Below are 60948 nucleotides of genomic sequence, written 5' to 3' on the forward strand. Positions count from 1 at the left end.
ATAAAAAAAAAATCTGTTTTGTAGCAAATTAAATGACTGCGATGCATGTAAATTGCCGTAACTGGGTCTCTTTGCGTTCACATGTCTGGGTGATTAAGCGTGATTGTTGATTATGTGTGACTGGTGTTCTTTCGGATCGTTTTGATGAGGATAATCAAAGAATAACAGCCCAGCTGTTTTTAATATAAAGCCTAATCCTCCCGTCCTCAACCATCTAATGCAATCATGTTGTGCTGAATAAAAAAAAATTATTTGAATGTTGTTTAGACACAAGTCATTTCAATTACAAAGCATTTACTTTATGTGTGACATTTCGGGAAGGAAATAGAATGAGCCATTTGTCTTAAAAAAAAAAAAAGTTGGGGGTCATCAGAATCGCTTTTTTTGACTGAGTCGTAAATATATCCAATAGCATGTGTTTCAAATTGCCCGTTGGTTATGGATTGCTTTACGAGAGCCGCTTGTTAGTGGCCCAGTGGCTTTAGGTTCTGTTGATTTACCCCAAGGGAACCAGAGGTCAATTAGTCAGACACAGAGGATCCTGTTCTACAGATGCTTGGCTTTCCACTCGGATCTCAGAGCAGTTTTGCAGGAGGACAGCAGGGTTTGCACAGGAGACACTGGTTCCAGAGCTGCTCTTTGAGTTGGCATTACTGATAAGAGCCCATTAACTTTCAAGACTTCTGCTGCTGTTATTAGTGAGAGGGAGTTTGGCATGGCCTTGATGTATGACATAAGAGTTTCGGACCACATTGCTGAAATAAATCTACATTATAGAAGGGAGACTGGGACTAGTTGTCACATGTACTATGTTATAAAACTCAATAATTGTAGGGTAAAAAGTCAATTTAGTTGCATGAAAAGCTCTCTCGTGAGTAAATGATGCCTGAATTTTTATTTTTGGGTAAACCATTCTTTCCGTTTGCTGTGGTAGTCTGTTTCTGCCTCTGTTTTTGTAAAAAAAAAAAAAAAAAGAAAGAAAGACAAGAAAGAGAGAAAGAAAGAAAGGTTATATTATCATATCACAATATTATTGAGATATAAAGTTTAAACATTTTGAGATTTAAAGTTTAGAAGTTACTTTGTGAGATATAAAATCAAATTATGTTAAACTACATCCCAATTGCGATATAAATAAAGTTACATAGTGAGATATATGTAATTTGTAATTACGAGGAAGTCACACTGGGCGGTTAAAATGAAATAAAATAAAACTTTATACTTTAAATTAAATTAAAAAGGTAAATATAACATGAAGTTTAAAATGTTTATTTTTCATAAAATTCATTATATTACATTATATACGGTAACTTACAGTACATCGCAACTTTGATATTTAAATTTAATATATATAAACTACTATTTTCCCCTCTGGGACAGAAATGGCTCCCATTACATGTAAACATATTTAAACCTTTTCTCCCTTTTTGACATTCAAGCTCTCAAAAGTCCTCTGGAGAGCTTACTTTGTGTTTATTTGCTTGTGCATTGTTTTGTTTTGTTTATCTTTACAGCCTCATAAGTACTCATTGCACTCACATCTGGCAGTTAATTTTACCTTCACACCTCTGTTTACATGTCATTACTGTCTTTATGACAGTCATGGGGGACGTTAAAAACTATAATGAGAGGAAAAGAATATTTAACGTCTGAACATCAGATTTCAGATACTAGATATATGGTCTAATTGCTTTTGTGTGTGTGTGTGTGCTATTATTCTTCTCTGCTCTGTCGTATTATAATTTCATGCTCTGACTACTGCATAGTCAAAAATCAGTTAATTCAACTGTATTAGTTGATTGTTGAAGCATTAGCTCATATTGTTTCTTTGTTGTTGTATCGATGTTTTATTGCCACAGAAGTATAGTAAATGAAGACATTTGTGGCCATGATGTTTTTTTGCAACTAAATTACTTTTGGCATAAATTATCATGCTTAACTGGTGTGGCAGTCTACAGAGAAATCCCATTTCAGCATGTTTCTATGGAAATAACTGATGTTTTTTTGCTCGCCCACAGCACTGAAAATGTGATTTCCTATTGTGATCAATGATATTTGGCATAAGAAAAATTAAAGATTTGATACTATTAAAAATAACTGATATGTCAAACCTAACAAAGAAAGCAGAAGAACTGATTGCATTGCAGTATTATTGAACCATATCCCCGTGCAGGACACACAGTTTGAGAGAATAAAAGAAGGATGAACACCATATAACCTCAAACAACATAATTATGGGCCTGAAGTACACACAGACAATAAAGCAGACCAAACACCCCAGCTCCTATTGTTCTGTGTGTTTAGATTGTTTTCAGGCCCAAGAGAAGGAATTACTTTTACTAAAGAAAAACTGTGTTCTTAAAATAGGAAATAAGAGAAACTATTTTTAAAAGTCTTAGGAAATCCCCACTGGAGAGAAGAAATGTAAAAATCTATTGACAGACATAGAGATATTTGTCACATCAAAATATATTATTTTAAGTTATAGGCTATATCAATTTTATTTCTATTTACTATTTTGTTTGGTCTATAGAAAGTTTTTAATTTTGTAAATACTGTAGCATATCTCAGGAGATTTTTAAGTTGCTTACCTAAAGATAAAAAAGGTTTGTCATCATTTACAGAAATGTGCTTGTATTCCATTCATGGAGCAGCTCGTGTTTAAATAAATCATCATTATTATGTTATCATTGATGTAAAATCTGAAGTCTGAATAAATGCATATGATATTTTCATAGCAGACTTAAATGAATTTCTTCGAATCATCTGGTTACTGTAGACTTCAAAAAAAGATTTGCGTAGATATTCAGCTTAACATTTTGTGCTCCATGAAAAAAAAGAAAGTCATACAGGTTTGAACCGACATGGGGATGAATCCATGATGACAGCATTTTCATTTTTGGGGTAAACTACATTTAAAACACAGCAGACCTTTGATGTCCTCTGACATCAATAATAGAATTTACTTCCTTCTTATTGCAAAGCTTTTGGGGTCTTATTTCAGTCATAATTCATTATCGGGCTTTCCTTAAAAAAAATTGTTCTTCTCCCAGGGATTCTCTCAGTTTTCTTCAGGGTAAATCCTATGGACTTAAAAGGCTTTCCAGTGAATAACAAAGACATTTCACCGCCACCAAAAAAAAAACACTGACAGGGTCAAAGGAAGAGGTTTGTTTCTGGATTTTGCCCTACTGTATCCAGGATTTCGAGGGATGAGGACTGTTTGGCTATCTTAGACTAATGCACACAGTCAGGAAAAAAAAGAAGAAAGATTGGCTTCATAAGGAAAACAGAACCAGACAAAACTGCACTGAAATACTCTCTAGTTTCCTGTTACCGTCATGTTGTAGTTTGTTTGTCATCTAAGAAACTCTTATGGATTCTGTAAGAAGAAACGTCTTGGTTATGTATGTAACCCTCGTTCCCTGAAGGAGGGAACGGAGACGTTACGAATGGGGATCTCGCCCGAGAGCCCAATCACCTTCGAGTGGTACAAAACGAGCCAATGGTACACAAAGTACCTTGGTCTGCGGAATCTGCATCGCGAGCTCCGCCCCGCAGAGCGGGTATATAAGGAGCAACGCGAGCAACTCGCATTCAAGTCTTCGCTGAGGAGCCGAGCCAGTGACCCGGCCGTTCAGCGGAACAGCGATGTGGCAAGGGGACGTAACGTCTCCGTTCCCTCCTTCAGAGAACGAGGGTTACATACGTAACCAAGACGTTCCCTTTCAGTCGGTCACGTTCGACGTTTTGAATGGGGTCCCTTACAAAACGCCACATGGCTGTCTTCCAGCGACCCGTGTGAGTGATAGCACCCTGTCGTGAGGCCAGCACGAGTGAGGGCCTATAGCTCACACAGACTACACTGGGTAGCATATTCCAGCTGGGCATATGCTAGCAGGCTGCCTGCCCGTGGGAGGACTTACAGAAGGCAGGTATCTACCAAGGTGGTGATACATAAGAACTCTGAGGTACCCAGCCCGCAGGGTGGAAGTTAAAACGACAGAGCTGTCAAGGGGCTTGCCAAGGGAAAGACACATGCTGCGGAGAGACTTACTGTGGACATACACACGTGGGGTTACCCAGAAGGGGAATCACAACACATGGAGGCACCTAGTTCCACACATGGCTGACCAAAGGGCATGTACACAAGTGTTGGACATCAACAATGCTGGAGGAACCCAGGGTTCTGAATGAGGAACTTACCTGAGGGAAATAGCGCACGCATCCAGTCCGCGGAGTGGAATGGCGCAGCAAGCGGATTGACACCGAGCAGGTCCTTACTGGCCCGAAGGGGCGAGTACCCGGGAGGACACGGGCTCTACACGAAGATTATAAAACCTCGCGAATGTGTTAGGTGTCGCCCAGCCCGCAGCTCTACAGATGTCTGCTAGCGAGGCGCCATGCGCCAGCGCCCAGGAGGAAGCTACGCTCCTAGTTGAGTGAGCTCAGACCCCTAGGGGGCATGGCAGGTCTTGAGCCTGATAACCCAGGACAATAGCATCCACTATCCAGTGGGATAACCTCTGCTTGGAGACAGCCGTTCCCTTCTGCTGGCCTCCGTAACAGACAAAAAGCTGGTCTGAGGTCCTAAGGCACCGAGTTCTGTCCACGTAGGTGCGGAGCGCACGTACTGGACAGAGCAGCGCCAGGGCTGGGCCTGCCTCCTCCAGGGGCAGCGCTTGCAAGTTCACCACCTGATCCCTAAAAGGTGTGGTGGGAACTTTGGGCACATACCCAGGCCGGGGTCTCAAGATAACGTGAGAGTTAGCCGGCCCGAATTCCAGGCACGCTTCGTCAACTGAAAATGCCTGCAGGTCCCCGACCCTCTTCACCGAAGCCAAAGCCGTCAGGAGCGCAGTTTTCAAAGATAGAAATTTTAGCTCTACTGAGAGCAAGGGTTTGAAGGGAGCTCTCTGCAGTGCTGATAGAACCACTGCGAGGTCCCAAGAGGGGACTTGCTGAGGGCGAGGCGGATTGAGCCTCCTTGCTCCTCTCAGGAACCTGATGATCAGATCATGCCTCCCAAGAGACTTACCTTCAACAGGGTCATGGTGAGCCGAAATGGCGGCCACATAGACCTTGAGGGTGGAAGGAGACAGCCTTCGTTCCAACCCCTCCTGAAGAAAGGAAAGCACTGACCCAATCGGACATTTCCAGGGGTCCTCACGCCGTGAAGAACACCAAGTGACGAAGAGTTTCCACTTCAAAGCATAGGCATGTCTGGTGGACATGGCTCTAGCTGAAGTGATGGTAGCTACCACCTGAGGTGGCAAGGTACCTAAACCTTCCGTGACCCGTCCAGAACCCACACATGTAGGTTCCACAGATCGGGACGTGGGTGCCAGAGGGTGCCCCATCTCTAAGAAAGAAGGTCCTTCCTCAGAGGAATTGGGGAGGGGCTGTCGTGAGGAGTACAAGTTCTGGGAACCAGGTCCGGCCGGGCCAAAAAGGCGCAACCATGAGGACCTGCTCCTCGTCCTCCCTGATCTTGCACAATGTCTGTGCAAGAAGGCTCACTGGGGGAAACGCATACTTGCGCAGGCCCAGCGGCCAGCTGTGTGCCAGGGTGTCCGTGCCGAGGGTGCCCTCGGTCAGGGAGTAAAACAACTGGCAGTGGGAATTTTCTGGAGAGGCAAACAGGTCTACCTGAGCGTCTCCGAAGTGTTCCCAAATCAGCTGAAACGACTGGGGGTGGAGTCTCCATTCCCCGGGGCGAGACTGCTGCCGTGAGAGCTCGTCGGCTGCACGATTGAGCCTGCCCGGAATGTGAATGGCACGAAGTGACCTCAGATGCTTGTGACTCCGCAGGAGGAGATGGCGAGCGAGTTGCGACATGCGGCGGGAGCGTAGACCACCCTGACGGTTGATGTACGCTACGGTCGCAGTGTTGTCCGTACGGACCAGAACGTGCTTGTCCTTTAGCAGGGCCCTGAAGCGGTGCAGAGCAAGACGTACTGCTAGCAACTTGAGGCAGTTGACATGCCACTGAAGTCGGGGTCCTGTCCAGGAGCCTGACGCAGCATGCCCGTTGCACATGGCACCCCTGCCCATGGCAGAGGCATCTGTTGATACAACAACATGTCTGGACACTGGTTCTAGGGGTACGCCGGCCCGTAGAAACGAGGGGTCCAACCACGGGGTGAAGTTTCGGCGGCAAGCCGGAGTGATGGTCACTCGGAGCGTGCCCTGTTGCCATGCCCATCTCGGGACTCGGTCGTGAAGCCAGTGCTGAAGCGGTCTCATATGGAGTAACCCAAGCGGTATGACCGCCGCTGCGGACGCCATATGCCCCAGGAGCCTCTGAAACAATTTCAGTGGAACCGCTCTCTTGCCCTCGAATTGTCTCAGGCAATTCAGCAGTGACTGCGCGCGCTCGTTCGTAAGCCGCGCGAACATGGCGACCGAGTCTATTTCCATACCGAGAAAAGAGATCCTCTGCACAGGGGAGAGCTTGCCCTTTTCCCAGTTGACCTGAAGACCCAGTCGGGCGAGGTGTCTGAGCACCAGATCCCTGTGCTCGCACAACTGCTCTCGAGAGTGAGCTAGGATCAGCCAGTCGTCGAGGTAGTTGAGGATACGGACACCTTGTTACCTGAGAGGAGCCAGGGCTCCCTCCGCGACCTTCGTAAAGACGCGGGGAGACAGGGCCAGCCCGAATGGGAGAATCTTGTACTGATATGCCTGCCCCTCGAAAGCAAACCGAAGAAACGGTCTGTGTCGAGGAAGAATGGAGACATGAAAATACGCGTCCTTCAGGTCGATCGCTGCAAACCAATCCATCGGACGAATGCATTCGAAAATGCGATTGGGCGTTAGCATCTTAAACGGGAGTCTGTGCAGAGCTCGGTTCAAGGCACGCAAGTCCAGGATTGGCCGTAACCCACCTGTCTTCTTGGGTACTATGAAGTAAGGGCTGTAAAAGCCGGACTTCATGTCGGCTGGAGGGACCGGTTCTATCGCGCCCTTTGCCAGCAGGGTCGTGACCTCCGCGAGCATGACAGGGGCATCTTTGCCCACCATCGTTGCGTGGACACCCCGAAACCTGGGGGGACGCCGGGCGAACTGAATCGCGTAGCCGAGCCTGAGCGTCCGGATGAGCCAGTGGGAAGGCCTGGGGAGCTCTAGCCAGGCTCCCAGGAACCGAACCAGCGGGGTCAAGGGGACTACAGGCGTACCCGCAGTGGGGCAGCGTGGTGGAGCAGACAGCCCCGGCATGGGAGGCATAGCGTCCCTTAGCGGGGGCGGAGTGCGGGCACTCATCTGACTCCAAGTAGCAAAGAGGGCATGAGAAGGCGGAGCGTTCTCGGGCCGGCTTTGCCTGGAAACTGGCAAGGGGAGAGGGGAACGAGAGCGGCGAGGAAGCACGTCGCCAACTGTCGTTCGTGGCCTCTTCGGACCCGGAGGTAGAGGAAACAGCTCTTTTAGTGAAGGTTTGGGTACCACCGGCCGCAGGGCCAGTGGCGGAACAAAAAGAAAACGAGAACAAAGGATTGTCCCCCGGCCCTCCTCCGGGGGAAGGAGTGGTCCTGCTACCATCTCCTGACGAGCTGACATCTCCGGATCGCCCGTCTCAGGAACGCCGCTTGGACTGGCGTCTGGCAGGCTTAGGGGCAGAGACGGGTTGCGCCGCCCTTCTGCGGCCATCTCCTCGCTGCGGCCGGGGTGAAGGCTGCTGCTGTGGCCGAGCAGGAGTGGAGGAGGCCGCAGGGGGGCGCCCTCAGCGACGAGCAGGCTGAGGCGGCTGCGCCGGCGGCAGGGTGGAGGCAGCAGAGGGCCGCCGGGGCAGGATGTGCTTGATGGCCTCGGACTGCTTCTGGGCGGCAGAGAACTGCTGGGCAAAGCTCTCTACCGCGTCGCCGAAGAGGCCATCCTGGGAGACCGGGGAGTTGATGAGATGAGCCCGGTCAGGCTCCCTCATGTCTGCCAGGTTCAGCCATAGGTGGCGCTCCTGGACCACCAAAGTGGACATCACCTGACCCAAGGAGCGCGCAGTGACCTTCATCGCCCGGAGAGCGAGGTCGGTAGCAGTGCGCGCCTCCTGCAAAACCCCTGGGTCAGCACTGCCCTCGTGCAGCTGCCGGAGCAGCTTGGCCTGATAGACCTGAAGTGAGGCCATGGCATGCAGGGCAGAAGCGGCCTGGCCCGCAGCTCTGTAAGCCTTGGCCACAAGCGTGGATGAGAACTTACAGGCCTTGGAGGGCAGCTTGGAACCACCACGCCAAGCGGAGGCGCTCTGTGGACACAGTTGCATCGCAACAGAACGCTCCACCGGGGGAATCCCAGCATACCCCTTGGCCGCCCCGCCATCGAGGGCAGTGAAGGCGGAGGAAGTACCAGAACGGTCTCGGGCAGTTAAAGGTGCCTTCCATGAACTGGTGCCTACCTCCTGGTGCACTTCCGGGAAGAAAGGAACCAGAGGGGGGTGCTGGCGTTCCGCATGAGCAGCCCCCAGGAACCAATAATCCAGCCTCGAGCGCTCAGGACAGGGTGGAGGGTTTCACTCAAGCCCGATGCTCTCCGCTGCCCGGGAAAGCACGGCCGTCAGCTCGGGATCGGACTCGGACAACGCTGGCACTCCCGAAGGAGGCAACGCAGCCGAATCCTCATCTCCCGAGTACTCAAGCCCGCCTTGTGATGCGGCGATCGACATACGGTTCTCTTCGCGAGCCCCGAATGAGATGTCAGGAGCCTGAGAGGGTCCAGCAAACTCATCCGGAAACTCGACCGGCTGCGTCGTATGTGAGGGGGGTGTGGCCCGAGGAGGTTCGCTCGTCGGGGAAGCCCACACAGTAACCCTCAGATCACCCTGGCCACCAGCCGAAGTAGCCCTCTTACAAGAAGAAGAGCTAGAACAGGGTGTGGCAGAGGGGACTCTATACCCTTTAAGGTAATCGAGTCTCGATCTCAACGCCGAGATGCTCATGTCCCTGCAATGAGAACATGAGCCATCCACGAACGCAGTCTCAGCGTGCTGGAAGCCCAAACACGTGACACAGCGATCGTGACCGTCACGAGGAGCGATATATCGACCGTACCCAGAAACACACGGGCGAAATGACATCTTTAAAAAGACGCAAATCGTCCCGTATCTCTTTTGTGAGAGAAATTGCTCTTTTAGCGGTGTTGAAGCGCTCAGGGGAACGCGGGAGCTGTCGCAGGAAACCCAGACGAACTGCTGAATCGCGCCGTCACACCAACACCAGTGACTCTTGCAGCACTCCGGTGAAAGCAGCAAGCGATGTGCTCGGCTCCGAAGCGAAAGCTTAAATGCGAGTTGCTCGCGTTGCTCCTTATATACCCGCTCTGCGGGGCGGAGCTCGTGATCCAGATTCCGCAGACCAAGGTACTTTGTGTACCATTGGCTCGTTTTGTACCACTCGAAGGTGATTGGGCTCTCGGGCGAGATCCCCATTCGTAACGTCGAACGTGACCGACTTAAAAGGGAACAACATGATGAAGATGCACAATGGATACACATCTAAATTACTTTTACTACAACATCCTGTGATCGTTTGAGAACTGGATTGTAATCAACATTGTTTGTTTACTGTAGTGCTTGAATCTGTGAATTGAAAGCCAGATCAACATGCATCACTTGCATACAAACCTAAATGAGGACAAACACACACGTGAATTCTTGTAAATATTTTTCTGTATTGAGTAATGTACTGTTTTCAAGCTTCAAAAAGATACAAAAAGCAAAATCAATCATATGACACTATATATTCCAAACCTTGCTTCAGAAAAAAACAAAGCAAGAAACAGAAATCGTTTCACATGAACCATTGGGTCAGCGAATCACTTGAAACCCAGATTTGTGCACTGAACTAACCGATTCATAGAAAAGATCTGATTGAAAGTAATCAGTTCATGATTCAGATATTGGTACTCAGCTAGATTATCAATTATGATTCTCAATCATGCATTCAACCAATTTATGGCATGTTTGACATCTTACATTATATTAAAAAGAGTGGACCGGGTACTCTTGAAGAATTCACTTTTTTGCTCCAGAGAAAAAAAAAAGTCATACAATTTTAGAATGATATTATTTATTTATATTTATTATTTTTAATTATGTTTATTAAAATACACGGACAACTAGTTCTAGTCCTGACCAGTCTTAGCCTGATGCACATTTACACACACTGCATGCATGAATTAGTCCTATCAAATGGCTTGTTTAGCAGCACACCTTCCACATAAAAACAGTCTTCAGAACTGCAACAGTTTCATTAGGGTCACTAGGTTCTTTAATTTACAATAATTGGGCCGCTGAGGGTATTTTGAGTTTCGGATAATAGCAACGAATCAACTGCTCGAGGGGAGTCTGTGCTGTTTTACTGAACGAGGAATAAGTTACCAAATCCAAGTCCTAATCATCAAAAGTCAAACAGCAACAGTGGTGAGCTTTAAAGAGCAACTTCTTCAACAACTTTATCCAGTTCGATCTTAATTGTTCAGTTACTTTGCAGTACAATCATTTGGCTCATATCAGAAGTATTTGTTTCCAAGTTGTGCGGTTGCTCTTGTTAATGTTTGCGACTGCGAGTCAAGCAGGAGAAGCTGGTTCCAAATCAGCGTGGAAGAGCAACTTCTCATGGAGCTAATTACGCAGGGTGAGGGGAGGAGGGGGGGTTGCGTTTTCTCATTTATTTGACCCAACATCATGATGCAATTTGGTTTTATCACAGACGGATTACTTATAGAGCGGCTGTACGATTTCCTGTAACAAACATGTGTGTTGTGCCATTAGAGTGAGTGATTTCACACAGCAGGTTGCCAGTTGTGCACAAGTTCCCTCGTTATTCGCTATTCAGCCTTGTTGTGGGTTTATTGCTTTTCCGTGTTGTACCTATGTTACTAATAGGAAGGATGACACATAAAGCAGATAAATCGTGGAAAGTAAAAGACTGTTTACTTAACAGGCATGTACACATGAAGCAGCCTGAACCGATGACTGAGAAAGGCCTGTTTGTGTTCATAGACATTCAACTGGACAGATTATGGTTGCTTGAGTCAAAAATGCAGCCACCACATCAAATTCTAAAGGAGATGAACTTGCCATAAAAAAAGGTTCCCTGGGGGGGGGGGGGGTGGTTGGGGGGGGTGGGGGGCTGGGGTTCAATGCCATAGAAAAAAAATATATATATATATTTGGTACCCCAAAGATCATTTCAGTAAACAGCTGATGTTAAAGGTTCTTCATGGAGCCAGAGATGGCGATATTTTTAAATGTGTTTAGTTTATTATGAAACCCAGTGTCGCTCTTATAAAGCTCAAGTGAGCCCAACAAGTTCCTCGGGCATCCATTAAGTAAATTCAAAGCTAACCCACCACGTCTCCAGCCAGCTTGACCCTCTTTGGATCCTCTGAGCTAAATGATACAAGCTATTTCAACACAGGAGATCAAGAAGATATGTGCCCAGCAAGAAGCCTAGTTTTGCGTAAAGTACCCTGCGTGGGAGTGATATGAGATAAATGAGATCAAAATTACATTACTGAGCTCTTTATGGAGCTGTGAAAAAAAAACATCGCCCACAGGTATGTTGTTTGGCCTCGTAATTCGCTCCAGAATCGTTACCATCTGGACCGACATTGGGGAATGCTTCTCTCTAAAAAACCTCAAAGCAAATGATAAAAGGAAAATGCCATGTTCATAACCTGGTTTAGCATTGCTGTATGCTTATACACACACACAAGCACTCATGGGGCTCTCAGGAATACCGAGGCTGAGATAATGCCGCTTTTTGGCATTTGGGTTGGAGGGATCTTTGTGGAGCCAGGACTCTTTCCTGCATTACATGTTGCTACTCATTTTAATTAAAATAAGCAAAGACTGCTCTGCTGTCAGCTCATATCCATTTATGAGTGAACCTGTAATGACTTTACAGTAAATCCTCTTGAAATCGTCAAGATAACTAAAAGCCCACCAGAGACACCCACAGACCCAAAGAATGGGGTTAATACATAAACAAATCAATAAATGAACGAATCAGTCAGCAAAACAGATAAAAATGCTCTCCTGGAATGGACTGAAATGAACACCATTCATGATAGTGATTACATGAGAAAAACATGGCTTATAATTCTATTTCATTTTATAAAGAAAACTTTTCCTAAAAGGTAACAAAACATATAAATGTAATAAAATTCATTATACTATTCATTGTATTTCTTGATATAAAAGAAAACACACACATACACACAAATATATATTATATATATATATATATATATATATATATATATATATATATATATATATATATACACACATGCACATATATACAGTAACAAGAAAATTCCAGGATTTAGTGGATTTACGCCTAATGAGTGAAATATTTACCTAATTATATAGAAAAATCAAGAACATGACAAAAAAAAATTCTTATCTAGTTTAATGGACGTACTCTATGATGCTTTCAAAACTTAATAAGCTTTGCACACTACCATTTAAAAAAAAATGATAATTATTTATTTATTTTTGAAAGAAATTAATACCTCTATTCAGTAAGGATGTATTAAATTAAATGTCACAGAAATGTATAATATAACAGATTCGATTTCATCAAAGAATCCTGAAAAGAAGCGGTTTCCAAAGAAAGGTATCTGCAAATTTATTTTTTTAAAGCTATTATATTTTAACAGAACAAAAAATAAAAACAATTAACATTCAGTATAATTCAAATGAACTTTTCAATAATTTATTGGCAACTACAGTAGTTGTTGATGGCAGGAGGTGTTGTGGTCAAATCTCTAAAATCGAACACATTCCTGAAGTTTTGGTTTTTGCTAAAGAGCATCTCTGACCTGTCAGCACACATAAGGAGTCATTGAGGGAGCAGTGAGAGCACCTGAGGGTCCGCCAGGAGCCGTCCGCCGTCTCTTCGCCCCCGCACCCCACCACCGTACGAGAAATCGCTGTTGTTAATAAAACTTTAAAAGACAAGGATGAAAAGGAGGAGAAATTGAACAGCCCGGGCTGTATTATTTCATCTCTGTGCGGGAGCTGCCCTCTCGCTGGGCAGGCCGGCAGTGTCAACCCTTCGGGGATGGAAGAGTGTGGACGGAACAGAGATGGGATGGGTATTCGACCATGGCCGCCCCGGGGCAAAGCAAATCATTTGCTTCTCAGAGGCTTCAAAGGGAGGCAATTACACTTAAGTAACCGTATGAATAGAATCTCTTGCTGGGAAGCATTGAGAGAGGAAAAACAGAGAAGTGCTTTGAGGAAGATACCACACCTCATCCAAACATGTTGCACCAAGCAAGCCCAGCAACCGTCTGTAATTTCCCGGCCGATTGAATAATCAACTATTAAGAGCAGCAGTCGCATTACTTTGCGGGGAAACGCTAGCCACAAAGTCAGTCACCGTCGAGTTTGAGAGAGAGAGAGATTATTAGAGAGTCCTTTGAGTCTTACCTCACCTGCGGAGAGAGGACTATAGAGCTCAGTGGGCAAATAGAGATCACAGCAGCTGCAAGAGCTGTTAGCCAAAGCGCCCTACGGAGAGGATGAAAAGAGGATGCGAGGCCTTTCAGTTCACCGCCACTTAGTAACAGCAGCCTTGTGGAAAAGCTTGTGGAATGGGAAAGACAAATCCCCGTGCAACTGAATAGTAGAGCTCTCTTTCTTACACCATTATATATGGGGCTGATAGCAAACGTCAACTGGGACAAAACAAGCGCAGCGGCTAAAATATAGCCGTGTGGACAGACGTGTGGACAGACAGGACACAGAAGTGAATGCCTCAGCAGGGGAAATCTATTAGAATGCAGATATCAGCATAAAGGGTCATACATGGCAGATGCTGAGTGGAAAAACTTTAGAAACGTTCGTGGACAAAGGAAATTTGTAGTGTGAGAACTTACAAGCCACTTCAGCATAAAGAGCTAATTACGTTTGTTTGGAATCTGAAGGTGCTTGGTAGGTTTGTAATGAATAAAAATTACCTAATCAAATAGAGAAAAACTAAATGTATGAAAACAAGTGAGAACATGACAAAACAAGTCGTTGTGTGTCCTTTTTCAGTTTAATCAATGTACTTATTTGATCAGTTTCAAACATGTTGTTTACTATAGTGTTTAACTTTTCTTTTTTTTTTACTTTTATTCAGCAAGATGCATTAAATTGATTTTTTTTTAAATGACAAAATAAATCTATTTCAAATAAATACTATTCTTTCTATTAAACAAAGAATCCTGAAAAAAAGATTATCAAGGTTGCCACAAAAAAATATTAAGCAGCAAAAAAAATTTCAACATTGATAATCATTAGAATTGACAGGAGTAATGGCTGCTTAAAAATCACATGAATAAGTTATATTTTAAAATATATTGAAATAGAAAACGGTTATTTAAAAATATATATAACAATAATTCAGGTGTACCGTATTTTTTATTAAATAATTACAGCTTTCGTGAGCAAAAGAGATTTATTTAAAAAATCTTGAACACACAAATATTTGGTGTAGGAACAATTTTGATTCATAAATTGGTAATAAATGTTACAAATAATTAATAATAATAAAAAACGGCCAGTAATACGTTGAAGATTGATAACATTAATTTTTAAAGTATAGCAATGTGTTTGTTTGTTTGTTTGTGTGTGTGTGTGTGTGTGTGTGTGTGTGTGTGTGTGTGTGTGTGTGTGTGTGTATACAGTACTGCCTAAAAAGTAATTATAAGCCCCAAAAAAGTATACTTTAAACATACTTTTGTGTCATTATTATGTTCACGATACCTCCCAATACTGACTACAGCTCAGCAGGTTTTGGAACACAGCCTGTCACTTGTCTGATTAGAAAATGTCACCCTGTTTTTGTTTACCCACACAGTAGCGCAGCTTCAGCCACTATGACACTTCATCAATGTTGATGTGAAAGCAGTCATCAATGGTCTAATCTCTTCATCAATTCCTCATAGCTACTGCTAATTACCCAACTCTTGATAACAGACCTCAGAAGAGCCTTTGAAATGCAACAAGTCAGTTACCTGTAAGGTGGATTAATGTAAGCTTACTGGCCCTGTGATCTTCCTCTCGACCCTCCCCTCCCTCTCTTCCTCATTCTCCTCACACAGCAAGACACACATCCCTGTAAGGCATTACCCAGGCATCTCATTTACATTGCCCTGCAGATAATTATCACACTCAGAAAGTGCAATTGTGTTTTCTACCTCATTAAGCAATAGAACAACAAAGCCCAAAGTTCTCTCTCTCTGCTCAACTTTTCTGTTTTTCCCGCTCACCTTCTGTCCAAGAGAGACAGAAGGAAAGTCAAACAGGGAGGGAATGCCTTTTAAAACACAAGTGCATATACTTAAGTACACAAGTGCATACACTGTATGAAATAAAATTAAAAATTAAAAAAGTATTTTTTAAATATCCAATTCCTCATTTTTTAAATAATTCAATTCAAACAAGTTATTTAAAGTACACTAATATAAATATAATATAAATATATTATTACATGATTTAGTATTTTTAAACTGTTTTTTTATTTTTGATTTAACTAATTTCTATTTAATTTCACCTAGTTTCTAAATAAAATTCTAAACACAAATAAATACAATTCAATACTTTATCGAACATATTAATACATTTTTAGTTATTATTATTTGGTTTTATAATTTATTCTTTGTCTTATTTTTAAGTCCCCCTTATTTTTGTAATAATTAAATTAAAATAAATGTATATTTTTTTATGTTTATGTTTATCATTTTTATGATTTATACATTTTTATGATTTATTCTTTGTCTTCCCCCCTAGTTTTGTTTATTAAAATATTTTCATTTATTTACAATATATTTGTTTTTACTTTATATTATTTATTTATCTAATTTTCCCCCCCAGACGGTTTAAATAATTATATTAAAATAAATGTAAATATACGTTATTTAAAATATATTAATATAAATATAATGTTTAGATGGAGTTGATTCCTCACTCAAGCAAACTAAGAGAGAAATTTTGTTTTTGTCTTTTGTGCGAATGAAGAACAACTTTTCCCAAGGTCTTTGGCCTCAGAAACGAATAAAATAAGCTTGGTTCTAGATGGAGGCCGATCTTTTATACTCATCTAGAAGCAACTATCTCACCTGATTCAGTGATCAAACTGTAGATTGAAGAGAGGCTGCAGAACTGCTCTAGGATCAGCACAGACACTGTGAAACAGACATCTGCCCAGAGACAGCGGCTCCGACCTCCTGCCTCATGTCCTGTGAGTGCTGTTAAAAGCTCAGCGCTCCCTCTCTATTCTCATTGAGAAAGACCAAAGAGTGTTGATTCAAACCCACCGACCCCCTGGTGCCTGGCTTTTTCATGGTAAAACTTTCAAATTGTAATCTCAGGAGAACCAAGCACACATATTTGTTCATGCCTGATCTCCCACATAATCAAATGACACCAGATGGCAAGCCGAAGAAGATGCCAGTGGACCTATAAAAAAGGAAAATAAAATGCCGTCATAAGAATACCGAAGAATTTAAAAAGTAATTTAATGAGCCTCTGAAAATACTTTTCATCCCCAAAGCAATCAGTAACAATGAACAACACTTGGGTAAAAATGGTAAAACGTTTAACTTATGAAACGTATCAAATCTCTTCTCATATTCCACAGCTTTGTGCCAATGAGCTCATTCTCAAATCACAAAGATCCACTTTTCTGTCACACCTTCTTTACAAGAGACATTCACGAATACTCCCATGTAACGACTTGGAAATGAATTCATATGCAAATCATGTTATTTGACTGGAAAAACACCTGTATTAATTCATGATGAAGTCAAATGGGAACAAATGCATGGATCGAACCTGCAGAGATACTACTGTCCAGTTTTGCGGTCACATAACCATAACTGAAAGATGTTTCTATTAGTGCCATGGACTGTTAAGATTATTTAGGTCAAATTGTATATTCAGCTGTGCCACAAATTAGCATGGTATCATATCGCAATCTTACTCAAGTCTAGAGCCAAAAGAAAAATACCCATTTCAAGTCCTTCCAAGTGCTGGAATTCATACAATAGCTCGCGGTTGAGATGTGACCCCAGCAGTTAAAGCGTAATTTAGGCAGCTGTGGGAGTCTTCGTGAAAAATAACAGTGCATGTTTGGCCTATGAAAGTGTGGAGACATTCCTGGTTCATATAAGTGACCATGGAGTCACCACAGTGGCGCACACACATAACTATTCATGGTTGATTGGTGTAAATATAGAACGGCCACAGTAGCGTTCACAAACATAGACACATATAAGCTCTGTACCAAAACCCAATGAGCTGAATACATAGGCAACATCTGAAATGAAACGGAACCTCATGATCCTACAATAAGTGCTTAAGATACAGGACCAACCATAGACCTCAATGCTTAAAATCCTGAAGGAAACTAGTCTAGTGTGCTAGTTCACTGTCAATGGATAAAACCACCGTCTTACACTCACTTCCATCACTCATTGAACACAATGAGTTTTGTTGCAGAAAATAAAAGCTCTGTCACATAGTGGGTTTAAACCTTTGTTGAGACATAACTGAGCAGAATACGCCCAATGCATTCAGTGCTGGACAAATATAAAACTCCCTCATCTGTCATCTGTTCCATAATAGCGTCAGATATTCCTGTGTTAAACTCCTTATCTCCCTTTTCAAGCATTAGTCACTGTCTCTGCCTCAGCCTGCAGTGTAACAGTCTGTCTCTAGAGCTTGTGTGTACGATATTCACTAGATTGAGAATTGTAAGTCACGTTGGTTAGAATGCATTGGTGAGGAACACAAACACAGGCATCAATGGCACCAGGAGAACATTACAAGGAACAAGGAGCAGTGAAGTAAATTTTGTTCAATAGATTTGAATGTGTTTTGGTTAAACTACTTAAAGCAAGAAAAATATGATTTGTATTCCTTTTAAAATATTTTATAAATTTTATATATATATATATATATATATATATATATATATATATATATATATATATATATATATATATATGCATACACTCACACACACACACACATATATATATATATAGATAGATAGATAGATAGATAGATAGATAGATAGATAGATAGATAGATGATAGATAGATAGATAGATAGATAGATAGATAGATAGATAGATAGATAGATAGATAGATAGATAGATAGATAGATAGATAGATAGATAGATAGATAGATAGATAGATAGTTTTAGCTTTATTTAAACTTTTTTATTTTTTATTTTTTTTAACAGAAATATGTCCAACACACTGTAACTTAAGGTAATATTTTATAAATTTTATATATATATATATATATATATATATATATATATATATATGCATACACTCACACACACACACACACATATATATATAGATAGATAGATAGATAGATAGATAGATAGATAGATAGATAGATGATAGATAGATAGATAGATAGATAGATAGATAGATAGATAGATAGATAGATAGATAGATAGATAGATAGATAGATAGATAGATAGATAGATGATAGATAGATAGATAGATAGATAGATAGATAGATAGATAGATAGATAGATAGATAGATAGATAGATAGATAGATAGTTTTAGCTTTATTTAAACTTTTTTATTTTTTATTTTTTTTAACAGAAATATGTCCAACACACTGTAACTTAAGGTGCCCTGAAGAAGTCATGCAAGACCGAAACGTTTGCAGTTCCTTTTTTTTTTTTTATAAATGTATTTAATATTACGATTTATATATATAAAGCTTTAACTTTTAAAGATCAAACATAGAAAAGGAAAGAACTATCTAATTAACTAAGAATGAATGATTAGTCAAAATGGATGCATGAACGCATAAATACTCAAGCAGACAGAGAACTGGATGTCAAGCGCACAATGAACAACATTTAAAGTATGTATTATGCTGCTCTGATGCTGCTAAATTTGACTTGGCCTCTGGTTTTATGAACTCACTGAGTGGTTTCAACCAAGCTTGAAAATGATTGGAAGTGACTCCATGTGAAAAGAGCCATTATTGACTATAGGCTATAAATTATGCAGCCTAGCCCAACTTTCAGAGGGCAAATCTGCTGGGTTGTTTCAACCCAACTTTGGGTCAAATATGGACTAACCCAGTTGTTGGGTTCATTTTTTTCATTAAATGTTTAACCCAAAAGTTGGGTTAGTCCATATTTGAACCAAAATTTGGTTGAAACAGCCCAGCATTTTTTAGAGTGAAACCACATCCTTTTGTTGTAATGAAGATTATTATGGTAATTTTGTATTTGTTTGTGTGTGGGGGGGGGGGGGGGGTATACTGGAAAATTTAAACAGTCCTGAACCTTACTGCTTCTTTCTATCTATCTATCTATCTATCTACCTATCTATCTATCTATCTATCTATCTATCTATCTATCTCTCGAGGGCAGACTGCATCTTATTTAGGTTACATCAGCAGCATGTCCCATATCCAGTTAGATTAAGTTAATGCTTCAGTTTTGTCCTTCGTTCCAAACGAGTCTTAAGTTACAAAAGAGAGTCGACTCAAACAGGTTCAAATAAACTATCGTCATTACAGCCATTAAAACAAGCAAGTAACGGATGCGGTCATTTCAATTATTTGGCGTTTAGATTGGTGGAGTTTAGTGCTTTCTAAGGGTTTGATTTGATACCCACCGTGACAGATCTGTCACGCTGTGAGAGGAAGAACCTTCGATCCGCTTTTAGAGAATATCAGCATCTGAGATCGACTGAGAAATCGGTAGCCAATGCACAATGAAATCAATCAGTTGGAATGATCGAATTAACCATTCATTAAAAATCATCAGGAAGACCATTATAATGACAGCCTAGCTATAGCCTTCTTTTATATATATATATATATATATATATATGTGTAAGGCGGTATATATATATGGGTTGTCCACAAGGTGTCCCCATAACGCTATTGAATTAAAACAGATTCAAGTGCCTTTAGCGTTGTTTGGGCCTCGTCATGTACCGTAGCGTTGATATAGGAGTATTGCGTCATCTTTTCCTCAGTTCATGTTGTCAACGCTATAGGTAAGCCATGTTAATGGTAGTGGGGAAAATCAATGTAAAATATAGTTGTTGTTTTCGCACTAAAGATCAGTTAATTAAGATATTTTGTGTTTTAAACTGTATAAGACCTAAATGCATATTAATAGAGAGTTGAAATGGTTTGTTTTTTTCCTGTAAAATGTGATTAATGCATGGTGGATAATATATGATAAAACAAGCAACACAAGCTTACTGTTGAATTGCATATGCATTGAAATATGTTATACTTTGCTGGTTTAAAACTTAAGTTGAGTTCATGTTGTCAACGCTATAGATGCCGTGCTGTGGAATAAACGGTCAAGCCACAATCCTGAACCACTCTGTGTCTGAGTCTCCGCTTTCTACCATCACCCACGAACATATAACACAACGCAGAGCAACGGAGGTGCTAGAGTCCAGTGAGCGTGTGGAGAGAGAGAAAAAGGGTTACATCTTTGGTGCCGTGACCCGGATTGTGGCACTTCTAGACCGAAGAGGAAGAGAATTCTACAGCCAGTGGTTTGAATACTGAACTATATTAACAAACTGAAATTCATAACAGGACTGGTGATTTTGGGGTTACATATCTGCCATCACAGCTATATCATTTACAGTCTGCTGGGTAACTTAACTGTTATTTAACTGTTTTAAATATTTGCTGTGATGTAAAACTTATTTGATAGTTTTATTGAAAAGTAATTTTTTTTTTCTATTGAGATTTGGGAAACTATTTACTGAAAAAGGTTACTGTGCATCTGCTTAATACTCAGTGAGACTTTAGTTTAAACCGTTTAAGTTTAAACTTTTAATTTTAGTTGAGGAGCAGTTAACTTTCTTGGATAAGCTGGTTACATTTTCATTGTGCTCACCTCACTGAAACATATAGCTTACTTTAGAAGAAATTTATTTATATGGGTTTGCATTATTTTACATAGATTCAATCTCTTAGAACCTAATTACATCGCATTACATTACATAACCTGCTCGTACATATTAAACACATTGTGATTTTAAGATGTCGCAGACCTATTGCAAACTCCCCACAAGACATACAGTGCTCCTCCACTAGTGCATCTAGTCTCCCGACGCCAGCGGGGCATGTCACCATTGGCCCACCAGCCCCTATGAACGCGCCCTATGCTGACCAGTATGTGACGCCAGCCCATGCACGAAGGTTGACAGGCCCTGGGGCCTCAGGGCAGGTACCGCCACTTTGTTTTGACAACAGCCCAGATGCAAGACCAGGTGGCCAGATAGATATGACGATTGATGCCTCTGTTCGCAAACGCAGTAGACATGGGCCCTAAGAAGCTATGCCTTGGCAAGATTCCCTACATCATGTCATTGTTGAGAGGCCAGTTGTGCAGCAGTCACTCCAAACCTACCCAGTTGCTGTGCCACATCCAGCCCAGCCTATTAGGCCTGGCCCCCAGGTTTACCCAAGTTATTCATATCCCCCATATGTGCCCGCGCAGAGTCTTCCGAGCCCACCAGTGACGAATACTACGGTTAAGCACGTAGCTGCTGAGCAGGCCTTTCAAGTGCATTCCCCTGAGGCCACATTTCTCACAACTCCAGTTCCAGGCTATAGTGGAGCCACCCCACTAGCCCCATCTGCAAATGCATGGGCTCCCAACATAACTCAACACAGCCCTCGGGTAGCATTAGACCAGGCAGCCACTGATGCTCCTCCTGAGCTATCTCCTCAACGGACACTGATTCCAGCTTCCCACCTCAACATGCATGTTGACGCTCATTCTCCATACCACCCTTCTCCAGCCCCCCCCGTGCCTGCATCTGCCAGCCAGTATGCCCATCCACACGTGACACAATTCATGCCTCCTGCTCGAGCAGTCGCCAACCAGTGCCTTCCTATGACAGCCTATGGAGGTTTCATGCAAACTCATCAGGTGAAAAATGTTCAAGTCTTCACAGGAAATCCAGACTGTAAGATACTGGTGGAAGACTGGATTCGCGACATGCAATATCTCTTGGAGGCAATAGAGCTCCCAATGCACCTCCGCTTCTCCACTGTTGTGCGACACCTGGGGGGTGAAGCCCGAAATCTCATCCTTAACTTACCTCCACATGATCAGACCCCTGAGAAAGCGCTGGAGGAACTGCGGGCCGAATACAGTGACACTCGAGGATCCCTAGATCCTCTTGCTGACTTCTACGAGCGGAGCCAGAATTCAGGGGAGTCTGCCTGTTCTTATGCCATAGCACTGGAGGCAAAGTTGAGAACAGTAGAGGAGAAGCAAAGAGGAGGTAAGCCCTTCCTGGATCGAGATAGCAAACTAACACGGCAGTTCATGAGAGGCCTCTCCGACGAGGAGGTGTACACCAGAATCGCACCAATGGCACCCAGGCTCTTCAGCTTCCGAGAGCTGCAGGCAGAGCTCCGAAGTCTAACTAGAGAAACTAAGAAGTTTCAGATGCGTAGTGCAGCAAAGAAAACATATGCTCAGGTGCATGTAGCATCAGGAGGGGGTGGAAACACCAAGATAGATAGGCCAAAACACACATCTGAATTATCAGAGCTGACAGAAATGGTTAAGAAGCTAGCTCTCATTCAGGAAGAACAAATGGCTAAGCTTTCACAACTAGAGTCGAGAATGACCTCTTCTCCCCTTTCCTCCCCATTATCTGTCCAACCAGCAAAGGGAAAAGTAAGCCAGAGTACAAGTTTTGTCTGTTACCGGTGTGGAGAGCCGGGCCACACAGCCAGAGTGTGTCGAGCAGTGCTTCCAGATCAAAGCCCAGCTGAAGCTCAGCAGCCCCAAGGTTCCTGCTGACGGACACATGCACTCTGCTCAACATTTAAACGCTTAGTACCCATGGCAGCGGGGGCATCCATGGGTACACAGCAAGGGCCCCACCCACCTGTCAAGAGGATTTGCACTGAAGGAGGGGAAACACCACTAGTGGGACCCAGGAATGAAGGGGAAGTAGAAGTCAATGGAAAGGCATGCAGGGCTCTAATTGACTCTGGCTCGCAGATCACCAGTATTACACACAACTACTGGCAGAGCCACCCAGCTCTAAAAATGAAGCAGCTACAGCCTTTTAAAATACAAATAGAGGGTGCAGCAGGTCAGACCGTGCCGTATCAGGGCGTCTTACACATTGACCTTAAAGTGCTGGGGAAAGAGCTCAAGGCTGTACCTACCTTCGTCGTTCCGGATTCCGACTATCGATCGTCAGTCCCTCTGTTGGTGGGAACCAATGTCATTCGAGGCTCCCGAACCCATCTTCAAGCAGCTTATGGCCCGCAGTTTCTGTACCAGGTCAAAGAGAAGCATCCAGAGTGGTACACAGCCTTACTGAGGGTGGGAAGCGCTGAGCAAAGTGAAATGCATGACGTTGTAGGCCCTGCTGTTTACACTGGCTGTACAATAAACATCCCTGGTGGAAAAGAGATGGATTTAATGTGTAGGATTAAAACTGGTCCCCAAAGGAAGATTTATACAGCCCTGATAGAAGGCCATCCCTCCTTGCCGCTCCCCCAGGACATCCTGGTGGCCAAAGTGCTTGCAAATGTGAAAAGAGGTTGTGCTCCAGTTAGAGTGATGAATCTTTCCCAGCGAGTCATTACAATCAAAAGACACACAAATCTGGCCAGCGCAGTTCTTGTGGACAAGGTGGGGGAGTTCCCAGATAAAAAGCATGGCGAAGCTGGGAACAAAGGGGCATGTCTAAGTCTGGACCAAGTGGTGGCTAGCTGCAGGGTTGACCTAAGTGAAGCAGCGGTTGAAATTGAGGACCAACGTGCTCTACTCAAGGATCTGCTGGACAAAAACGCAGATTTGTTCTCCCAGCATCCCATGGACTATGGTCACACCACAACTGTACAGCATGAGATTCCGCTGGTTGACCCGAGGCCTTTCCGACTGCCGTACCGCAAAATACCCCCCTCCCAGTGGCAAGATGTGAGGTGGTTATTGATGGACATGGAGACAGCAGGAGTCTTTCACCCCAGTAAAAGTCCGTATGCATCCCCTGTGGTGGTGGTGACCAAGAAGGATGGATCATTTCGATTATGTATCGACTACCGGAAGCTCAACGCCTGCAGCACCCGAGACGCATTCCCTCTGCCAAGGATAGAGGAAGCTCTAGAGGCTTTGGGGCAAGCAAAGTACTTTTCCACCCTAGACCTTACATCGGGCTACTGGCAGGTAGAGGTCGCAGAACATATGTACAAGACAGCATTCAGCACTCCCATGGGTCTGTTTGAGGCTAATAGAATGCCTTTTGGGCTGCAAAACACACCCTCCACCTTTCAAAGGCTGATGACATCCTGTTTTGGGGACTTAAATTTCACCCATCTACTTATCTACCTTGACAATATTATAATTTTCTCGAAGTCCTTTAACGAGCATATAGAGAGGCTCCAGCTGGCGTTTGATAGACTTAGGGAGCATGGTTTAAAATTGAAACCCTCCAAGTGCCAGCTTGTAAGGAAGGAAGTGCAGTACTTGGGTCACTGGGTGTCAGCAGAGAGCATCAAGACAGACCCAGAGAAGATCCATACTAATCGTATGGAAGTGCTTCGGTTTTTGGGGTTTGCGGGCTACTATAGGAGGTATGTTAAGGGATACTCTAACCTGGCTGCTCCATTATACCGCCTTACCTCCGGTGACCCTAGAAAGAAGAAAAGAGGGATCCAGAAAAGCCCAGGCCCTGACCTGCCATTTCTGTGGACTGCCGACTGTGAGGAGGCCTTTCAGTCTTTAAAAGATAAGCTGATAAATGCACCAGTGTTTGGCTATCCAGACTACAGTCAACCCTTTCTGCTGCAGACTGATGCCTCAGGAATGGGGCTTGGTGCTGTGCTAGCGCAGGTACAAGATGCAGTGGAAAGGGTCATTGCGTATGCGAGCAGAGGCCTAAGCCCACCTGAGACGAGGTATCCAGCACACAAGCTTGAGTTCCTCGCGCTCAAGTGGGCCGTGACAGATAAGTTCCATGACCACCTCTACGGGCGCAAGTTCTCTGTTCTGACCGACAATAACCCTCTGAAATATGTAATGGCCTCAGCCAAGCTCGACGCCACAGGTCAGCAATGGGTTTCTCATCTCTCCATATTTGACTTTGACATCCAGTATCGGAGGGGACAGGACAACTCTAACGCTGACGCCCTCTCACGTATGTCCAATCAGGAAGTGGCGGAGACCCTGCAGTCATGCCCGCAACAGGTGAGGGCGGGTGAACAGAGACATGAGGAGGCACATACCACCCAGGAGCCTGGGGAGGGCTCAGGAAAGTACATAGCAGCAGTCACAGAGGAGCCTGAAAGCCGTCAGTCACTGGAGGCCAGTGAGGCGTATGTGGATGTGGGGATGGAGGCTCTACCTGCTATGACCACACAGGAGCTTTGAGTGGGACAGAAGGAAGACACAGTTATTGGTCCCATCCTCCACTTTAAGAGCAAAAACCACAAACCAAGCCACAGCGAGAGGATGAAAGTGGGCACCACTGGGGGCCTCCTCCTAAAAGAGTGGAGGAGGTTAGTGGTAAAAAAAGGGATCCTGTACCGCAGCATCAGAGACTGCCATAAAGGGGTGGTGGAGCAACTAATACTACCAGAGAGGCTGCGTGAAACTGTCAAAACAGCCCTTCACAATGACTCAGGGCATCTGGGATTTGAGAGGACACTACAGATGATAAGGGAAAGATTTTACTGGCCAAGAATGTTTCAGGAGATCAAGGCTTGGTGCGAACAGTGTGAGAGGTGCTGTCTTAGGAAAACTCCCACGGTCAATGTCAGGGCTCCCCTTGTCAGTATCCATACCAGTGCCCCCATGGAACTGGTTTGTGTTGACTTCTTAAAGCTGGAGAAGTCCAAGGGTGGTATGGAGAATGTGCTCATTGTTACGGATCACTTTTCTCGTTACGCACAGGCCTACCCCACCAGGGACCAAAAGGCAGTCACAGTGGCCAGGGTCTTGTGGAGGAATTTCTTCTGCCGTTTCGGTTTCCCTGCTAAATTACACACAGATCCAGGCCGTAACTTTGAAAGTGCAATAGTGAAGGAGCTATGCAAGTGTATTGGGACCACTAAAACCCACACCACACCCTACCACCCCCAGGGCAATGGGAAAACCGAAAGATTCAACCGTACCCTAATGAACATGCTGGGAACACTGGATCTGCATCTAAAGCCCCGGTGGCATGAGTATGTAGATTCAATGACACATGCATATAACTGCTCGCAACATGACTCCACTGGATATAGCCCATACTACCTTATGTTTGGTAGACACCCCAGGCTCCCAGTGGACCTCATCTTCGGGTCCACCACAACAACCCCGCCATGTGAATACAGCGAGTATGTCCAGGCCCTGCATGACACCCTGTCGCAGGCCTATGCCCTGGCTAATCAGACCTCTCTGCTGGCAAAAAGACAGCAGAAAAAGTATTATGACAAAAAGGCCAAGAGTGAAGACTTTAGTTCTGGGGATAGGGTCTTAGTCAAGGTCTGTCATGTGGAGGGGATGCAGAAGCTGGGAGATTGATGGGAGAGACAGCCATATGTTGTGGTAAAGAAGCAACCTGGTTTGCCTGTGTACGTGGTGCGACGAGGGGATGGGGGAGCGGAGAGAGTGGTTCATAGGAACCTTTTGACGCAGTGTATGTTTCTCCCAGTGGAACGAGAGGAAGGAGAGATCATGGAAGGGAGCGAGTCAGATGGTGAGGCCTGTGGGGCAGGCATTGAATCAGAGGGTGATGAGGAAACAAGGAGTGACAATTCAGAGGAGATGCTGGACAGAGCCCTAATTGGAACCCAAGATAAAGAGGAAGAGCAAATGGGCAAAGAGGAGGCTGACTTGTGGACAGAGGAATCAAGTAATGGAGAAGGAGTGCTTGTGACTGGTAGTGATGCCGCCCCCACTCAAGGGTCCAACCCCCCAAGAAGAAACCCGAGAAGGAACCGGCATCCCCCAACTAAACTCTCACTGGAGACCCAAGTGGTGAAATTGGAGAGTGACCACCAAAAGATAGAAAGAGGGAGAAAGTTGTGGTTGAAGGCCAGAAGTAAGAGGAGCAGCAGAGAACACGTAGAACCATACTTCACGCACCCTGATAACAGTTAGCTACCCACGCCTATCACACACATCAGGTGCTATTCATTCATTCACAACATGTTTTTTTATTATTGTTGTCATAGATTACACCACACTGGAGTTTTGGTTAATTAGATGGCTGGGACGCCATCAATTAAAGAAGGGGTGGATGTAAGGCGGTATATATATATGGGTTGTCCACAAGGTGTCCCCATTACGCTATTGAATTAAAACAGATTCAAGTGCCTTTAGCGTTGTTTGGGCCTCGTCATGTACCGTAGAGTTGATATAGGAGTATTGCGTCATCTTTTCCTCAGTTCATGTTGTCAACGCTATAGGTAAGCCATGTTAATGGTAGTGGGGAAAATCAATGTAAAATATAGTTGTTGTTTTCGCACTAAAGATCAGTTAATTAAGATATTTTGTGTTTTAAACTGTATAAGACCTAAATGCATATTAATAGAGAGTTGAAATGGTTTGTTTTTTTCCTGTAAAATGTGATTAATGCATGGTGGATAATGTATGATAAAACAAGCAACACAAGCTTACTGTTGAATTGCATATGCATTGAAATATGTTATACTTTGCTGGTTTAAAACTTAAGTTGAGTTCATGTTGTCAACGCTATAGATGCCGTGCTGTGGAATAAACGGTCAAGCCACAATCCTGAACCACTCTGTGTCTGAGTCTCCGCTTTCTACCACCACCCACGAACATATAACACAACGCAGAGCAACGGAGGTGCTAGAGTCCAGTGAGCGTGTGGAGAGAGAGAAAAAGGGTTACATATATATATATATATATATATATATATATATATATATATATATATATATATAGCCTGTATATACTGGTAGGTGTAGGTCTACGTGTTCTTTTGGTGTTTAGAAAAGAGAAAATATTATAAACACTAAGGAGAGCTTGTTCATACTTTCAATCGTTTTTCTATCTTTTTTTTGGATTTGAGAAAGTACTGGTTCATTTTCTTGACGTCGACGTTTGGCCTTGAAGCTATGCTGAGGACTACATATTTTGAGGACAATTGGTTAAGTGGAGTTAAACTGTTGCCTTTTCCTCCTCGAGGTACCTTCTCTTTTGATCCCGCCGTTTCTGGCGCCTTCCAGAACGCAGCTCGTCTGGCTCTAAATGAGAGAGAAGAAAACTCTGCTCTTTTCTCAGCTGAGCCTATAGCCTTTAAAGCCCGTGACATGCCTTAAATTGCCGAAGTATTGTGTAACTTGCAGCCTTTTCGAATCAGTTTCTGCCCTCACAAAAGCTTTTCTCAATAAAGCGAACTTGAAAGGTTTCCATACAAGAAATGCTTTTTCAAAAACAAGCCTTTATATTTTTAATATTCAAAAAATACAAATAATATTGCTTTTCGTGTGTAGAGGCCTATATTCGTTTTTCAGGATTTGTATTTATTTATTGCATTTTGATGAGCCTTTTATTAAAACGTTTCTTGTCACTGTTGACTTTGTGAATCAAACTTGTTTTTTATAAAACAGCTGCAGTCATTTTATATGCTTATAGGCTATGCTTTGCTATATAATATCTCAAGGCTACATAGTTGACTGTAGTTAGATTTATTTATATTTATTTATTATTTTAGCTTACATGACAATAAATTCTTAACAACAGCATTTACAAACTGTAACTTTGCGAACAAGACATTCCGGTTTTCTTGTTTACCGTGTATTCCTATGACCAAAGTTTTAGTGTGGAGTAATTCCATTGTGCCTTTTCAATGACTTCTACAGTCGGATACAGATACTGTGAGCGCTTCCCCACTGTTTAATTGGGCTAAAATCGGGTTACGTTTCGCTCCAAAGAGTCAAGCGCCCCGAGGCTATCTACACACCATCTCAGCACGACATCCGCGATTAAGTACTCATTTTTCTCAATATCCCCTTGATGTCTTGGTGTCAGCTTGACCACATGACTTCTGATGGGTCGGTTGTGATTGGTCCGAGTGTGCCCTAAGGGAACATTCCGACCAATCACAAGGAGGCGTCTGTAAGTCAGCTGGAAGAGCGCGCGCGCTGATTGGAGGAGCGCAGTTTGGAACTATTATAAGTGTACTGAACAGCGCGCGACAACAGCCTGATAGACGTTGAGACACGATAGTAGCTATATGCAACAACTTGCGGCGGATGGTTTACGATGAATCCTCCGAAGGGACCCGTTGAAACGACAGCTCAAGAGAAGTCGGACTCGGACAGCGAGAAAAATCAAAAGCCAAGAGATGTGACCAGCGACACGGGACATAAAGTGAAGAAGACTTACCTCCCGTTCAGTGTTGAATCCCTGATGGCCAAATCCAGCTGCCAGGTCGCGTGCTCCCCGGCTCTCCCACATCAGAGACTGGGACAGGACTTAGTGAGGACTTACTTTGTAGAGGAAACCAAAGTTTCTGTGGACAGTTTGTCGAGCGTTTCGGACAGCCTCAACGACGACAGTGAAGAATTGAGCGATAAGGAACAGAGCACTTGGTCCAACTCATGTTTCACATCTCCACTTCGTAAGGGTTTCTACTATTTACAGACATTGATGAGTTTGTTTGTTTTGATTTTGTTTATTTCAAAAGAGTATAAATATAGGCTAATAAGATTTTGATGCACAATTACACGATACATTTTTTTTTACATATAGGCCTAGGCTACATTTAATATAAATTAGTGTTTGAAAATTATACAATATTATTTATAACCTTAATAATAATTGTTTTTTCCTTCAATAATTTTATCAGTTAACCAAAATGAAAAAACAAAACGATTTGTATTGATTTGCAGTCCCAGTAAATACAAGTGCCTTCGAGATTAAATTTGTATATGTAAAATAATTCTAATGTTTTAGATTTAAAAGAAAGAAATATTTTTTTAAAAATGAAAAAAAAAAATATATATATATATATATATATATATTTTAGACGTTTAACCATGACACCTTTCTCATTGCTAATAGATACGCCCTACTGCTTTTACTTTTACAATAATAGCCTACTAACAACAACGACAACAATATGTCTATTAAATATTAAACGCTTGCAATGATAACGTTAATAATACTTTAATAATCAAATTAATTATTAATAATTAATCCGTAAAAGTATGATAAATAATTTCAAAACAGTATCATTGTTATTGTGAAATGACAATTAAAAATTAATATTTGCACACAATATCCGTTTGGCAGCAAATAATGATGCTAAAGACAGATACAGATCATTAGCGAGTTTCAGAAATAAAAAGAACGAAATTTCAGAAATAAGGAACGAAACAAGGGCTGTAAAGAAAGATTATGGCATTGAATTTTTTCTTATTTCTAAAGAAATAATATATATTTTCCGCTGCTTCTTCCAGGTCACCCGAGCCCAACGCCGTGCACCTTGCGCAAGCACAAGACGAACCGCAAGCCGCGCACGCCCTTCAGCACCTCCCAGCTGCTCTCCCTCGAGCGCAAGTTCAGGCACAAACAGTACCTCTCTATCGCCGAACGGGCCGAGTTCTCCAACTCTCTAAACCTCACCGAGACCCAGGTCAAGATCTGGTTCCAGAACAGGAGGGCGAAGGCAAAGAGACTTCAGGAGGCCGAGCTGGAGAAGTTCAAATGCGCCTCCAAGCCGCTTCTGGCCCCCTTCGCGCTGCCCTTCCCTCTCGGATCTCCATCATCTCTGTACGGACCTCCAGCATCTTTCCCGCGGCCCGTTCCGATCCCAGGACTATTTAACGGACCCGTGTCTTATGGGATGTATTATTTGTCTTAAAAAACATTCATCTGACGGCTTCCTCCAATTTGAAATGATTTGAGAGACTTGTGCAGTTATGAAAGTTTACACGAAATTCACAGGGGAGATTATTATAATAACGTTGGTAATTGCACAAATAAGTGCTGGATAATTTTAACTACTAACATAGCTACTTTTGTAATTATTTTGACAACCGCTTGTAATTACTTCTGTAATTAATTATAGTAGCCTAAGCTATCATCTTGGACTGGGTAGGTAATGTCACATTTGAACTCTGTTTCCCAAAGCCACATGAAATCAAGGAAGGAAGCTGCTGTATATTATGTTTTATTATACTGACGTGCTCTTGTGGAGCAGGTAGATGTGTAACTCTTTTAAGATCATCTGACACGGAGGTTATCCGTCAGAGGAAGTACTTATTGGCCTTATGTTGGAAGTGCCTTGAAAAAGACCAAATATTTATTAGTCTAAAATAAAAAAATATATATTCTTTCTTAAATGTAACCGTCTATCTATCTATCTGTTGGTAGGAAAGCCTACTACGAGAGTTGAAGTTAACATCAACTTTTTAATTTAATTAAATTTTATTTGGTCAGATTTGCACGAGTGTTCTTGTTAATTGCATACGTGAATACATTTAATACATTCATTAAATATAATAAATATTAAACATAGGCCTAATGAATATCAAATATACTGAAATATTACTGACGAACAACATTTAGACTACTTATATGTAATTATTTTTAGGAAATTTAGGAACCTTTTTATTTTGTTTTATTATTATTCTTTCAAGCATCAGTTGCTGAACAGCTCCATCCTTTGGCTCTTGTCTATTGTCCAGAAGATGGCGCCATTGAAACCATTTTACAAACATTAATATCTACAGTCACTGCAGTCATCTTGAACCAGGCGCTCAGATCGAAAGAAAAGAAAGCAGTAGTAGCTATCCTTTTCTTTTTAAAGAGTGTTAAACAGAAAAAGTCGTCATCCTAACCCAATAAGGCTTCTCAAAGCATTGACTGATGCTATCAGGAGTCATTGAAAAGCACCTAAATGACAAGGAAATGCAACAAAGAACATGCGCTCTTAGGCAGGATAGACCTTAATTAGGTTAGACGTCGTATTTAATTTACTGGGGATGAAAACGAGGCTGTGTGGCTAACATAATCTTTGTGTTAAACAGTAGGCCGTTCTGCCAAAGATTAAATATGCCATTATGACTGAGGTCTATTATCTGATCTCGGTTTTCAATCTTCAGATGGCCCTTATTATTCATTATCAACAAACTTTATTTTAAAGGGATATCTCTCAGTTGTTTGTTCATTTTGCGACCTCGGGAGTACAGTAGACACTGCTTGACTGCTTTTATTGTTGCTTGCAAAAAGTTATTCATTATTGCAGTTTGTTACATTTTTGTTGCAATTAGTTGTGAGATTTGATTTAGCTGATTTAATATTATCCCCACCACCAAGGTTAGAGAAAGGCAGTAAGTCTTGAATGATTACAGGTTTGGAGCGAGCACAGCTTCAGCAGGCCGACATGCAGAGTAATTTTGGCAGAGTGTATAGGTTCCCATTCCCTTTGGAAGAATAGTTTTTTCTTAGTCTGAAGAAATTTCTTCACACTAATGGGCGAATTCGGGAAATCTAGGACTTTTTTTTTTTTATGTAACTTTGTTTCAGTTTTGATCTAACACATTCGTTTTTTAACCACACCAGAAGAATGTAGAGGAGACATGCCACACCTATTAGTGTTTTTGATAATCTGGGATATATGTATTATGCTTTAAAAAGCCAATATATATTCACCATACTTTATGCATGCTAAACACAGTATCACCCATTTTTTAAAAGCATTATGAAAATTTTTTCAAGTACAGAAATCTCAATAAGAAAATGTAGGCTATTCCAATATCAGGAAATATAATTTCTGTCTCTACACAGCATTAACAATCTACTGTGTTTATTCACTTGAAACTCTAAAATTGTAAACATTTGTTTAACATTGTATTAACATTTTTTTTTAAATCAAGCGAAAATTTAAGCAACAGCAAGCAACAATTTGATTAACAGATTATTCATTTGGTTATTAAAGTTCTCTATTCTATTGAAATTGGGGCTACTCGGGGAACAAAGACTCCTCATCTATCACGCCATTATATTCTGCATGTTTTGTGATACCAGTGTGTGTGCAGAACATTGTCAACTGGCCTGGGGGCAGATCCCCCTCCTGTTCAGTGATTTGTACCGTACTGTATATACTAAACTAACTGGGAATTTGGGAAACGAAATTAACGGTTGACTTCATCCTGATACCTTTGCTTGCTATTAGAATACATTTCCCAGATTCCATCTCTGTAGCATCTCTCTATCTAGCTGGTTTATCTAGCTGCTAGCTACTGTGAACTTATGGTAATGTTATAACCTCCAGTAGTACACATGAACACCCATTTCTAATTATGGCATATATTAGCCCTTGTCATTAGACTTATAAAGTCCCTAAATGCATATTTCCCCCATTTGAAGACTGTCCCAGATTTGCAGTATAAAACTATTAAACTAGTATTTAATTTGACTATACTTCAAAGTGTACAAAGTATTTAATTAGTCAACTCAGTGTATCTATAAGTTCACTTTTACTATAACTGCAGTACAAACATAGAGGTAAACTATTTGTGTACTCAAAGTTCGCTACTGTTATACTTAAAAGTTTACTTTTTTATACTAGAAAGTGGGCCAATTTTATTCCCAAGGAGTACTGAAACAGTACACTTTCAAGTATACTACTAGAACACTGATATTTGTATACTTGCTACATAAAGTATACTTAAAATAAACTTGAACTTAACGTAAGTATACTTAGTAAAATAAACTTGAAGTATACTACTTTTGGTAAGGTACTAACTTTTTTTTCTCCGTAGTGTTTTTACAAAATTTGACAGTTAAAATTACACTTATTTTTTTTTTTTTATATATAAAATGTATAACTGAAGACATGTCGAAGAATGTCTCCAGAATGAAGAATGTTTCTTTTTTTGTCCACAAGGCTTCCACCGTTCAAATATCTCAAGTGATCCACTTAGAAGAAAGAAATTCATACAGGTCTGCAACAAGAGAGTTAAAGCTTTCACTATTTCATACTGTCCCCCAACTGTATTGCTGGTGTGCAGGGAGGTGGAAAAAAGACACAGCAATAAAGAGAGAAGCAGCAGTGTGATGGAGTGAGGCTAAGCTATACTTTATTCAATGCAGTACAGTATCAGGTGACTTCTCTGAACCAGAGCACACAAGGGACAGAACACACATCAGTATGACGTTCAACATACTGTCATGTACAGAGAAAAGAAGAATAATAATAATAGCTATGTATCAGTTGGTTTGTTTTCAGTTTTGGTGCCTGTTGATGAACTTTTATGGCTACCAGCAGTTCAAGTGTGTATTTCTACATTTTCCCTTTCATCTCATATTTGTCTCAAATATGAGTCACTGAGAAAAGCAATGAGGCTTTAAAAACATATTTTAATGAAGCTTATGAAAATGGTTGTAGCGCTACATGACTTCAATCCCTTTAAGTGCTGCTGAAAGTATTTTACAAAACCACAAACACGAATCAAAAATATATTATTGCAAAATCATTACTTAACACTGTAGATACTTGACACCGTATTCTCACGTATTACGTAAATGATAAAAAAAACTGTAAATATAAAATGTCTTCCATATCAATTAAAAGAACGTCAAATAAATTAATTCATTTTTTCCTTTCTCTTTGGAGTGTTAAAAGCTCTTGGTGCATGAAGTAGATCTGTAAAGTTGCAAAGACCAAAGTCTCGAAAACCAAAGAGATATTCTTTATCAAAGTTAAGACTCGGCCACACCCCTCTAAAACATGTCTACATCACTATGTGGAAATATTTGCGTAATGTCGCCCAAATGTTCACGCAAAGAAATAAGGCTGGGTTTCAGTAACCGCGGTTAGTGTTGAAACAGCCATGTCAGGGAGATGCTGTGAATCTAGGTGAAAGCAAAAACACTTTATTTGGCCTCCGTAAATAGATGCATTTAGGAATCTTTAAGATTACTTACAGCAGAACTGCAATGCATTTTATGGACAGCTGTTTCGTGAACCTAGGAGGGGAGGTCATTCGGACTTTGCAGCTTTGCGTGCCGTGTGTGTGCGTGTGTGTGTGTGTGTGTGCATGCACACGGTGGCGTTTGAGAGCGGCAGGGCATAGCGAACCTACAATAATGTACAGTTGATAATGAATCATGTTTTTTTTTTACTTCAAAGCACGTCAGCATATTCTGTTACACCAAATATGACCCCTTTAAGATAAAGTCTTTCTGAAACTCGAAGTAAAAAATATAAAAAAAGAAAAACACTGTTCAATTTATTTTTCCTGCTATGACAGTGAACTGGCCTGAACAAGAGCTCGGAAGATGAAATTAATAAGTTCCCTAAACAAATTTTAATACATACTATACTGAAAGTGATGGAGCACCTTCAGAAAAGATCATATTTTAATAACTGGTCATTTTAAAAAAAAGTTCAGAAGAACATTGAATGGACAATTGACCCAAAAAACTGTCATATTCTAAAAAAAAAAAAAGTCTAAAAAAATAAAACAAAATAAAAACAGTGAGATGATGAATCGTTTCCATACAATGAAAGTGAATGATCATCATCTTTCAAGCACCAAAAATTACACAAACAATCTCAGCCAAAGCTTTCAAATTTTAGTTATGCTCATATGGCAAATCATACTGGGTATTTCATAAGGTTTTATTTCAGTGATGCCAAGTGTCTCCAAATTTGACCACGACACAATATTTGAGAGTTAGGGAGTAAGAAGTGATTATTATTAGTTAACCACTTAGTTTGCATTTCCTCACATAAATTGATTGTATGACTTCAAGACGACTTTTAATATAGCACACAAGACGTGGATTACACAGATTGTTTTGTTGTTGTCATTTTCATGGTTTCACAGCCCTTAGTCACTTTCATTGCATAGAAAAGATCATTTTAAATAAAAAGAAAACATTATCATCAAGGGTTTATGGAAGAAAATAAATCATAGGAGTTTGGAACAACGTGAGTGTGAGCAACTTGGGTGAACTATGGCTTTACGTAGGCAAAAGAACAGATGGATATTCTTTCAACAGCACTTTTGGGAGGGACATAAACAGTCTGAAGTGACTCTTCTGTAGACCGTATTTGGAGGAACACGAACTGCCTTGGTTGTGCACTTCCACTAACACTAGGGGACACAAAAGAGGACGAGAGGAAGAAAAACAAGAAGAAATGGAAGCGAACGGACTGTAGAGAAAACGTTCCCATCTTATCTTCTTTCCTCATCATTAGTGTCGACTTCCTGACAGAGCAGTCCAGATGGTTAAAGTTTCAAACTGCTTTCAGCCGCTCGTTCCTGCTAAATTCGAACCCAAATGACACGATTTCGAAAACTAAACCCAACATCTTGCTTAAGCCTCAAGGCTGGAATTTGCGGTGCAGAAACCTGTTCTGTTTAAAGGTCCTGATTATCTTTTTTCTTAATTACGCGCTAGTTTCTTTTAGCTCACTAATCAGCATACAGTATTTATAGACATAAGACGTACAGCATGCACTCTCTCTTACACACACACGCGTCACGTGCTCACAAAAAAATGATCCGATATCACATGTGTGGCAACATCTGTAGAGTTCAGTGACGTATTATACAACAGGAAGGAGGAAGTGGAGCAGGAAATGAATGGATAATGTCACTCCTTCAAACGTTGTCGAAAAACAAAGAGGTACACAGCAGCATACAGCTTAAGCATACAACATTTCCACCCAATACTGAGGGAAAAGGCAAAAGTCATTAGCATATATTTCACATAGTCATGGAAAATCTGTCCATGCTGTTGAACCGATTCAGGATTTGGTCGTATTGGACCAAACAGGATCCAGCTTTCCTGAATCCCACCTGTGCCAGCTCATATTCAAAGTCTGTCTCTACCCATAATTAACCAGGAATTGGGCCGAGATGATTATAAAAGAAGCAGCAGCTACAGCATACAGATTTCCCTTTAAAAAATGTCAAAGTAGACATGTGAAAACATATTTGTAGGTGTAACGGTTTATGTAAGTGTAAATATATATATATATAGAGAGAGAGAGAATTTTCAAACATCACCACAGATAGTCCTGAGGTGGTGTTTCTGAGCCCTCATTGCGTCCATTAGAGCAAATAAATAAAATAATAATAATAATAATAATAAAGACAATGACTGGGGGAAGGTCTGGTTGGTGCATCCATCATATCATGAACTTTTCGGTTAGTTTTAGCCACGCCCCTTGACCTCGGGGAATGGGCGTGGCTGATAAGCAGCAGGGTAAAGTGGCCCATTGAGGGGTGGATGGGGTTCAAGTTGAAGGATTGGGGGCGGCAGAGGCAGCGTTGGCATTGAGGCCACGGTCGCCGCTGTTAGCACCTGGAACAGTAAGAGAAGGTTATTAAACAGAGCTGATGAGGAGAGTCTAGGGGTTTGTGAGTGGCTGAAAGTGAAAAACTGACCTGTTGCAGCCGAGGCAGACTGGGAGGAGTTTTCCGCCTGGTTCTGAGCATGTGCGGGAATGAGTACGGAGGCCAGCGAGGAGTTACTGGACAACTCTGATCATTAAATCAACAGATATTGGTGTAAAAGACAGAATTATGCACGTACAAACACATTTACACTTACGGTCAAAAAAAGTTTTGAAGTCTGTACAATTTTGGGGGGGGGGGGGGGTTTTATTCAGCAAGACTGTATTAAGCTGGACTGTACAATTAAACTAAACTGTACAAAACAGAATGTAAAAACATTGATATATATATATATATATATATATATATATATATATATATATATATATAGTGTTCTTTTGATAATAATAAGAAATGGCTGAAAAAATGGCTGCTAAATGTTTCTTGATTCACAAATCTGTATATTAGAATGATTTCTGAAGGATCATGTGACACTGAAGACTGGAGTTAATGAAGCTGAAAATTCAGCTTTGCATCGCAGCAATAAATTACATTTTAACACATTCAACTGGAAAACAGTCCTTTTAAATTGTAATAATATTCCACAATATTACTGCCTTTTTGATGAAATAAACTCTGAGCACAAGAGACTTTCATAAACATTAAAAAATATTACAAACTCAAAAAGTATTTGAATGGTGCTGTATATTTGCTATTAAAATGAGTTAACACTTGTTCCAGTACCTCAAAAAGATTCAATCAATCACCATCATTTGTGTGCAACATACCCTGTGTGGAGAAATTAAACAGCACAGGCCGCTCTCTTCCATTCGGGAGCTTGAGGTTGGGCTCACGGAGCTCGTCGAAGAAAGTGTGAGCGCAGGCCTCTAGAGGAGTGAGGCGGGCCGTAGGGGTGTACTCCAGCAATCGGGAACACAGAGCTATCGCCTCCGGAGGGGTCCGGGGCCGGAAAACCTAACACAAAAACAACAACACAGGAATTCTGAATGCTTTCTGAATTGTCTGTATAATAATTTCAGCTTTTGACTGCACAAAAACAGACTTTTTATATAGATTTGTCCTCTTAGTTTTAAACAAGTCACGGGGAGAAATTAAAGTACAATTGTGTTGGTAGAAAATAAGAAAAATCTCTTTAAGACAGATTCTGTAAAATAAGAAGTTTATATAGGCCAGAATCACAGTCTAGAATTAAAGTAAGGAGAAAAGAGAAGGATGAAAGTGATATAAAAACCTTAGTCCACGGGTGTGCCTTTATCTGTGGAAACTTGAATTCAGTGTAATTTGGGTTCATCTGCCGGATCTGCTCTCGTGTGGGAGTTCCCAGAACCTGGAGGAAACAAGTTCTATTAACCTATTGAAAATTAGATATATAGTCCACACCGCAACTTCAACAATACAGAGAAACAATACAGTTGGAGTCACTTTCAGAGCAAAAAATTGACAACCATTATTATTATATACCAGAATAAACATTATCGTCCATTTGTATGGATGGTAATAGTGTTTATCTTTATATATTTTTATATATTTATATATATATTTTATATTAGTATTTTTTATTTTTTATTTTTATACATTTTTAATTTCGTTTTTGTACTTTTTAATAATTTTAGTACTTCAACTTATTTCAATTAACTCTGTAGGTAACATTTAAAATATTCGTCAATTCAATTATTTAATTTTGTTTTAATTGCATTAATAAAAACGTTTTGTATTTTAGTTCTTGATGATGAGAACGACACTGAACAAGTCTTAACTTACAGGAAGCAAGACTTTTTTTTTTTAAGTAGTGCATTTATGATTCGGCTGTAAACTAGGAGAGCGCCACAGAAAAAATATAACTGCATTTCACAAATAGCAAATAAATAAATATAACGACTTTATTCAACAATTTTTTTCCAGAAAAGTATAAAAAGCATCGTCAGAATAGTCCATCTGCCATCAGTGGTCCACATCAGCGTAGCACCCTTTTGGCGAATCTGAGCTAAACGCCACAAGGATGCACTGTTTTCTTTCAAATAAAACGTATCCTTGTGGCGTGGCTGACACAGAAGGCAGCGATGGCAGATGGACTATTCTGACAATGCTTTTCATAGTTTTCTGGACCTTGACACTGTTATTTACTTGGCAGTCAATGGGACTGTCACAAGCAATGTTCCCTCCAAGCTGCGCGCGTGCACAGCCGCGCAGGCCAGTCGAAGTAGTCGCGCAATAGATTTTTCAAGACCGCGCATATTTTTCAGACCGCACAAACAATTATTTTTTTTTTTTTCAGGGGTTAAACATCTGAGCATCAAAGGCGATGCAGGCTAGGTAATAAACATTTAAAATACTGAGATGTGACAACCAAGCCGGATGTACGTTAGAATGTTTACATACAAGTATCCTAGGTTACTCTTGGCGTGCCCCAGCAGTTATACAGTAGGCTACCATGGCGAAGAGAAAGGCAGAGCAGGTGCCCCAGAAAAAGGTCTGCCTAACGTTTAAACATGAGTGGCTAGATGAAATAGTCCAAACTGACACAAAAGATCCAGGTCCAGGTAGGATAAAACTGTCAGACATATTTACATATGAAGAAAGGAGTGGCGTGATCTGCAAATTCTGCTCGGAGGCAAAAGTGAAAGGAGAGTTCGCTCGGGGGAAACATTGGTCCGAGTGGAAGCATGATTACCTAAAGCGTCATCTGACACAGAAAGTCCATGTAGATGCATTGAAAACATTAAGACTTAGACATGGGAACTCTATCGATAAAATTCTCACCGAAACTAATGAATCCCGAGAGAGACGAATTCAGAGAGCACGATCCGACCCTGAACAAATAAAAATATTGATCGACAATGTGATGCTAGCAATTAACACCAACATGTCCATGTTATCAGTTCAGGATATACACGATCATATGGCAAAATACGTCGACCTACCTCAGAGTTGGAGAAGCAAAAATTATGCTTTTGAATTTGTGGAATGCATCAACTCAGTTGTGCAGACTGAGATGATAAGCAGCATAAGAAATGCTTGTGTCCACACACTAATTGTGGATGAAAGTACCGATCTCAGTGCATAAGATGCTTGTGCTTTACATTAAGTTTCGGGAGCAAACTGATTTCAGTTACAAGACAGTTTTTGCTGGAATCATTCAGCTTTCAGGATGCACTGCAGAAAACATCCTTGATGCCATTACCAAGTTCTACGCAGACCATGCGCTAGACATGAACAAAATGGTCATGTTTACTTCAGATGGTGCTTCTGTCATGTTAGGCAGACATAAAGGAGTGGCTGCTTTACTGAAGCGTCAGGTACCACACCTGACTGAGCAACACTGCGTGGCCCATAGGGAGGACTTAGGAATCGATGACGCATGGAAAGATGTCCCTATAATGAAAGAGGTAGAAACACTACTCCGGACAGTATACTCCATGTTTTGCCGATCATCAGTGAAGAAAGCCAAATTCACAGAGATGGCAGAGGTTTTAGAAGTGGATTCGCTGTCTTTTAGACCTTTGAATGAAGTGCGTTGGCTGTCACGCTACCAAGCTGTGCATGCTTTTTTGCGAAATTTCAGCGCGTTGACCGAATACTGTGCAAAAGATGCTGACTCTGACCCCATTGCGAAATACTGTCATAGAAAACTAACCGACACCAAGTACAAATTTGCAATCACTGTGCTAGCAGAAGTGCTTGAGGAACTCGCTCAGCTGTGCACCTGCTTACAGCGCAGTAATCTTACGGTCATGGATGGGCACTGCATTGCCAGAGCGAAAATACAGAAACTATGAGCGCAATATTTAGGAGAGCGAGTTCACTGGGGCAAACGAGCGCTCACAGTTTTGGAAAGTGAGAGTGCAGTGAACACACGGGACATTCTTCTGTTTGTCCATAAAGTTTGTGAGCACTTGGATGCCCGCTTCCCTGAAAATGAGCTCAAAGAGTGGGCTGCATTTGAGCCGGACACGTTGGATCATGCAGTTGGTGAATTTGATCATGGGCTGAATGACGTGACCAGTCTGGCGAAGAAGTTTGAAGCGCTTATGGATGAAGCAGACGATTTGGTCCCGGGGCGCATTTGTCAACAATACAACGAATTCAAGTTCATGGTTAATGAAAAAAGGAAAATCGGACTGCTCAGATCATTTTCTGAGATTGTAACCTGGTCACTGAAAAGTGAGCATTTTCCAGATCTAGCAAAACATCTTGACATTTGTGGCACATTCCAAGCATCCAGCGCCGACTGTGAACGCGGTTTCAGTCTAATGAATGCCATTAAGACAAAATCGCGCAACTGCCTTGAAGTTTTCCATTTGGACCAACTGATGAGAATTAAATCAAGGCAAAAAGAGGGTCCTATAGACCTTGACAAGGTCTACAACCACTGGAAAGGGGACAAAGACAGACGAGAGAAGATTTGAGGTAGAAATTTATTTCCAATATTTTCAATTAGACCTATTAGGCCTAATATAGATCAAAGTGATCTTGATTACTGCAACAACATTTTGACATAATTATGTTTAGTCATTGAATCATGTAGGTTAATTCTGTTTTAGTATATTTGCAGTTGTTTAATGTAATAATGATTTTGTGTTTTGAAGAGAAATTATGTTTCTCTTTTGGTTAACCTGTTTTTCAGATGCTGTTCTTTGGAGAGATGTGTCTTCCATAGGCCTGCAGAGAAGATGAGCCACATAGCCGGATAGGCCTATCATCCTCAATGAAATTCAAATAACATGTTTTGTAACCTAGTTTGTTGCAGTTATTAAATGTTATTAAAATGTCAATTTAATAGGCCTATTATTGTTAAGCACTGCATTAGCATTTTTCTTTCAATGAAGTTCCACTTAAATGTTGTACCTGCTGAGAAATGACTAAACATCTTGGATACTTTTATTTTTTATATATCATTATCAGTCATAATAACCAGTGAACCAGTCATAATAACCTCTCTAAACCTTATTGAAACCTTATCAACCAAAGATCCTTTAAGTTCAACTAAACTGACTGGTAAAACACCATCATTAAAATCTTCCCAAAGTCCAACCATTATAAAGGATATTGAATAAATATCAACCTTGTAAACATATTGATGCATTTGCTGTCATCTCTTTGAATCCCTATGGCTAACGCAGGCTCGTAGTCATTTTCGGCAGGTGGTGTGGTTGCGAATTGCTCACAGTACTGAAATGTGCGCTCAGAAAAAAAAGAATTTGCTCAGTGCTGAAAAAAATTAGAGGGAACATTGGTCACAAGCCTCCCGGTTTTCATCCAAAATATCTTAATTTGTGTTTCGAAGACGAACTAAGCTTTTACAGGTTTGGAACGACATGGGGGTAAAGTGGTTAATGACAAAAATGTCATTTTGGGGTGGATTATCCCTTTAAGATTATTTCTGAAAACACACACACACTTACCTTGATGATTTCAACGAGCTGATCTACACCACTGTCACCAGGAAAAATTGGCTGTCCAAGCAGCAGCTCGGCCAGTACACAGCCAGCCGACCAAATGTCTGTATGGAAACAAAGTTAAACATTGAATATTACAGCACTTACTCTTCTTACATCACTGATTAGCAGCATAAATGTTTTCAATCACATTTCATTAGCAGGTCTCACAGTTGTTTTGTAAATTATTTTAACATTACACAACAACTACGCTGAAGTTGTGGTTTATTAAAGCATTTAGACACAAGAAAAATGTCAAAATTGATGCAACACTGATTGCTGGTGCATGCAGTTTTAACCATGAAAACATGTAAAGTAATGCATTTTAAATCATATATCAGAAATAGCAGTTGTGCTGTTTTCAACATTGATAATAATAATATGAAATGTTTCTAGAGCAGTGTACTGTATCATACTGATAAATGCAGCCTTGGTGAGCATAAGAGACTTCATTCAAAAACATAAAATATATTTTTTGACGTCACAAAACAAAAACACCATGATTTGCTAAATTTAACACTCAAGTTAAAATAAATTTATTGCACAATATATTCTTAAGTCCTGTTTATATTATGGCTACATTAGTGTGACAAATTGCAACAGGAAAGGGTTTTGCATGATACTGAATCTTTTTATTAAAATAGTTAGCATTAGTACACAAATCCTGGTGTAGTTTAAAAAGTTTCAAAAATAAAAAGAGCATTAGATTACCTATGCTGGAAGTGTAGTCCGTGGCTCCGAAAATGAGCTCAGGGGCTCTGTAGTAGCGCGAGCAGATGTAGGAAACATTAGGCTCACCTCGCGCCAGCTGCTTAGCACTGCAGGAGATAGAAAGAAACAGACCAAATGAGAGAGAATTAGACTTAACCAGAAATCATACACCAACACACGTCTACATATGCTGCTTCATATTTTGTGGAAACTGGATTACAGATCCTTTATATGAAATAGAAATCTTTTCTAACAGTGTATTTACGGTCACTTTTGATGTCTCCTTGGGGGATAAAAGTATTAATTTTGAACAGAACAGAAAGGTAGGCATCATTTTTATTTACTGTCGTTTACATTTTGTTTACTTGTCCTAATCACCAAAAGGTTTTAAAGATTATGAGCATCAATACAGAACTCCAGGCAATGTTTCAGCAATGTTTTACTGAAGATCTCAAAGTAAATGATGAGTGCTGGTAAATTTACAGCAGATGTTACATGCATGACAGCACCTCATTTCCCCGTCTCACCTTCCAAAGTCACAGAGTTTGAGTACAGCTGTCTCTGGGTCGAGCAGGAGGTTCTGTGGCTTGATATCTCGATGGCAGATCCCATACGAGTGGATGTATGCCAAGCTGCGGAACAGCTGGTACATATATAGCTGAAAACACACATAACAGTGGTTTGAATGCAGCAGAAATTGCAAGCTGAGATCGAAAAAAACATTCCACTGTAAAGGTCAGAAAGGAACATAGACGCATGAAAACTAAAAAATCCTGATCATACGACCAGCTAGTACCACCATGATTCACCAAGTTACACCACATAGTCCATGCTACCAGATGACTGGTTTCACTAAGTAGGTTGAGCAACTTTGATTCATGAGCTTGATCAGCATGGAAAAACCACATGTCTTCAAAACAGAGAAAAATATCAGATTCTATTAACAGATGTTACCTTCACATAGACCATAGGCAGATTCTGCTTGGCTCTGCTGTAGTGTCTGGCCACTCGGTACACGTTCTCAGGCACATAGTCCATCACCAAATTCAGATAGACCTCATCCTTCTATAGGCGTGAAGAAGATGGGTGAGAGACAAAAGGAAAAGAGTTTAGCAGGTTGATATCTAGAAAACACTTTAAGGGACAGTCCTCCCAAAAATGAAAATTCGGTCATCATTTGTTCACTCTAACAACGTTCCGAACCTGTATGACTTTCTTTGTTCTGAGCAACACAAAAGCTATTTTGAAGAATCTTGGTAACCAAACCGCTTCTGGTTCCCACTGACTTCCACTTTATTTACAAAAATTCAAATGGAATTCAATGGGATCCCATCTTCTTTTTGGAATGACATGAGAGTGAATAATGAAACCTACCAAATTATCATTTCTGGGTGAAATATAGATGTAAGGTCACAGGTGTGTGTTTACTTGCTATTATACATAGTAATTATTACAATAGCATGGTTCACCAGATTATCCGAAAATAAATTAACATTACTATATGTAATATACAAGTCATTTGTAGTTACATTTTAAATAAAATATACCATTAGAGCAATATACACTATTGTTTAAAAGTTTGGGTCAGTATTTATTTATTTTTAGAAAATAATACTTTTATTCTTCAATAGCATATTAAATTGGTCAAAAGTGACGGCAAAGACTCTTATATTGTATAGTATTTCAATCAGCGCTGTTCTTTTGAACCATTTATTCATCAAATAATCAAAAAATAAAATAATAATTAACAGTTTTCACAAAAAAATATTAAGCAACACAAATGTTTTCAACATTGATAATAATAATAAATGTTTCTTGAGGAGCAAATCAGTATTTTATCAATGATTTCTGAAGGATCATGTGACACTGAAGACTGGAGAAATGATGCTGAAAATAAGCTTTTAATAAGCTTTTTCACAGGAATGAATTCAAATATATTCAGAGAAAATAGTTATTTTAAATCACAATATTACCATTTTACTCTATTTCTGATCTAATAAATGCAGCCTTGCTGAACATATGTCCCTTCTTTCAGAAACATAAAAACTCTTACTGACCCCAAACTGTTTAACAGTAGTGTAATATTACTCTACTGTTTTTGGATTTTGGCCATACAGTATCACCCATCCCTAAACTGGAGTGTTTATTCCATTCCCATATTCACTGGAACATGTGGATAAGAACATTTCAGTGGTGGTCTTGCCAGGGGAAAAGGGGTCTGAGACTCAACACACATGAGTCACACACAGACTATTTGAACAGTTATTATTTCTCTCTCTATATTGCCCCCCCAGAGACATAAACTCCTTAATGTAGCTGGAAAATTAACCTGCCAAAGGCACTGAGTTAACTCCTGCCTCACAACAGTGACATCAGCTCTGCGAGTGTCCTGCGATTGGCCAAGTATTTTCTGAGATGTGCTGTGATTGGGCGTTTATGCGCATATACAAATCCTTAAAGAAAATAGGCTGCTAAAGGACAAATATTAATATCAATGCTCCATGCTGGTGCTTTTACACTGGTAGCGCCTTAATATCATTGATGCTGATTGGTCATTTAGAATTCCAAATATGCTAAAATACATGATATAGTAACATCTGCCAAAAAACATATAAAATATAAAAATATTTAGATGATTTTGCCCACACAATATTATATATATATATATATATATATATATATATATATATATATATATATATATATATATATATATATATATATATATATATATATACACACACAGACAAAATAATATAATATAATATAATAAATTATATCTCAAAAATATATGACAGGTTTTCTAATATCTTTATTTGTATACCATTTGCATATTTTAAATTACTGATGTTTAAAAGTTAGGATATCAGAAATAGATATATTGCTCTTTTTTTATTTTTAATCCATGTTTGTGCAAACATGTCTTACATTTTAGCAGTCCAATAAAATACAAAAAAAGAGTCAAGAAATAAGATAAGTGCATTGCATTGTGGGATATAATAGCCAGTGTAGTGTGCTTTGTTGTAGACTGCACGTTTTAGCAAATGCAGCTGGCAGTTGCATACTACTGAGTCTAGATTGCATTTCTGTTCTTGACTACAAGGTGATGTGACAGTTAATATCCACAAACTTTGATTCAACTGCACAACTGCCAAGCGTGAGTAAACAGGTATGTAAATGGGTGAGATTCCTGTCTGGACAGGGTTTCATAAATGAACTGATCTTCTATCTGTGACACCAGGGGAGCCGTCAGAACGAAGTCGCTGTGGTCAGACACTATGTCACCGTGCTGGAATGGAGGGTTAAAGTGGTGAGGACAGCCCTGCTCTTGCTGTCCGTCAAAGAGATGGGCAGAGACAATCACTTCACAGGTCACAAACATACTCTACACATGCTAACTTTAAATGGGCTACTCCAGAAGACTGGAGTAATGAAATGAAAATTCAGCTTTGCATCACAGGAATAAATTACACTTTGCAAAAAAAAAATGTTTTTATTGTACCAAATAAATTCAGTCTTGGTGAAATAATTCTTTCAAGAACATTCAAAATCTTTGCAACCTCAAACTTGTGAAAGGTGGTATATTTATACAGATATAGACATATAAACGTACGTTTATTAACTTATTATATTTTTGAGGAAGTGATACTGAAAATCTTAACTTCTGGCACAAGCCAGCACAGAGAAAAATTATTTGTACACTTATATTGGATACTTCAATTGAATTAATTCATTCTAAAACATGAAGGGAAACAAAAGAGTATGTGGATGAAACAGACCCTGTTTGCTCAGAAAAAAAAAAACAAGCCTCAAGTTTCACCACCAATCAGGGTCCAAACCAGTCTATATTTATATATGATTGTGGCCCTCCCGCCTGAAGTGGACCACCTCTGACATGAACTATGCATATATGAATGTGGTTAGTGTTGGGTTACATTGTGGTACCTTTGTTCCTCTTTCTCAAAAAGAAAGAAGTGGTTGATTTTGGTTATCTGCAGCTTGTAAGATTTAAGATTCTGCAGTGTTTGTTTGTTCTGTGTTTAGTAATTCTTCTTCTATTACCAGAGACAAACTCTTTAACATTAAGCAACACATCCCAGGTGCAGCGGTGCTGTTCAAACACAGACGCAGAAGAGGGAAGCACACTGGTTAAGCTCTGTGAGCATGGATTTTGAGCGGTCAAGCATTCTCTTTGCAAATGTCCGTTCCCTTCTTTAACTTCTCTTCACCTGCATCAACAAGGACTTTTCAAAGTGCTGCATTGCACTTCACTGAAACCTGGCTGAGTGAAGCCATTCCGGACAACGTGCTTCATCTGTGGGGCTTCCATCTGTTCAGAGCGGATCACATCACGGAGTTAACGGGGGAAAACAAGAGGTGGTGGATTGGGTTTCTCATCAACAAAAGTTGGTTTTCACATGTAACAACACTGAAAAAGATATGCTGTCCCAATTTAGAGGCACTTTCATAAACTGTGAACCTTTCCACTCGCCGCGGGAGTTTTCTTCTCTTTTTGAAGCTGCAGCCACCGATCTGGATGAGATCACAGATACTGTAACTTCATATATCTGTTTCTGTAAGGATATATGCATCCCTACACGGACACTCCTGTCATTCAATAATGATAAACCATGGTTTACTGGGAAACTCAAACAGCTTCATCATGCCAAGAAGGATGCTTACAGAAGTGGGGATAAAACCTTGTATAACCAGGCCAGAAACCGACTAACAAAGGAGAATTGAGCGGCAAAAAAAAGCTACTCTGAAAAGCTGAAAAAAACTGTTTTCAGGCAACGGCCGGTATCAGTATGGACTAATGGTGGTCTTAGGAACATCAAGTACAAGACACCAACCGCAGTCTGTGAAGAGTCAACCACTGGCTGACAGTCTGAATGTGTTTTACTGATGGTATGAAGAGCCGTCTCACACCCTGCAGCTGCTCTGATCTGCACTTCACACATATGTCGACCCCTCTCCCTCCCTCTCCTACCATACAACCTGCATTAAGGTCCATGTACAGAAAATGAACCGGGTCTTCAAAAAAAAAAGAAGAACAAGAAAGCTTCCAGTTTAAAAGTCTACGCTGACCTACTGGCCCCTATTTTTACACGGATCTTAACAGATCTCTGGAGCTGTGTGAAGTTCCCTGCTGCATCAAACACTCCACCATCATTCCAGTCCCCCCAAAAAAAATCCAAAATCACTGTTGCTCTCACATCTGTTGTTATGAAGTCGTTTGAGAGACTGGTGTTGGCTGAAAGACATAACTGGAGCCTTGCCGGACCCTCTTGAGTTCGCATACAGAGCAAACAGTTCTGTAGATGATGCAGTCATCATGGGACTGCATTATATTCTGGAACATCTTGATAGACCTGGGACCAATGCAAGGATCTTTTTATAGACATAATTTCAGCATTCAATACCATACTGTGTAATTCCTATGTATATGTCTGGACTATCATGTATGTTTGCATTATTGTCTGTACTTTCTTCTGCACTGGAAGCTCCTGTCGCCAAGACAAATTCATTGCGTGTGTAAACTTACTTGGCAATAAAGCTTTTTTTGACTTCTGACATGTAAAGTTAAAACTTTACTCTTTAAAAACTTTCTCTCAGGTACAGTAGGTAATGCTATAGCATTCTCATTATAGGATCCTGACAGGATGCAGATCCTTTTAGTGTGATCTGTTTACACACTATGCATTGAAAGGGAAGTCTGAACTAGGGATGCACTGATAATGATTTTTCATGGCCGATTCCGATCCCGATTTTTTACAAGCAAACTGGCCAATTCCGATACAGATTTCCGATTTTTTTCTTCAAGCAACAAACAAGAAAGAAGGAAAGTATGCATAAACAAGATGTTTATTTGGTATTTAATAGGCCAAACTGGCTTTTGGCTATTGAAAACAATAACCATAATCATCTAAAATTAACGGCATTATCTGCACAGTAAGTAGGCTACATTCAATACAAATATAGATGGGACAGACAACAGCATCTAGCTTTTGTTTTGAATTGGGTTGAAACTACATAGAACTGGCCTTAAATTAAAAGATTAACTGTGACCATGTGAAATTAAAGGCAACAACTGCATAGTTCTACAATCAAACAATACAATCACAAATGTTTCTTAATCAGCATTTAGTATTTGTTTTAGTTTTTACATTTGGTTTTAAATAAAAAAAAGGTCTTTACCAGTGAGACTAAATAAAAGTATGCTATATAAATAAATTATTCCAAAATGTTAAAATCAAATAATGTTGGTGCAAATAAAAGATGCAAAGTGTTTCATTCATCCAATTAAAAAAAAAAAAAGTTATGGTAATGAATGATTCACATCTTTATTTTTTTCACTTGAGCCAATGAAAAATAAATAACTATTGTCTCAAGTTAAAAAATATAGATGTGAATCATTACCCTAAACATTTTTTATTGGATGAATGAAACACTTTTCAGTGTGCTACAGCAGGTGAAATGTCGATGTCGAAAAAAAAAGTCGATGTAATTTTAAGGTAAAATAAATATAATCATCCTATACAGAACTGACGTTTACTTCTGGCTTTTCAAACGTGACATGCAAGTTCTACTTTACAAAAAAAAAAAAAAAAAAAAAAGCATTTCAGTTTTGTCACAGTTTAGTCTGTTTAGTTTCTCATCCAACATGCGAGAAGTTGAGCTGAACATCCCTTCACTGTGTCCGCTTGTGCAATGTGCGGACAGGTACAGTTCGCTCACACAGCTTCAGTGAGCTTTTTTGTGCAGTCAGCTGTTCGCTTCCTGTGATCTGTTCCTCAGAAGGTTAGCGATGCACTTCCAGTGCTGAACGGCTGTCCGTGTCCTGCGCACAGATTTTGAAATACTTCCATACAAATTACATGATACCGAATTATTACAATGTAGCCTGTGCACTTGGGTGCACTTCCAAAAACCCGATTAATGGCCGGTCAACCGGTGCATCCCTAGTCTGAACTCCCATAGACCTGACTTGGTGACCTCTCTACACACACATTCTCTACACACTGTCCCTTTGGTCGGCTACACAGGAGCCAGAGCTTGTCATACAGTAAAAATCGGGCTAGTCTAACAGTTTATCTTCCCATGAATCAAAAGTTTACTACTGAGCTGTCTCTGGCCACTGCTGTGACAGGTTTTGCCCCCGGGGATATCGCAGGATTACCAGAAATCCTATCCACAGGTCAATGCTGTAGGGCATGAGCAGCCCGAGCTGTAAATCACAACAAAAATACCACCCTGTTTGGATAGCAGATGTCTTCTAGTGTATGTACTGTATGCTTGTACATATTATTAATAGATTTAGAGTTCCCTTCTGCTACAGTAAAGTACATTTTATTCAATTTGTTCATAATAGACTGGAGAAACACTTATAATTTATCACAAACATATCAGACTGCTATTTACTTCGGGATGCACCATAGGAATACATATCCCATGACCTAGAGCAGTTGCTGGAAACTGCTGGACAGCATGTTTCTGGTTTATAGTGCACATGATGCTGCTGAGAAAAAGAAAAAAAAAAGAAAAGTGGCACTCACTTTGTCTCCGCTGGAGTAGAAGAAGTAGCGCAGACGGACAATGTTACAGTGATCCAACTTCCTCATGATCTGTAACTCACGATTCTGACACAAAGACAATTTATAGACAGAGAAAGAAAATAAAAAATCGTGAGAAATTTAGTTATACGGCTACCCCTGTCACCTCAAGACTAAACCTTTCTGATGTAAGCACACAAGGAACGATAAACAGATGCTTACCTTAAACCTTTTATCCTGCAGCACCTTCTTTATGGCCACCAGCTCACCGGTGTCACACAGCTTCGCTTGATATACGACCCCAAACGAGCCGTTCCCGATGACCTTTGTGTCCGTGTAGCTGACCTCCTGGGGTCGGTCGGGTCCCTGACCAGGGGTCGCGGCCACTGTTGTAACTTTACTGCCATCTTTATCTCCTAAAGCGAGAGAGAAAGTGCAATGTATCATGAATATTCCTTTGTAATTCACTGGTCTGTTTTGCATGGTCACACGTGCTGCTCTAGGTGTTACTATGCTCATTAGTGTGTGATCCTGCATGTATCATTCATTCACCAGAACTCATCTGCTTCACACCTCATCATGTTTTCACACCCCTGAGCAAGTGCTTGATGACATGAGAATGGGAAATATGAGGATAAAATTGGAACTGTCCTCAATTATTTAGTAGAAATATATTTTTATTGTGTAGCTGGGTCTGTGGTCAAGTAATATGAAACTAACTAAATACTAATTCCTTTTGTGAGTTTAAATGATGGATAATGACTTTGTATAGCTAGCAAATGGGATCAATAATTTGCAGAATGAGAATTTTAATTGGAATCTAAAGATAAACTCATCGTCTAGAAAGTGATCTAGTCCAGACCAAAGCTGAGGTTGCGGAAACTTAATGTCCACTTGGAAATAACATCAGTGAACTTTCCGTTATTCCTTTTTTGTCAGCATAAAGTCGAGATATTTCCATTAACCTATCACATTCTCATCAGCTACACTACCATTCAAATGTTTGGGGTTGGTAAGATATTTTAGTGTATTTTTAAAATAAGAAAAAAATTCAGTAAAACAGTAATATTGAGAAATTATTATTAAAATTTAAATCCGGTTTAATAAATTATAAAATATAATTTATGTGATCAAAGCTGAATTTTCAGCATCATTACTCCAGTCTTCAGTGTCACATGATCCTTCAGAAATCACTCTTATTATGTTGATTTGCAGCTCAAGAAATGTTTTTATTATTATTATTATTATTATTATTATTATTATTATTAATAATGAAGAAAACGGTTGTTCTGCTGTTCTGTGGATTCTTTGATTAATAGAAAGCATTTATTTGAAATAATTTTTTGTAATTTGTAAATATAATAATTGTCACTTTTGATAAATCTAATGCTGAATAAAAATATATACTATAAATATAAATGCATAGAAACATATACATTTATATCTAAAAGAGGTTGATCAGCTTTTTTTTTTAGAAGGTTTGTGTTTATGGGGTGTAGTGTAACGTGTTCATGCGTTTTTTTTTTATTTTTTATAAAACATTATTTTCACATATTTTACCTTAATTCTACACCGCTGTTTCCATTCTCGTCAAAACAGTCTGTTGAGTTCCTTGTTCTCTGAAGCCCCTCCCTCAGAAATAAGCAGTCGGGCTCAGATTGGTTCGCTGGCCCAGTGTGTTGTGATTCGCTAACTGCCTAGAGCACGTTGTCCAGAAAAGCCACGCCCCTTCCTCATTACAGGTAGTTGCCAGGGTTTATGTAAATTTCAGGGTTAGTGATGTCACAAACCCAGGAAGAAGCTCATTGTAGTCCCTACCAGACTTTTTTTTTTGGTAGCCCTTAAACAGCGATTTCTTTAAAATAAAATATCTCCCTTTGCGCTGACCTTTGAGCGTTGTAACTTTGCAGACGTTGTTTATGGACTAACAGCAACATTACACACTAACTAAAGTTAAAAGTGAAATCATAATCAACCACCCCTTTAAAAATATAAAAATATAAATATATTTTTTAAACTGTTTTTGCTAAGTTAGACTTTCAATCAGACCCATTTCTGAAAAAAATTAAGAATCAAAAATAAAAATCACGGTAAGGGAAGCAATTGTGAATCTGTTCTTCAGTTTACTACAGACACTCCCTACAGAATGAAAGCACAAGGAAGGAAATTTCAGCTTTACCATACAGGTTTCAAAGTATAGACAGTATCATGATTCATCGCAGAGCATATAAGTCAGGAATGCATCAGTGTTACAAAAATAATACTTAAAATAAAGGGAATAATTAGCAGTTCGGCTTGTGTTTGTTTTCTAAATGAGTCACATGAGATTATTCATGAGATTTTTTACAGTCAACACAGCCATCACTGAACAAATCTGAATAGAACCGCTGAGAATAGATCAATGAGTAAGTGAGCTGAATTAAAGAAACCGATTCATGAACAAATCGTTTAGTTTGTTTTGTGAATCAAATCAGGAACTTACCTAGTTTACAGTTTGCTCAGGTAATAATGATTTCAATTTCTATCTGTTCCTCACGCAAAGCTAATGTACAGCTTTAGGACATTTGAAATGAGCAGGCAATCTAAGCCCAAGTTAAGTGAAATAGTATAATTTTGTGAGTGCGAGTGTGTGTTTGACAGGTCAGGTGAGCCGTGGAGTGAAGTGCAGACAGAGTGCACGCTCAGAACGGGGATTGTGATGAGTCAGAGGACGTGAGAGTGCACACACAACTGTATGATGAGCTAATAAAGATCTCGGCTCGGCAGCATGGAATTTTAAATGTGTCACGGCCCATTACTTACAAAGATCATCTTACCATCCTACTCCTCTGACACCATCCAGCTCACGAACCGACTAGTCATTTAGCAATTCAGATAAACCGAGGCATTTAATATAAGACGCAGCCTAGCTTAATCTCCTCCAGTCTAAGAGACTTTTCAGCATTAACCACATTATATCACATACAAAATGATTATCCTTTACATCCGCAATGTTAAGAACAGATGAAAATGAAACGATCACAAATAAACATGAACGGATTATGAATTTCTATCTGCTCTGCAGAATTTAAACATCAACTCTCTAAATATCAGCCCTGGCATATTTGTTATTTTATTATAAAGAACATTAGTCAGGGGTAACATCAAAATTAACTTGACACTTACCAAAATAGGCTGTGCGGCAATGATGTTGAATGCATTCAACTGGTTGTACTAATATTTAAATCCTGAATGATAATAATAAGCCAATAATTATTTTCCTATTATGGAATTATAATATACAGTATGCAAACTGGATATTCATTTTGAGATTTACTGAAGATTTAATAGTATTATAAAAAAATTATTATAAATTATATTTTACTCTATCATTTAAAAGTTTGGGTTCAAAAATTTTATATATATATATATATATCTATATATATCTATATATAGATATAGATATATATATATATATATATATAGATATATATATATATATATATATATATATATCTATATATAGATATAGATATATATATATATATATATTAACTCAGTGGTAGAGTTACTCTATTTGCATGTGCTTTTAAATGTTTCATTTGTGCGTCTGACCTGTGCTTTTTTTTTACAGCGGAAGAGTGCTCCCTAAAACCTTTCAAACAGCGTCTGATTATTGAACTAAGTTATCTTTTGTGCTAATACTGTCAAAACACACAAGGTTTACATGTAGACTCAAGTTGGTTATGTCTAAAATTAAAGTAAACAGTTGAGAGAAAAATGCATACTTAAAGGGACAGTAGACCTATTAAACATGCAGCCTACTGTCGTTACTGTCAAGGGATAGATCACCCTAAAATTTCATGTCTGTCATTATTTACTCACTGTCACGTTGTCCTAAACCTGTATTAATTTCTTTCTTGCGTTGAACACAAAAGAAGATATTTTGGAAAATGTGGATAACCAAACAGATGCTAATTTGATAGTATCAAAAAATGGAAGTAACTGTGGACCAGCAACTGTTTGGTTTTCCAAGTTCTTCAAAATAGCAGTTATGTTTAGAAGAAGAAAGAAACTCATTCAGGTTTATAACCACTTTTGAGTGAGTAAATGGTGGAATAAAAACAAAACACTATGACAGAATTGACAGAATTTTTATTTTTGGGTGAACTATTACTTTAACGTTAATAAAACAACAAAACACAAAGAGAAAAATCACTTACTGCTCTTGACTGAAGAAATTTAACACAGTTGCTTTAGGAATCAGTTTATACAGTTATATTTTCATATTTCATTCAATTTCTTGAATGCTCCTGCTAAATACACCTATTGTACCTAAATATAAAGCACTGTTTGTTTTATTTGTATATTATGTGTAGTTGTAATGTGTATCTTTGTCATTCTTTTATCTTTGTTATTAAAAAATGAGAACAAAAATTTTATCTTCGCCCTCTTTGGCCTAAATATCTGCCATTAGTTTTTTTTGTTACCTTGAAATACTTTGTCTTTATAATAGGGAAATTAGTTTGGCTGTAATGCTCAGACAACTTGCAAAATAGTAAAACCAACATGACAAGAATTGTGATGAAATCGTGATATGATATTTTTTCCATATCGACCCACCCCTACCCTGAAGTCAATCTAGGTGTATATGACTTTCTTCTTTCAGACGAATTCAGTTGGAGTTATTTTTTTTTTAATTGTCTTTGATCTTTTAAGCTGTTAGATGCCACTCCTTCGTTTACAACTGAGCGCAAGCTCGATAAAAGTAGTAATTACACTTTGAATATGGATATTCTTCTTACAAAAACACATCGATTCGCTACAGCAGGCCTTTTTTCACCCCCCAGAACCATTTGAGACACTTTTTTCAGTGGATGAGCTTTTTATTAAACTTCTTAAGGACCGATGCAGTGCAACACCCGCTGAGTGTCATCAAACGGCTTGAAAGATCAAAGTAGGGCTGGGCGATATACAAAAAAAAAATTATATCTCGATATTGTCAAAATTTTTGCAAAAAATGTTTGCATTTTCATTTAAATAATAAAAAGTAAAACATGATTTTCTTTTGCCCATTAAAAAAAAAACTATTTAGTTTAAAAAGCTAATTTAAGCAGTTAACAAATCTAGACCAAGAGATCACTTACTGCTTTTTATTAAATGAATACATGTAGGCCTATTTGTAACTGAAGCAGTGCAAATTAAGTAACAGTTACAGAAAGTGCATTCTGTCAACTTTTTAGTGAATGCAATTCACAATTTAAACTATGCAACTGGGATAAGTATTTTATTTTAATTTTGTTAACAAGTTTTTAAGCTAAGAACACAAGTCTGTCAACTGTCTGCGGTTTTAGGAGAAGCTCTGTGGCATGAAACTATGTTCCTACTGACACTAAAAACCCTCTTAGATGGGGAGCTAGTTGCTGAAGCACATAGCTATTTCTTATATATAAATATATATAAATGAATACCAAAGACATTTGCATTTTCTATGTCTATATTATGGAAACTGGTAAACATATCAGTGAAATTCCCCAATAGTAATTCCAAATGGCCATAGACTATGTTTCTCTATTCAAACATCAGTGGTCGAGTAAGTGCATTTATTTTGCGATCACAAATGCAAACAATACAGTTGAGATCTCACGACAGAACACAGACCGGCTGAACGACACTTTCATTAGATCGCTCAATTCCAGCTTGTTAGTGTTTTCAGATTATCGTCGGCGGCTCTTCCGCAATGAGGAGTGAGCACGTGGGCATTGTTGCCAGATTGCTTAAAATAAGCAAACACTGGACAGAAAATGTATCCTTGTAACAGTGGAGCTCTGATTCGGAGATTTAAACTTTTGTTATCTGGCAACCGCTATCATTACAGCTCTCGTAGTAGAGGGGCGTAGAGCAGTCAGCAGTTACAGGTTCCTTTTTTGGACATTCGGCGCGTTCTTTTGGGAAAGTATGCTTGAATTTGAAATATTCGATATTCCCGATATATTCAAATTGTACATCATCATCAAAATTATTCCGATATTATCCCTAATATTCGATATAATCGCCCAGCCCTAGATCAAAGACAATTTTTAAAATAACTCCAACTGAATTTGTCTGAAAGAAGAAGGTCATATACACCTAGGATCAGTAATTTATGGCTTAATTTTCATTTTTGCCTGAACTAACCCTTTAACAATATAATAATGATCAAAACCAGTGCAATTGACCCACTGAACAAACATCTGTCCCTCACAGGCTCGTTTCATATGCATTAAATAGACCCCTACCCTGAGGAGGTCTATAATAGCTCTAAATAGGTTTAAACCCTAATTTGCTTGGACAGGTTTATAATATTATCTTTAATACGAGTTATGAAATGTAATTTCGCAGCTATGAAGAGAGGCCTGCTGCTGTTTTCTGACAAGCGTGCCTAGACATAAACTATTTGGCGTGTGATGGTAATGAGTGCATCACATGCTCAGGTGAAGCCCCTCAATAGGACGCTCCCTGTGGAGGAAGTCCCGCTGCCTCGGGCCTGAGTGTTGCTATGGCAGCAAGATGAGTCAGCTGATCAGATCAACCACAGGACCACCGCCACATACTCTCACATACATGCATCAATTTGAAATATAGACCTTTCCAACATTATAATTTTTTTTTTCTTTTTTTCTGTCACTTTTGATCAATTTAATGCATCTCTACCGCACAATATCTGCTTTAAACCCTCCAAAAACCTAATCCCAAGGAGAAAATAATCTAATGAAACCATTATGTTTCCATTATGACACCATTGGACAGACATGGATGTTTTAAGTGCCAATCCACATATGTCCTCCCCATTGTTAAGTTGACTGTGACACTACAGACAGCTGCTGTAGGCATAGGCACTTGAAAAAGATGTAGAGTCAGAGGTGAGTCACATGCATCCCTCTGATCCTCCTTTCCTGAGGAGCACAGTGGTGAGATGCACATCATTAGTGCAGGAAATGAGTCATCCAGCTGAGCTGAGGCTCTGGAGAGAGGCCTGTCAATCAAACCATGGGGCATGGGTTCAAAGAGGGGCAATGGACAATTTTACAGCTCATGCAGCTAGAAAGTAAGTGAGATATTAAGAAGTAAGGTGTGCCTCAAGACATTTATGGCTTATAAATCAATACCTGTTCGAGGATCTCAGGGCACTAAAACAAGCCCGGAGCTCATCGTGGAACATCTTCCATGGTAGTACAATGAATCTAACCGGCTAAAAGGGTCTCAGATTAAGCCCTTAAAGGGATAGTTCACCCCAAAAACGACAACTGTCATTTTCTCACCCTCAAGTTGTTCCAAACCTGTATGAGTTTCTTTGTTCTGTTGAGTACAAGAGAAGATATTTTGAAGAATGCTGGTAACCAAACAGCTGACGGTAGCCACTGACTTTCATTGAAGAAAGAAGCTCATACAGGAGTGGGACAACTTGAGGGTTAAGTAAATGACGATGACAGAATTGTATTAGCTGGGTGAACTGTCTCTTTAAATTACAGTTTTATGTGTCCATGGGAATATTCTGATTAGAAAAAATGGTCATGTATACATCATATAAATGATGGACCAGACTGGACACAGTATTTTTTAAAAACCTGTAGAAGACAGAATATTCATTAATCAGACATTCAGGTCACGTAAACGCTTTATTCGGAATAAACGCTGGAATAAAATGTCATGTGACAGATGTCTTTTTCAGACTTCTTTAACCTGTAATATTTGTTTCAACTGGTTATGGTAATCAGATCAGTGTTATTTAACGGCCACTGGGATACTATTATAATTTTTATTAATATTTGGAACTAGTTTTAATTTTTAGATTTGCTTTCATTCTTCAGTTTAACAGCAGTTGGCATCCAGCTTATTGGTGCATTACCAACCCCTTCTGGTCCGGAGTGTGGATCAGATAATAAGTTAAAATAAAACCTAATCTATTCCCTTTTCCCTACTAACACTTATATAACACTCACATAGGACCCACACATAAAACATACACACACACCACACTTTAATTATCCATCAAATCCTGTTTAAGACTCCTGCTTCCCTTAAAAATGTCATTTGCGTTTATTTTATATACACTTTCATTTTATTTTAGTCAAAAATTTAGTAATTTTGCTGTATGTTTCTGTCATTTTTGTTACTGACTGTCTAGCTTTTATTCATTTTTATTTTGAGTTATTTTAGTACATCAAATTAAGCAATGCGGCAAATACCTCAAATAAAATAAGGTTTTTCAGATTTTATTTTATTTCAGTAAATGTTTAATTTCAAGCAACAGAAATAAATATATATATATATATATAATTGTATGTGTCTACTACATGATGCTTATATGAAAAAAAATCTGATTCATTTTTGACAATACTTCTGCAAGTTAACACAGTCATTATCTTAACCACACAAAAAAAAAGGTCTGGGCATTGCAACCTCCCTGTTATAAATTACTGAGCAGTGCAGCAAATGTGTTTCCATTGAGCAGATCTGATAATAAGAGACAGGACCTGACCCATCCCTTGAGATCCAGGCAGCAATGCAAGATTACATGACAGATGCTACACATATGAATTCTAATCAAAAACGATTGTGAGATTCTTGTTTTTCTTACAGTGTTTGCCTGAGAATTGTTACAATATGAGAAACAGAGTAGATGTTGATACTTACTGCTGACTTTCATGTTGCCAAAGGCTGAAGGCTGCGGCACTGGCTTGCAGCTCTCCGCAAATGAGGAGGTCCTAGGCCGGCCTGACATCTCCAAGATCCCGTTACTGTTCAACCACGATGATCCTTATAGGCTCCTTTAGCACAAGACTAAATATCTGGGGTCCAAGTCTGCTTTTGTTTAAGCAAATGAAGGAAAACTCCAGGATATCTCTTCTAATGCAGTGAATTCAGAGGTGGTCAGCTGATTGTAGATGAAGATATCCGTTCATTAACCATCAATTGTGCCGTTTAAAAACAAGTTACAAACTAAATGGTCCCCGTTTTAGACTTGCCAGTGATAGTGTCACAGAAAAATGTCCATGGGAAGACAAAATCACATTATCTTGAGCAGATACTCAGCCTGTATCAGTTCACATCAGCATATCCAGAGCACAGGATTGTTATCTCGCATGCGCACAGATTGAGCCTGCCGATATCAGATCAACTTAATTATAATGTATCTTTCACTTTATATCCTTCAGATGTTGCAGACGTGTATCGATAAAGCGGACACGAGACTTGCCATGGCCGCATCAGTCCATGAATATTGATCTAGATCCGATAAAACGAAACTAATTCAGGCATTTTTCTTCCAAATGACAGAAAATGTCGTTAACGTTTCCTTGAGCCCTCAAAAAACCCCAAAATTCCTGATGAAGATGTTCGCTTTCGACTGACACTGCCGTTCTGGGCGCCTCCTGCTAGCGATGTGAATGAATCTTTTTGAATGAATCTTTCCAAACGCTCCAAACGACTCGTTCCCGAATCGAAATGAGCTGTTCCGTTGATTTACTGATATTAGAGTTCACGAATATTTGACTAACTCATTGTAAAATACTTTAATAGACAAGTTGCAGAAAAGTTGACCATTAAAACGTAGCTCTTCTGTAATTACGTGTAGGACGGCTGAATCAGCTAAAATAATCAGGATTTTTTTTTATGTAAATGCAAATTATGTTTTTATGAGTTGGGTCATTCCAACAAACGGACTGAACTGGGACATTAAACTCTTTTTAATAAAACTTAATCGGAAAAAAATATAATAAATAGTAACGTGTGTTTAAATGTGGCTTTACTGTAACGTTTTAGTGCCACTCCGGGACCACGTGACGTAATTCCGTCATGAAGTAAAGAAACCCTGATTTGGTTCTTTGAAATGAACTGTTCAAATGAACCGAATCC

General features: G+C 39.9%; 2 protein-coding genes across 2 annotated transcripts; one reads left to right on the plus strand and one right to left on the minus strand.

The window, feature by feature from the left end:
- Positions 1-29181: 29181 nt before the first annotated feature.
- Positions 29182-31345, plus strand: LOC132142694 (homeobox protein MSH-B-like). Its single transcript, XM_059552756.1, has 2 exons — positions 29182-29614; positions 30456-31345. Exons 1-2 carry the CDS (start codon positions 29257-29259, stop codon positions 30857-30859), a joined length of 762 nt encoding a protein of 253 aa, XP_059408739.1. The 5' UTR covers positions 29182-29256; the 3' UTR covers positions 30860-31345.
- Positions 31346-35805: 4460 nt separating this feature from the next.
- On the minus strand, positions 35806-60552 carry LOC132142695 (glycogen synthase kinase-3 beta-like). Its single transcript, XM_059552757.1, has 11 exons — positions 59728-60552; positions 51295-51488; positions 51076-51159; positions 44474-44584; positions 44047-44177; positions 43520-43626; positions 42776-42873; positions 38605-38700; positions 38141-38327; positions 37404-37499; positions 35806-37320 (listed from the first exon to the last, which is right to left on the minus strand). Exons 1-11 carry the CDS (start codon positions 59813-59815, stop codon positions 37253-37255), a joined length of 1260 nt encoding a protein of 419 aa, XP_059408740.1. The 5' UTR covers positions 59816-60552; the 3' UTR covers positions 35806-37252.
- Between the last annotated feature and the right edge of the window lie 396 nt (positions 60553-60948).

The sequence above is a fragment of the Carassius carassius genome, chromosome 6 (assembly GCF_963082965.1).
Source record: "Carassius carassius chromosome 6, fCarCar2.1, whole genome shotgun sequence".
NCBI classification, from domain to species: Eukaryota; Metazoa; Chordata; class Actinopteri; order Cypriniformes; family Cyprinidae; genus Carassius; species Carassius carassius.

Excerpts from the sequence above, each read along its gene's own strand:
- LOC132142694 (XM_059552756.1), top strand. The coding sequence starts at position 29,257 with ATGAATCCTCCGAAGGGACCCGTTGAAACGACAGCTCAAGAGAAGTCG. Across the intron at positions 29,615-30,455 it reads ATGTTTCACATCTCCACTTC|GTCACCCGAGCCCAACGCCG; the intron begins GTAAGGGTTTCT and ends TGCTTCTTCCAG.
- LOC132142695 (XM_059552757.1), bottom strand. The coding sequence starts at position 59,815 with ATGTCAGGCCGGCCTAGGACCTCCTCATTTGCGGAGAGCTGCAAGCCA. Across the intron at positions 42,874-43,519 it reads GGACTACACTTCCAGCATAG|ACATTTGGTCGGCTGGCTGT; the intron begins GTAATCTAATGC and ends GTTTCCATACAG. Across the intron at positions 38,701-42,775 it reads AGCTCGTTGAAATCATCAAG|GTTCTGGGAACTCCCACACG; the intron begins GTAAGTGTGTGT and ends TGTTTCCTCCAG.